Raw genomic sequence first — 72,089 nt, forward strand, 5'->3', positions numbered from 1 at the left:
GAGCTTGGTTGGGACCATAAGATAAGGGAATTTATGATTTTTTGTCATTTTTTTAACTATGTCAAGTAAATGTGTCATTACCATCACATCATCGAATATATGTAAAAAATCAAACTTAGGCTAAATGATAAATCAGTGCTTTTAAAACATTTTCTGGTTTCACATGGAATCTATTTTATCTTGAACTTAATGGGATTGTTGATTTTTACTTGCAAGATGAATTATAGTCATCTAAGTGTCTACCCTGGCTTGGAATATAAGCTTATTTTAAGTGAATGGCGTACATCAAAACTTTTTTAATACAGTGATAATTCAGACTGCCCAACATTGTCAAAAATATATAATTATAGGATGTTTTTGTAATTTATACATAATTTATTGGCAAAAATATGTATGGTGATGGTGATGACATTGCTGGTAATGACAGTTTGTTGCGGTGATGACAAATCACTGATCATAACCTATTGTAATTTAAGAACCCAAGTGACTTCAGACCAAAAAAAACAACAAAAAAAATACCAGCTATAAATTCTTAAATAACAGTATGTTTAATGTATCTGCCGTCATCACCATCACAACCTGTCATTACCAGCACAAGCTGTAATGTGCTGGTAATGACTGTGCTGTAATGACATTTTTGTCAAAAAACTAGCCTTGCTAGCAAAGATGATGACTAAGCAAGTGTAGCTAGCTTTCTACATATAATGTACACCGTTTTAACTATTAAAGTGACAGAAATACAACACATATGGTATGACGCATAATAAGTGTACATGACCAACACAAAGAATAAAGAGTATATTTAAGTAGTTTAGAAAAGTAAGTTTTCTGGACATCAAAGCATCAGTCTTGCAGCTTGAAATCCATGTGCTCCACTATGCTAGTAGGAGCACATGGTTTTAGTTGCTAGTAAAAACAGTTAAAAAAAGTGCCTTTATGAAGAGCGTGTTGGTAATGACAGCTAAACCATGGGACAGGTAGAAATTAATCAAAATAAAGTACAAAATGCATATACCGATATGCTTCATCTGTGCATGTAGTTTATTAGTTCAGATAACATTTAATTCATATGTATATTTTTTTATTAATTTGTGATAAATAATGTTTGAGATATGGCACGACGTGAAAACTCTGGTGGCGGACAACACCAAAACACAGATATTGTACCACAAAACACCAATAAAATGTGTTAAAATCATTAGTAAGAGCAGCTATAAAAAAAATCTAGGCTTGTTTTTGTTTATACTAATTAGTGGTTCTAAAATGTATTAGATTTAATTAGTTTTTAATAGAATTACGCTGGACAGAAATAGGCCAGAATTTTAACTTACAATTTAAATAAAATTGTTTGACCAATATTTTGGAATTTGTCATGTTGAAATTGAGTAAATGCTCGAAAAAAGGGGTATTCGTTATTTTATTCTACTTCACTTTGAATGTAATAAGTAATAATAAGTATTTTAAATGAACTAAACAATTTTTAATTAGGCATCGAAAATATACAGTATACTGCATCATCAAGACAGTCTATGTATTGAGTTTTAATGATGATTAATTGTTTTTAATTAGTGGTTTTAATTAATCATCAAACTGCTAATCATTTCATTGTTAAAGCGAGTTTGCTTTAGCAATTCCAACTGTATTGTTACAGACTTTTTTTCAGAATGCAAGCAGAGGCTGAAAAAAGCTTATCTTTTTCTGGTATTTTATTATAGTCTATTAAAAACAAAATAATCAGTTTTTTTTGTTTGTTTGTTTTTAGGAGGAAGAACAAAAGGTTTCTGTAAATTCACAGTATGGATAAGGTATGGAAGTACAATGATAGGAGCAATTCCAGAAGAACGGCACTAAAACTAGTCAGTGAATTGACTGACTATGTGGAACATAGGGAGGGGGAGGTGGAGGACGATTCAGAGTTAAGTGTTTGTGTTGATTCTTCGGGGGAATCAGACATGGAAATTAGGGATGAAGAAAGTGACCACCAGAATATTGAAGAAGATGTTGAGGATAAGGAAGTACATGAAGAGGCTGCAGCTTCTGTTGAGGACCAGTCTGATCTTCGAGATCCTTGTAGTCAGAGAGATTTGGAGAGTTCACTAGTAGATTGGGCAATTGAATTTGGAATTTCATTAATTGCTTTGTCAGCACTTCTTTCCATTCTCAAAGTCCATCATTCCTCTCTGCCTAAGGATGGAAGAACATTGCTGAAAACAAAAACAAGATGCAACATTAGGATTATAGCTGGTGGTGTGTTCCATTATTGTGGAATTCTGAATTCTGTTAGGAAAATCCTTGATAACGTGTGGCATACTGTGGCAGACAAACATGTCTTCAAAATACAGTTGAATTTTGATGGACTACCACTCTTCAAGAGTACTAGTACACAGTTTTGGCCGATTCTTGGTTTGCTGCAAGGTCACACTAAGGCACCAGTGTTGATTGGACTCTTTTGTGGTACTTCAAAGCCAAATTCTTTGGCTGATTATCTTCATGATCTGGTTCACGAACTAAAAATGTTGAGGGATGGGTTTCTGTTCAAGCAGAAAACATTATTTTTGAATGTTGTTTCTGTTATGTGCGATACCCCTGCCCGAGCCTTCATCAGAGGTGTGAAGTCACACACTGGATATCATGAATGTGACAAGTGTCACCAAACAGGTGTCTGAAAAATCAAATCGAATGACATTTCCTGAGGTGAATGCAAAGCGCAGAACTGATGAGAGTTTTAGGCAAGCAACTGATGAAGAACACCACATTCAGCAGTCACCTCTTACAGACCTTGGCATTGACATGGTCACATGTTTCCCTCACGATTACATGCACTTGGTTTGTCTGGGTGTAATGCGGCGTCTTTTAGACTTGTGGATCAGCACCATCGGTCCCTTGCACTGTTGCATATCATCCATTCAAGCTTCCATGGTGTCAGATAGACTTCTTGCACTGAGAAGTTACATTCCCAGTGAGTTTGCGCGAAGGCCTCGTGCACTGGCAGATCGATGTAGGTGGAAAGCAACAGAGCTACGCCAATTTTTGTTATACACTGCTCCAGTTGTGCTGAATGGTGTTTTACAGCCTCAAATCTATGACAACTTCATGCTTTTGTCTGTAGCTGTGTACATTTTGGCAAGTCCAGAATTTTGTATGGCGATGAATGACTTTGCAAATACTCTGTTGCGTTCATTTGTTGAACACTTTGGCTAGCTTTATGGTGAAGAGTTTTTGGTTTACAATATTCATGGCCTGGTGCACCTCAGTGAAGATGTCAAAATCCATGGCAATCTAGATCTAATATCAGGATTTCCCTTCGAAAATTTCTTAGGAAAACTAAAAAAACTGGTACGAGGGCCTTGCAATCCTTTGACTCAGGTGATGCGTAGATTGTCAGAGATAGAAAATAGCAACTACAGTTGTGATGTAGAAGAGGCAATTAAAAAATTGGATAAAGAACATACGGATGGGCCAGTACCAGAGTGCTTCTCGCAGCAAGCTCATCAATTTAAAGTTCTTGCGATTGATGATGTAGTTGTGAAGCTCAATGATAGAGATTATTGTGTCAGAATCGACAATAAGTTGGTTTTAGTCCAAAACATTGTTGAGGATAAAGGTGCAGTATATCTTGTGGGCAATGAGTATAAACAGGTGGAACACTTCTTTAAATATCCTATTGATTCAAAAGAGTTGGGAATTTACGTGGTTTCCAACCTCTCCACAAAGGTCAAGTGTTTCATGACAGGAAAGAAGCTGCAGAAGTATGTGAGATTGCCATTCCGAAACAGATTTGTTGTTGTTCCACTCCTGCATCAAGAGAAATAACTCTGAAGACGCTTGTGTATAATAGTTGGCTGAGGAATGTCATTCTTGTCTCTTTAGATGTTTCACATTGTTGTCTTTGACAAGACAAATGAGGTAGAAGTTGTGCTTTCAGTCTGGATTAATAATGGAGATTGCATGTGGCCTCCAAATAAGATTGATATAACCAAAGCAGTGAAATCACAGGAGAGTCCTGGAGATGACTGGAAGCCCCATAAGGCCAGAATTATTTTCACGTCAAGTGAGTTGTTTTGCCACCACTTTCTTCAAATTGAATAGTTATAAGTAATAAGTTAAAAGTAATAAGTTATAGTTAAAATCACAGTTTGACTTTGTAATTTTATTTTTGTGATGCTGTTTTTCCAGATGACTACAAGGAAGCTAGACGTAAACTTCCTCTAGCTGTTGATCACACAGACATTGATCAGACCGATGGAGGAGACTCACCAATTGCATTTCAAAGAAAAAGAATGTAAGGTTTTAGTTTGTTTGTTTATTGTTTTTCACCACATTTACATATAAAAGCCTATCTTGAAATTGATAAATGTGATGTTAGACCCAAGAACATTCTTTTCCCTGGAGAAGACGACGACGATGATAATGCGATGGAAGAGTACCTGAAAGAACCAAAATCAAGAAAGGGGTAGGTAGGAAGCTTCTGCTTTTTATAATGATAATGTATTTTATCACAGCAGATAAATGACTAAGACATTTTGTACTTTTAAGCAGAAGGTATTCTATACCTGATGCTCCGAAAATTGCTAGACATGCCAACAAATTAGACCCAGGAAAGCCAAACTGCCCTAAGCTCTTCCACGGTAGTCCTGACCACCGCAATGATGAGATGAAAGGCATTAAAGGAACAAAGTCCAAAAAAAAGTAAGAAGCATCAGCCTTTTTAAATTACAGTGCATTTTATCAAAGCTGTTAAAGGACTAAGAATTTTTGTACTTTGCAGGAGGTATGCCTTGCCTAATGCTCCAGTGATCTCTAGGGAACAGATTTCTCCTGCAGTAGACAGCCTCCACCTTAGTGGCCAAGGCAGAACTGACCTTTGTTCACGTGATCAAAGCAGTCCAGACCTTCATTCACATGGCCAAAGAAGCCATGATGTTAGCCCACATGGCCAAAGCAGTCGTCACCTTCGTCCACATGGCCAAAAGAGTCCCAATCTTCTCCCAAGTTGCTACAGTCCTGACTTGTATGCAGATTGCCACAGCACTCCTGAGATCCACTCAAGTCAGCAGAACAGCATTGCTATGTTATCCTCAGGCTGGAATGTTCTCTCTGAGAGTTGTACATCAAGTAAATCAAGCACTGAGACCCTTTTAAGCCATGCCAACGTTGAGGTCAGAAGACCAGCCCACAAAAGTAAAGAGATCCATAAAAAAAGGCACTCCGAACCTTAAAGGCTCCCTGAGCCACACCAGACCACGGACATCGAGCAAACATCCAGTCACCAAATGTGTGAGTATATTAGTGTTTAGCCCTTCTCACACAGAGAATGCACTAATAGTGTGTCATGGGATTAGCCTTCGGATCGTCTGATTTTGGTTAATTCACATGGCCAGCGATTTTCCGCAATCTGTGCTAGAGATGTGCAACAGCGATCGAGTACTCAGCCTTGACAGCAATGATCGATCATGAAATAATCATGGAAAAAAAATCTGATTAGTTACAGCAACTTTGAGCGGCACCATGAGCTCTTATTTTTTAGCTTGCAACAGCATGAGGTTCAAAGTATAGACGTGAGAAGAGAGCAATGCATGGCTTCGAAGTCACATAGTGATGTCTGGGTTGGCTACATCTAAATCTAATATAGGATGCGTTGGGATATTAACATTTATTATGCTGACTGTGCTGCATATTACATGTTTAGTTTCATGCTCAAGTGTAATGCCCGACAATGATTGAGTTATTTGAGACGGTCATATTGCTCTCTTGCATCTCTCTGTGAGGGCTGCACTAGCAGCCACACATGGAAACAACTCGCGGTGGTAGCTCTTTCATTTGTTTTGAGCACATTATATATCATACAAATAAATAACTGGACACATTTTAGTTTTAAAAACAGTTTTATTAGTTATTTGACTTAGTTTTCCATTTGGGTGCACACATTTAGTTAACTTTGTCAATTTGGCTAATTTTAGGTTCATTTATCTTTAAGTTACATTCTGTGAAATTAATACTTTTCTTTTTGAGTTACCAGTTCCGGGGAGTTGCTGCGGGGGGTTCACTGGCAGGCTGACAGGCGACAGGCAAAAGGACTTTCAACTGACTCAAAGTTGTTTAAGTAGGGGAATGGATGATTGGACTGCGCCATGTTTTCCCAAATCATGGGGGTGGCAGAGTATTTCATTTTTGAGTTGTGTTCTTTTCTTTGCTAGTTATACTTTGTTGTTATGATTATTTAATTGATTTATCTTTAGTTCATATTAGGTAGCATTGGTTTAACATGTGTTGTAGTTATAGTGGTTTGTTTATATATTATGTGTTTGTCTACCCCCTTTTGTGTCAGAATGGCCTGATCAGCCACTATATAAGTTTCCCCCATGTGTTAGTCTAGTACAGGGGTAGGCAAGTTCGGTCCTAGAGAGCCGCTGTCCTGCAGAGTTTGGCTCCAACACTGAAAAAAACCTCACCTGCCTATTAGCCTTAGTAATCCTGAAGACATTGATTAGCTTGTTCAGGTGTGTTTGATTAGGGTTGGAACTAAATTCTGCAGGACAGCGGCTCTCTAGGACCGAACTTGCCTACCCCTGGTCTAGTAGGTCTGTTAAGTTACTTCATGTGTTTAGCCTTTGTTATGTTCTGTTTAAGTTGACCTCTTTTATGGGCCCAGAACTTTCAGATTTTTCTGTAACTTAGTTGTTTTTTTTTGTTTTGTAAATAAAAACTTACATTTTTTGGAAACTTATTTTTTGACTCCTCATGCCTGCCAGCTTGGTCCCTCACATATGGTGGCAGCGGTGGGATCAGCCAGTTGAGGAGTCATTTTTATTGTGTTTTTTTTTCAACCTCTCCATTTCTTTTTTTTTGGAGTAATGCAGTGTGGAGGAAGGAGAGGAAGAGGAAATCGAGGGGAGTCTCAGGAACAACAGACTGTACAAGAGGAGCAAGCAGAGGGCACTGACAATGGAGCTTCAGGAGGAGTCACAGGCACTGAGGGTGAAGAAAGCAGAGATCCAACGATGTCGGACTTGGCTAGCATTCTTCGTGCCCACATGGGCCAGCAAGAGGCTCGTGACGCTCGACTGAGGGAGGAGTCTGCGCGACAGGAGCAGCGGTTTAGGTCACTTCAACATCAGTTCCAACTGCTGCAGCTTGAGGTGCAAGCTCGCACTTCCCCGATTTCAGCGAACACATCAACAGCTCTGGACTCAGTTGAACCTGGGCCCCAAGATCAAACAGAGCCAGCACCAGAGTGTGTTCCATCCACTGCCTCATCAGGTCAGTTTCGGTTCCCCCCAGAGCCCAGATTAGAGAAATTAACAGAGCATGATATTGAACACTTTCTTATAACTTTTGAGAGGATTGCAGCAGCATGTCGGTGGCCTAGGGCTGACTGGGTTTTCCGCCTTATTCCATTGTTGACGGGTAAGGCTAGAGGGGCCTATGTGAATATGGACCTAGATGATGCTCATGATTATGACTGTGTTAAAGATGCCATTCTCAATAAATATGACATTAACCCAGAGACCTACAGGCAAAGATTCCGTTCAGCAGATATTGATCCTGGTGAAAGTCCCAAGGAGCTGTATGTAAGATTGAAGGAGCTTTATGGGAAGTGGATCCAACCCAGAGGTAAAACTGTTAAAGCTGTTGGTGAAATTATTATATTGGAGCAGTATTTGTGGATGCTATCTCCTGAGCTGCAGGTATGGATCAGGGAACACGATCCCTCAACGGCTGCAAAAGCTGCTTCACTGGCTGATGTGTTTGTGGCTGCAAGAAGGAAAGGACAACCGTGGAGCTACTCCACCTGGAAGGCTACAAAAGACACCCGCAGGCCCACATCCTCTCAATACCATCAGAGGGCAATACCAGGTGTGGGTAAGGCTCCTCTGAGGGAGAACCAGCCAACAAATACACAAAGGTCTAGTAAAGTGCCTATTTGCTATCTGTGTGGCCAAGAGGGTCACACAAAACCAATGTGCCCAAAGAACCCTGCTAAGCTCACTCAGATGTGTGTTGTGCCATGGGAAAATGACCGTAAATATTACAGCAATCAATCCATGAAGATGACAATGGTCAGAGTTAATGGTAAAGCTCTGAAGGCCCTAATTGACTCTGGCAGTGATCAGACCTTGGTGCACAGGCAGTTTGTACCATCTAATGTTGTCCGCACCCTTGAAACCATTCCCATCTGCTGTGTACATGGTGATAGGAAACCTTACCCCACTGCTGATGTTTACATTGAAGTACAAGGACAACCCTACCTGTTGAACATTGGAGTTGCTGACAACCTTCCTTTTCCAGTAGTGCTGGGTAGTGACCTGCCAGTCTTGTTTGATTTGTTAAACCAACCTCAAAATTGCAATGTTGCTGTAACTAGAGCCCAAGCCAAGCTGGTGGAGGAGCCCTCTGTTACCCTCAGTGCCCTGCCTTTTTATGATGCAGACCTGGACACTCAACCAGAGAAACCCCGAAAGTCACGCAGGCAAAAGAGACAGGAGAGGTTCCAGCACACAGTCATAAAATCCCCAGTTGCAGTAGCTCCAGACTTACCACTGGGTTTTAAGATCCCATCAGACATTGTTCAGATGCAACACGATGACCCCAGCCTAGTGACTTTATTGTGTAGCGCTAAAGAGAGAGTGGTGGGGAGTAAGTTTGAGTACAGTTGCGTAGAGGAGTATTTCCTGCAGAATGGTATTCTTTATCATCAACATGGACCAGCTAAGCAGCTAGTGGTTCCCAAGGTGGCCCGAGATACCGTACTTCTCTTGGGTCACTCTGTTCCCTGGGCTGGCCACCTAGGGAAGCACAAGACCCTGGCTCGCGTTAGACGGTACTTTCACTGGCCTGGTTTGCGGGCAGATGTTGCCCAGTTTTGTAGGACTTGCCCTCAGTGCCAGAAGACTGCAGGGAAAAGACCGTGTAGAGTTCCACTCCAACCTCTCCCCATTGTTAGTACTCCCTTTGAGCGTCTTGGGATGGATATTATCGGACCAGTTGAAAAAAGCAAAATTGGAAACCGCTACTTGTTGGTGATCACAGATTACTCTACTAGATACCCAGAAGTGTTTCCCCTGAAATCTGTCAAAGCAAAGATTGTGGCATTCTCCTTGGTACAGTTTTTCTCTAGAGTTGGTTTCCCTCGTGAGATTTTAACGGACCAAGGTACTAACTTTATGTCCACGCTTCTAAAACCGGTTTACCAGCTGCTTGGCATCAAGAGTGTGCGAACTACCCCCTACCACCCGCAGACAGACGGACTGACGGAGCGGTTCAATCAGACCCTTAAGCAAATGCTCCGCAAGTTCGTCAATGACACTGGTTCTGATTGGGATCAATGGCTACCCTACCTCCTTTTTGCATACCGGGAAGTACCCCAGGCCTCTACTGGGTTTTCCCCATTTGAACTGTTGTATGGTCATGAGGTGAGGGGACCACTGACCTTGCTTAAGGAGGCCTGGGAAGGGGACCAGCAGAGTGAGGGGGGTGTTAACATTATCTCCTATGTTGTTCAGATGAGAGACCGGCTACAGAAGATGGCAGAACTTGCCCAGCAGCACATGGCCGAGGCCCAGCGGTACCAGAAAGTTTGGTATGATAAGTCGGCACGGCAGAGGACCTTTGTTCCAGGTCAAAAGGTCCTAATCATGCTGCCTACCAGTGACAGCAAATTGCTGGCTAAATGGCAGGGACCATTTGTGGTGGAGAAACAACTTGGACCCACCACTTACCGAGTTGCCACTGCGGGCCGACCACGTTCCAGCACGGTGCTCCATGTGAACCTCCTAAAGGAGTGGGCTGAAAGACCTGAGAGGAAGGCAGAGGTATTGCTGATCAGAGCTGTGGAGGAGGAAGAGGCGGTAGATGACTTGGGCCATCTGTCGGCTGATCGACAAAACCAGGTGAAAGCTTTATGTAATCCTCAAATATTCTCAGAGTACCCAGGTTGCACAAATATGGTGGAGCATGATACTGTCATGATTCTGCCATCAGGTCTGTGAGTTCTAGTATTTTGGCAGGATCATGACAGACCCATGTTCTGTGTGCAAGCACATGGCCTTGTGTTTTGGTCATGTGCTTGTTTTGTCTCGTTACCCCGCCCCCTTTTTATCCTGATTCGGTCATTAGTGTTTCACCCGTGTCACCTGTTATGTTTGATTAGTCTTCCTATTTAATCCCCTTGTGTTTGCCGTCTTGTGTCGGTTCATTGTTATACGTTGATCGTGAGTACCCTGTGTACATCTAGTCATTGTTAGCATCTCTTGAAGTCTTGTTTGTTTTCTTGTTCATTTGTTTCCCAGTTTAGTCTAGTCAGTCTGGTATTCTGTGTTCCATCTGTTTTGCCCCCTCGTGGGTTTTGTTTTCCTGTTTTTGTCATTAAACCGTGTCTTATTTTATACTGTGTGCGTTTGGGTTTATCTCCACATCTCACCGTGACAGAATGAACTGACCCATTCTGAACCCAGCGGACAGTATGTCATCCCCACTAAAACAACATTCAGCTGACCAGGAACTATGGTGGCAGTCAGCTATCAACGACAGCAAGTTGGGCAAGCTTCCTTTCCCTCCCCAGGGAGAGAGGTCCCTGAGAGGATATGCTCAGGCCGTGGAGGCAAAGAGAAATTTTTTACCGGAGAGCCTGGTTAACCGTTACCTCATCGCGGGTCTCAAAGTTCCTCCACCTCTGGCGGAACGGGAGAGGCTGGCCCACCGCCCGTTCCGGGACATGGTGGACTGCTTGGTTCGTCGAGAGTCACAGGGTCCCATGGTGTCGTCACCTCCTGCCTGTCTGCCGGTGATCCCGGAGGATCTGAGGTTAGGCTTCGTGAGGCTTGGAGAACAGACTCGTCCCAGTTCGACTCCCGAGGCATCATCGGCTCCGCGAATCAGGAGGAAGAAGAGGAGGAGACCTGCGTCTGCCCAGCCAGAGCCAGTTCACGCCCCGTCTGTCCAGCTAGAGACTGTTCACGCCCCGTCTGTCCAGCTAGAGACTGTTCACGCCCCGTCTGTCCAGCTAGAGACTGTTCACGCCCCGTCTGCCTTCCTGAGCTGGGACTATCTGGAGCGTCTGGCTCGGATCTTAGAGAGGCCGGTGTTCGGTGTTTCGGAGCTGAACCCAGTGCCCGTTCCAGAGCCCGCTACGGCAAGCGCTGTTCCAGAGCCCGCTACGGCAAGCGCTGTTCCAGAGCCCGCTACGGCAAGCGCTGTTCCAGAGCCCGCTACGGCAAGCGCTGTTCCAGAGCCCGCTACGGCAAGCGCTGTTCCAGAGCCCGCTACGGCAAGCGCTGTTCCAGAGCCCGCTACGGCAAGCGCTGTTCCAGAGCCCGCTACGGCAAGCGCTGTTCCAGAGCCCGCTACGGCAAGCGCTGTTCCAGAGCCCGCTACGGCAAGCGCTGTTCCAGAGCCCGCTACGGCAAGCGCTGTTCCAGAGTCGGTCGCCGTGAGCGCGGCACCCAGTCCTGTCCCATCACCAACCATGTTCCCCGTCAGAAGTCCCCGGACTGTCTCCTCGTGTGTTCCTGTCTCTACTGCCCCCGGACTCCCGTTTGTTTCCCCCGTCATGGTTCAACCTAGGACTGTTTCTCCGTCTACTCACACCACTCCACCCAAGTCCGTTCGGGTCCCCCGTCCTAAGCCCACACCCTGTAGTTCCAAGATCACCGTCCCGCCCACCCACCCTGGATTCTCGCTCAAAGACTCTGTTGTCCCTCCGCCTCCCCTTCCTTGTTTATTTTTTCTGATGTTTCACCCCAACCCGGTCATTGTTCACGCTTGTATGCCCCTGTTATTATTTGTCATGTTTTGTTGGGTCTGGTCTATGTCTCTATCAGTCTTGTCCCGCGTTTAATGTCTCCTTGGGGAGCGTCTGGTAGCCGCTCTTTAAGGAGGGGGTACTGTCATGATTCTGCCATCAGGTCTGTGAGTTCTAGTATTTTGGCAGGATCATGACAGACCCATGTTCTGTGTGCAAGCACATGGCCTTGTGTTTTGGTCATGTGCTTGTGTTGTCTCGTTACCCCGCCCCCTTTTTATCCTGATTCTGTCATTAGTGTTTCACCCGTGTCACCTGTTATGTTTGATTAGTCTTCCTATTTAATCCCCTTGTGTTTGCCGTCTTGTGTCGGTTCATTGTTATACGTTGATCGTGAGTACCCTGTGTACATCTAGTCATTGTTAGCATCTCTTGAAGTCTTGTTTGTTTTCTTGTTCATTTGTTTCCCAGTTTAGTCTAGTCAGTCTGGTATTCTGTGTTCCGCCCCCTCGTGGGTTTTGTTTTCCTGTTTTTGTCATTAAACCGTGTCTTATTTTATACTGTGTGCGTTTGGGTTTATCTCCACATCTCACCGTGACAGATATAGTGTTAAAAGAGGAGGCTCCAGTTAAACCAGTGTTTCTCAACCTCTCCTGCAGGGACCCCCTGACAGGACATGTTTTTGTTTTAACCCTGAAATGGCCACCTGATTCAATTAATTAATCCAATCAGCAGGCCTGACTATTAACCCTGCAAAGTGTGTCTTCGCCAAGCCTGAGACTGAGTATCTGGGTTTCATTATTGGAAATGGAGTGATTAAACCACAAGTCCACAAGATACATGCACTAGAGTCCTGCCCCCTGCCTCAAACCAGGAAGCAGTTGAGGTCCTTCTTGGGGATGGCAGGTTTTTATCACCGATTCATCCCCAACTTTTCAGCCAGAGCTGCCCCACTCACAGATCGGACCGGATCAAGGTGTTCCAACCAAGTCCAGTGGACAGAGGAGGCCGTGGCAGCATTCCAGGACATTCAGCAGTCTCTGGGTAAGAACCCAGTCCTCTATAGTCCTGACTTTGAAAAATCTTTCATTCTGCAAACAGATGCCTCTGAGAGGGGTATTGGAGCTGTCCTTCTGCAGGGACCACAAGGTGACCAGCATCCAGTGGCTTTCATCAGTCGCAAGCTATTCCCTAGGGAGATGCGATACTCGACAGTAGAGAAAGAAGCCCTCGCAATCAAGTGGGCCCTCGACTCACTGAAATACTACCTGTTGGGTAGGGAGTTCACATTACAGACTGATCACAAGGCCCTCCAGTGGTTGCAGCGAATGAGGGACACTAATGGCCGTGTCACTAGATGGTATCTGGCCATGCAACCCTTCCGCTTTACGGTAGAGCACATTCCCGGCAAACTCAATGTGACCGCAGACTACCTCTCTCGCTGTCACAGCGAGAGTTCTGAAGAGGGGGAGTATGTGAGGGCTGCACTAGCAGCCACACATGGAAACAACTCGCGGTGGTAGCTCTTTCATTTGTTTTGAGCACGTTATATATCATACAAATAAATAACTGGACACATTTTAGTTTTAAAAACAGTTTTTTTAGTTATTTGACTTAGTTTTCCATTTGGGTGCACACATTTAGTTAACTTTGTCAATTTGGCTAATTTTAGGTTCATTTATCTTTAAGTTACATTCTGTGAAATTAATACTTTTCTTTTTGAGTTACCAGTTCCGGGGAGTTGCTACGGGGGGTTCACTGGCAGGCTGACAGGCGACAGGCAAAAGGACTTTCAACTGACTCAAAGTTGTTTAAGTAGGGGAATGGATGATTGGACTGCGCCATGTTTTCCCAAATCATGGGGGTGGCAGAGTATTTCATTTTTGAGTTGTGTTCTTTTCTTTGCTAGTTATACTTTGTTGTTATGATTATTTAATTGATTTATCTTTAGTTCATATTAGGTAGCATTGGTTTAACATGTGTTGTAGTTATAGTGGTTTGTTTATATATTATGTGTTTGTCTACCCCCTTTTGTGTCAGAATGGCCTGATCAGCCACTATATAAGTTTCCCCCATGTGTTAGTCTAGTAGGTCTGTTAAGTTACTTCATGTGTTTAGCCTTTGTTATGTTCTGTTTAAGTTGACCTCTTTTATGGGCCCAGAACTTTCAGTTTTTTCTGTAACTTAGTCGTTTTTTTTGTTTTGTAAATAAAAACTTAAATTTTTTGGAAACTTATTTTTTGACTCCTCATGCCTGCCAGCTTGGTCCCTCACACTCTCACTCTCTCTCGCTAGTGCATAACTTAGTTCACTGGCATATGCATCCTTTTATACAGATAAGTTGTAATGTTAACGTCAATGCTATGTATCCAAGTTATCTGATTAATATTATAGGAAGTGTCATAGAACGGGTTTCAGTTTATTGGCATAAAGTCAGCTTTACCTCAGGCAGCTATTCTTTTTTAGATGCTTCTTTTTAGCAACATTGCTACATCATAATCTAACTGTTATAATCATGTGTTCATGTTTGATAGACATGTTTGCATGTCATATTTTTATATTTAACATTCATTTTCATAACAGATTTTTATTATCTCCATTACGGCCTTGCACAAGCCCCTCGCCATGAGTACTCGATTAATCGATTTTGAAACCTATCGATGATCGAAATTGCCAAAAATCCCCATCCCTAATCGGTGCATGCTCATAGTCATCTGCACAAAACACTTCTATAAAATTGATAGCTATGTAGTGCTCCCTGCTTGCTGTGTCCCATGTGAATGCATGTGTAATGTTGTTTTTATACTTATTAAATAATGTGAACACCAATTGTGTTTTGGTAAATAATTTTGCTTATAGGTTTCTGAATTAAAATTTTGTTTTAATGTAGACATTTTATGTTTTCTATAGGTGTGTGGCAAGTACAATTTGGACAACAAAAAAACTAATCTGTCTGTCTTTTTCTTTTTTTCCTCTTAGTTCTTCTTCGTAATATATTAACAAAACAGGAGATGCTTATGGACCAAATGCGAATTATCTTTAAGACCCTCCAGTGTATGCAATCAAGTCAGGAGACAGAGATAGGCCTAGATCAAAATTTGTTGCCTCTCAAAGATCTCACTTCTCTACAGAACATGGAGGACAATCTGCGGAGTACTCCTGACCTCCATAAGCAATTGGTATGTGAGCATTTCTTTTTATAACATTAAATCCTAGTTGGTTGGCTTTTATTTTCCAAATAAGTTTATTTTTCTCTCAATAGCTTTAAGGGATAGTTCACCCAAAAATCAAAATTCTTGGTGTATTTTTTTTCACCTTTCAGATTAACAGAATTGTACTTCTGATGAAATAAAATACTGACACAGTTTTTAATTTTTAATACTGTAAAATTGCTGGTCTTTAAACTTTCTATCATGTAGGACTATATATATATGCATAAACGCAACATGTTTCAAGGTCCAGCTTGCTGTATAAGGTAAAAATATTTTCTTTCCAACTACTTTGTTTGTGATTGATAATGACATCATAATAAGATTATAACAGTTCAAAGTTTTCAGCATAAGATGAAAGTGTTTTAAGTTAAAAAATAAGGTGGATACCGCTGATCGCACATTTTAAACTTCTTTTTGACACTGAACAAACAAAAATTTATCCATGAGTACATTGGGGACTTAATGAAACCCATCTTCCTTAATTCATTTGCATCTCTGCTCTCCTTTTTCCCACAGTAAAATGGCAACACACAACGTAAATGGTTTACAGTAGATTAGCCAGAAATTGTAATGTGTGAGCACCTAAACAGTTTCTCAGGAGCACACAATAAGTTTCTTAAGTGCTCTATATATATAAATTTTTTTTAAAGAGAGAGAATATTTTGACCAATTTCATCTATAATAATCTTTGTATTTAGTGATTAAAGTTCTAAAATATTAAACCACTGCTTAAAACTAATTACATAAATGATTTCAGGTAAACACACTGGCTCTTAAAGGTGGGGCGAACGTGCAGGAGTCTGTTTGGAGAATCATGCATGGTCTGTTTACCAACTCCTTGGCGAGGAAAGTTAACATGAGGGGATTGAATGGAAAGATTAGCTTCCTACGCCTACAGATACGAGATGTTGTGATTGGTAAGTTGCCATTTATTCCCAATATGTAAGGAGTGAAACAATTTCCTTATGAAATCAATTCCTTGTGAATCCAAAACTCAGGAACTCTGGCAACACGCATGGCATCCAACAAAACAATAAACTTTCTAATCTTGACGGGAAGATCTGGGAGAAAGACCATTTGCTCATCTGTCCCTTCACCAATCCTTAAAGGAACACTCATTTTTTTGAAAATAGGCAAATTTTCCAACTTCCCTAGAGTTAAAAAGTTGAGTTTTACCATTTTCAAATCCATTCAGCCATTTGCTCATCTGTCCCTTCACCAATCCTTAAAGGAACACTCATTTTTTTGAAAATAGGCAAATTTTCCAACTTCCCTAGAGTTAAAAAGTTGAGTTTTACCATTTTCAAATCCATTCAGCCGATCTCCGGGTCTGGTGGTAGCACTTTATAATAGTTAATTTAAATGGAACCATAATCGGAACCGGAAAATTTCTAACAATACTTATGAAGATCCGTGTTGTGTAATATATGTTGAATTTTGACATTGAACATCCAACCTTTAAATTAAGTTGACAATAAGTAATAAACAGTATTGAGCATTGAGTAGTTGAGTATTTAAAAGTATTATAATCACCATGTATTATCTAAGTAAGTTACAGAACTGGCAAGTTTGTGTCTGTGCGTTCACTGTTCACAGAGTGAATTTCTGAGCAATGGTAGGTCCTTAATGAACAAATTATGAATATGAAAGTATCGGATTTCCAGAATAATCAAATATCTAAATTAAAATACAATTGATTTTTGTGATCAGTTTTTAATTAGTAATATTGCCTAAATTAAATGATCACTTGAAATGGTAACACTTTACGGTAAGGGTACATGAATTATCATGAATTCATGCATGAATTAGGCATTAATTCATGCATTAATATCTCATGAATCATCAGGAATCATCACGAGTTCAACGTTTTTCATTCATGACTTCATGGATGAACAACACCTTAATTAAAACATTAACTAAGATGAGTACATCATCATGAATTATGATTTATTACGCATGATCATGATGTTTTCTTTGTTCACAAAAAAAAATTTTGTCTTTACTATCCATTGTGGATAAAGCTACAGTTATGGTACCTGAATCATCATGAACTCATGCATAACAAAAAAGCATTAATTCATGCATGCAAGACTACTCTTCGAATGATTCGTTTCAAAGCATGTTCATGTCTTCTTCATAGCCTGCAGGTAAATGGACAGACCACAAAATTGGCCCATCATAGCAAATAGCGCACGAATTCTGTTGACATTCAAATACAGTAGTCATCATTAACTAAGCATAATCTTTCAATGACTTCATCATGTGTGTGGCCCCTCAACTAAAGTGATGACTTGGTCCTTTGAAACGCTGATAAACAATGTGTTTTCATTGTGATCTGAGTTATCCAGCATGTTCATGTCTTCATAATAGCCTGCAGGTAAATGGACAGACCCCAAAATAGACCAATCACAGGTCATAGCACATAAATTCTGTTGACATTCAAATACACTACTCATTATTAACTAAGCATTATCTTTAAATGACTTCATCATGTGTGTGGCCCCTCAACTAAAGTGATGACTTGGTCCTTTGAAACGCTGATAAACAATGTGTTTTCATTGTGATCTGAGTTATCCAGCATGTTCATGTCTTCATAATAGCCTGCAGGTAAATGGACAGACCCCAAAATAGACCAATCACAGATCATAGCACATAAATTCTGTTGACATTCAAATACACTTCTCATTATTAACTAAGCATTATCTTTACATGACTTCATCATGTGTGTGGCCCCTCAACTAAAGTGATGACTTGGTCCTTTGAAACACTGATGAACAATGTGCTATTAATGGTGGCATAACTGTGAAATGACATGAATATGAACAAGGAAGTTCAAGCCTTTGCAAACAATGTACTGTGGACACAAATGGAGTTTGATCTGAACTTTACTGCTTTATTCTGAGTGTAACAGTGTAAACCAGACAAATCCACAGCAATACCTGGGAAGAGCTGAGAAGGAATTCAGTACATACACCATGAACTTTATTTTAAGTGCCTGTATATCTCTTAGGAGTCACCTTTTAATGTATAAAGTTTTATACATTAATCACAATTATTGGCTAACAGGGAAACTGGTCCCGAATGTCCTTAAATAAACGACCAAGTAACCCTTTCTTATGCTTGTTTCCAAGCCAGTAGGTCCATTCTATTACTGCAAGATGCTCTTTCAAAAGCTTGGCAGTTCGGTTTCCCCTCAATCGCCAAATTGTCGATTTGTATGTTAACCATGCCCTCTCCAAGTGCTGAGTGTCAGCTCCACTTACAGGATCAACAAACCACCTTGAATGATTCACGGTGAAATGCCTGTAGCCCAAATTGCTGAGAACACCCCTATATGCTCTCCACTCGTCACTAAGAATTAATGTCCCAGGCTGCACATGCTTCACCAATAAGGGAATCAGATGGTGGCGGGACCTCTTCTTGACCAGCCTCAGGATAGGTCTTCGATGCCTTTCTTTTACTCCAAGCATCCCAAAAACCCACTTTTTGCGTCTCCAGGTGTTTGATATTCTCCCACGAGCATACTGTAAAAAAAAACATATTTTCTTAACATGAAACTAATATATTATATAGACTCATTACATGCGAAGTGAGATATTTCAAGCCTTTATTTGTTATAATTTTGATGATTATGGCTTACAGCTTATGAAAACCCCAAATTCAAATTTAGAATATTGTGAAAAGGTTTTCATAGCTGTAAGCCATAATCATCAAAATTATAACTTTTTTTTTTTTTTTTTTTTTTTTTTTACTTTATTTATTTACCAGGGACAACGTACAAAATACATTAATCTTACGAAAAGATGTTTTGTACCAGAGTTAGCCGAAGCTAATTTTCATCTGCAGTCCCCGGGCAGGTACACACAATATTTACAACATTACATTACAAAATAACTATCAATCGTACTTAGCAAGTACATATAATATTAGTCCAACAATGGTCATTTAAAAACAATCAGATGTTCAAGATGAAAGAACTAATCAAAAGACCATCACAGCCTATAATATATACAACAAAGTCAAAAACATTTACTTTAAAAATAACATTTGTACATTTTAAATATGCTGATGCTGACACAGCTGGTTATCAAGAATGTGTTTCTTTAAGTGAAACACAAATAAAGGCTTGAAATATCCATAGACAGTAAAATATATGGACACAGCGACCCCATAGATTTCAACAGAGAAAAGTGAAGCCAATCAGAAGCACTCACTTCCTGATGGCTGAGCAACTGCGCCGGCTCACACTGAGCTGGACGACGTAATGTCACGTGAGCATCCTGAATGTCTTCTAGTAGCTGTGCCGAGAGAAATCTGAATAATTCCCTTCCGAATCTCGCAGAGACGGAGAGCGTGAGCCTTAGCTGTCCGTGAGCTAGCAGCAGGAGCCACTTTATGAGTCTCTATGGGCTTCTCCCTTGACTTAATTAGACTTCATGCCTCCACGTCCCCCCGATTGTCGGCGAGCTTCTCCGCCTGTCTATACGGTAATTTCTCGACTGTGCGACGGAGAGTCGCGTGGTTATGACGCAATCGTTAGCCTATTTTTACAAAAACTGCTTCTACGGGGCCATAACGTAAGATAAAAGGTAATGGAGCCTTTTATACATTGTTGTGTTTCTTTAGAAATAAATAATGGACGAATGGAGTCTTTGCCTTTACCTCAGATTTACCTCAGATGTAAAGTTATTCGCTGTCAAAGTGACGCAAAAATTAATGGGAGTCAATGGAATGCTAACAGCAGGTGATGGTCAGCTACAGTGGCGGTGCACGGGAGTCTTCAGTTTCCGGCTGGTGGATTACCCCCTTGGAAATATCTCACTTTGCATGTAATGAATCTATATAATATATTATTTTCAGTTCAATTACTGAAATAAATGAACTTTTACAGGAAATTCTCGAGTTTAACCTGTAGAGCATATTATTTGCATTTGAGTTGGCAAATAGGAAGTTAGGGCTGATACACATTCTAGTAGCAGAACGCAACACAACAAAATAAGATAGTTTCATATAGGGCTGTCGCGATAACCGCAATATTGTAGTACCGCGCTAATGACAAGCCAACCGCAGAGGACTGCAAGTAACCGCAGGAACCGCGATATTTGCGTTTTTTTCTTTTTTCATAAGAAAATCCTTCTTGTTTTGAACTTTGTGCATGTTTATTGAATGTTAAATAAGTTAATAATGAAAACAAGACTGTATCATGGTGATTTGTACAGAGGCTTTGCAGATTTGCATGAAACAGACAGTGAATGAGAGATGGACTGAGCGCGTATGATTACCTGCATCTCTCTTTAGGTCATATATTCGTGAAAAGGTTGCCGTGTCCAAGGAAAGCAAAACATTTGTTGTATCTTTCGTTTAACGTTTAAGGTTACCATGAATAGTCGCGCTGGTCAGCATCCACAGCACGAGGGAAAAAAATCAGCGAGTCACACATTGAATCAATCATTGATCTCTATTGAGGGAAGCATCCGCTTCAGAGTTACCCATGCAAGTTGATGCAACGCATTGCTGGTCAGCTGAGCCTTGAAAAGTGGAGCTCAAAGTTAAAAAATAATTAGCACCTTTACATCTATCTTTTAATGAATCTGCGTTTTTGAACGTGTTCGTTGAATGAACGGTTAAATGACTCACTCTAAGACAGTCCGTTGCCGTAACAATGAAACTGTGCGCTGAGTGACAGCCTTTCAGTGCAGAGACGGTGTTTAGTTTCGGTTACATTGAAAATTTCCTTTTTTTTGTGCATGCTGACCACATCGCAACAATTATTTAGCAATAAATAAATATAAATAAATCAAAATAAATAAATGGCGATAAAACCGCATATTTATATTCATGTCTATTGAACCACTCAAAATTACCGCAAGGGAAATTACTTCACCGCGACAGCCCTAGTTTCATCTTAATACTTATAGAATACCTTTCGTTTATGGCGGAAGTTGTTCTCATCAATGACAACAGACTCCATTTCATCTCCAAGTCGTTGTCCTGTTTTATTTTCATATCGCCTCATTGCATGTCTGCACACTCTTCTTACACGGGATGACATCTTTGAGAGTGTTGCTGAACTTTTAGCAATACCATCTGCCTTCATATCAACCTGCCTCATTCGCAAGCCTTGAGAAAACCTGACAAAGAAGAACATTTACTTGAATATTAAACAAATGCCGAGCAGCATAGAAATGTTAGTGACTAAAAAATAAAATGATTGAGTCTATCATTGACTGTGCCTTAATATATGGACTACTGCAGAAAGCCACCATCCACTGCATGCCTAACAGTTTTACTGATCATGCTATTTAGCGAGGTCCAAACATTGCAGGGTTTTGTGGGTTAAAGAACCAAAGCCTTCCAAATCCATGTGTGTCTATGTGTTTTATATATATATATATATATATATATATATATATTGTGTGTGTGTGTGTATAGAGACAGAGAGAGGGAGAGAGAGAGAGAGAGAGAGAGAGAGAGAGAGAGAGAGAGAGAGAGAGAGAGAGAGAGAGAGAGAGAGAGAGAGAGAGAGAGAGAGAGAGAGAGAGAGAGAGAGAGAGAGAGAGAGAGAGAGAGAGAGAGAGAGAGAGAGAGAGAGAGAGAGAGAGAGAGAGAGAGAGAGAGAGAGAGACTACAGTAAGTACAATTACTTATCTGAATGTATGATTTGGATTACCTGTAAAAAAATTTCATCCATGAAAATAGGCTGCATCTTGACTTCTCAAAGATTGATCCTGATCTGACAGTCTAAACTTAACCATGCACATAACTTACCACCTGTAGATGTCTGCTGAGTTGCCTTTCTTCTTTAACTTCATCTTGTTCTGACACAACCTGCATCTTATTCTATTTTTCAACAGCTTCTTTTTCTGTAACCATTTAACTAATTTGACTGTCTTCCTCTTGGTTATCTTTCCCTCCGTTAAAGACAATATTTTACTTCCTAAATGCATGGTTTTATGTTAGATTACCTGTAAAAAATGTCATCCATGAAAATAGGCTGCATCTTGACTTCTCAAAGATTGATCCTGATCTGACAGTCTTGGTGCTTCTTTTGCCTCTGTGGCTATTATATCGGCACACCCTTGAGGAAACCAAAAAAACAAAAACAAATTATGTGCAGCCTACATAGCCTAAATTGAAAAAATATTAGGTGTTTAGAAAATATAAATTCAATAAGAAATGGTATGCGGTTGGTTGAATTAAATGTCTTGGCTAACATTAAATGGATAGTTCACCCAAAGTTGTCTGTCATAATTTACTGACCCTTAAGTTGTTCCAAACCTGTATGAGTTTTCTTGTTCTGTTGAACACAAAGAAAGATATTTGGAGGAATGTTTGTAACCAAGCAGATCTCACCCCTTATTGACTACCATAGTAGGAAAAAAATATACTATGGAAGTCAATGGGGGATGACATCTGCTTGGTTACAAACATTCCTCCAAATATATTTCTTTGTGTTCAGCAGAACAAGAAAACTCGGTTTCACTTTATTTGGATGGTCCCTTTAACACATTCTGTTGTCTATAAGTAACGTTGCACCTACATCTCTACTAACTCTCACTAGAGTGTTAGTAGAGTATTTGTAGACTGGTAGGGTTAGGGATAGAATAAGTTCACATGTAGTTGCAAAGTTACTTATAGTCAGTAGAATATCTGTTGGAGGAGCATCACAATAAAGAGTTAGCAGATATTAAGCAGACAGTCTACTAATACTCTAATGAGAGGGACCATCAAAATAAAGTGTTACCGAAAACTCATACAGGTTTGGAACAACTTAAGGGTGAGTAAATTATGACAGACAAATTATGCCTGCAAAGATAGATTCTACAGCAGGGAGAGCTGCTGTATAATCTTTGGTATTCGCGTAACTTAGATAAATTAACGCCATCAAATTATTTGAAACAGCTGGACATAATCTCATTTTTATAAAACTAACATTCATGAATTAACTTAACCATGCACATAACTTACCACCTGTAGATGTCTGCTGAGTTGCCTTTCTTCTTTAACTTCATCTTGTTCTGACACAACCTGCATCTTATTCTATTTTTCAACAGCTTCTTTTTCTGTAACCATTTAACTAATTTGACTGTCTTCCTCTTGGTTATCTTTCCCTCCGTTAAAGACAATATTTTATTTCCTAAATGCATGGTTTTATGTTAGATTTTCTCTCAATTTAAAGTTACCAATCATGCAACTTCCACTTGCATCTTGGGACTGTGGAGTTGGGCGCTGATTAAAATAACGAAGAAGAAAAAAGATTTGGGCGCTAATTTTGAGGATACGCCCAAACGTGGTCCGAGTGTGCACGCGCATACGTTAACTGAACTACACGTTCCTCGAGTCCAGGGAATAATTATCGTGAAGGCTACTTAACTTCCATGTATGATTTGAAGTAATTAAAATGTATCTATTTGTGAGCGATTTCTCTTAACTGGCTCATTCGTCTCAGTTGCAGTTATATGGTTGAAAACAAAATAACGTTCCTTTGACGTCATCTGGATGGGGCGTTTATTACCACCACCCACCCACATTACGTCTGTGGTTGGCATCATGCTTCCAAACAAAAACATTATACAATTTCTTAATGACATCAAACTATTTGGAGCCCGCTTTACTCTGACAGAGATATCATACTTTGACAATACACTGGAAATCCAGGCCCCTAGAGAGCTCCTTTTGGAAATGAGGCTACGAACGAGAACAACCTCTGCAGTCATACGACTTGAACCGGTCAGAAGAGAGGAGGAGGAGGAAGAGGGGCGCGCCAAGTCCAAAAACACACATCGAAGTAATCACCTTAGCAGTACTATTAACATGTACTCTGTGGCTATGCGAAGAGGCAAAAGAAAGATCAATTGCATTGGTATGTGGACTGACAACCTCCAATGTGTCAATTGATGTGCCGTTATGCATTAAGTTTGTTTTTTCTGAAACGTATGTCCACTAAGTTACTTCATAGAAAGCTGGCTCGCAAGTAACTACTAGCTAGCTGATTGATTAATGTTCTTCTTTGTCGTTAGCCTTTCTTTAATGTCAGTTTAATAATCGGCTGCAAAAGTGTTTGCGCTCATCTATACAGTTAATGAACATTATTAGCCAGCTTTCTGCCTGGCAGCATTACTCTATGGTGAATAACCTTTTAAATATTTAGGTTAGGCTAATGGTTATATTATCATTAGCCTACCTTTTAGGATGATACCTACCTTTTAGGTTTGCTAGTTAACTTAGTCCTGACCATAGACTGTTACAACATTATAAGTAATAATTTAGATTAAGCTACAATTAGCTATGGTAACTTACTGGTACAGGTGACTTTAGCACAATATTAAAATTTTTCGAGTTTCACCTGTATAATGTTAACTGTTTCAGTGTTAGCCAAATATAAGATTTTTTTTAACAACGATACCAATAACAAAGATATCGATATCAATGATTTTTTTATTTTATCAATAAGACCTATTTAATATAATTATAGTGAAATAATTAATTTGGTACCATGCAGATTTGCCGATTTGCCTCTGATCAAGGGCTTTTGTCGTTGACTTGCAAATCGGGCTTAAATCATGTAAGTTAATGTGAACTTGGCATTAGTCTACAAATCTGGATAAGATTCTTATGCATGTTAACTATACCATGGTAATAAGCTGAAATTTATAGATGACATTATTATTTTGGGAGTGATCATAAAAAAGAATATATCAGCAATGTAATTACTTACAATAGATTGTAAGTACCAATTCATTGAGTGACATTTAAATTGCATCTTCTAAGCTGTTAGAAAATGTTCCTCCAACGCTTTCTCATTTCCCTTTCACCAACAAAAAAAAAAGTGTTCACTTATGTTATAAAGTGCTGTTTTGATATTGTTCTCTTCATCTTCTTTAATTTTCCACCCAGACCCGTCCTTGCAGCAGTCTCCACAAGACATGCCGAATAAATCTGCAAGTGTCAAGAAGGCTGAAAAAGGTGGGTTTACTAATTAAGTTTTTTGGCCCAAGACTTTTTGGCTTTCAATGTATTATTATAAAAATTGTGACAACAGTAATACTTCTATGCATAGAAATCTAGAGCAGTGCTGATATGAAGGTATTTCTTGCCAAAAAGGGGCTACAACTCTCATTAACTGTTGAAATTAACATTTAGAGTTGTGTGACTTACTTATTTACGATATCTGATGTTGAAAGTGATGTTGATTTAGCTTACAAGTTAAACAGTCATAGGTGGTTTCTCAATATTAAGGTAGCCTGTGTCTTGGTATTTTTTAATTTTGGTAGGATCATTTTCATTACCATCCTAAATTTTGCATCAAATATTTAACAAAACGAATAACCTTCAGTGAAGCAGTCATGTTCAGGTAGGCCTATGTCAATGATAAATAACAATTTCTGTGCAAAGAAATGGTTGTAATTGGATGAATTTTCACCCCTGATGAGACACCTACACCTTGTTTAAATGAAAGCCATATCCTCTTTAAATATATTGTTCTAATATTTAATATTTAATAATAATATTTTTTTTTTACATTGCCATTGTGGTCATACTTGCATTAGTACAAGGTTAATTACCTCCTATCATTATATATTGAAAGAAGTGATATACAATTTTTTCGCTTTTAGGAATACAAATTTGGCTGTAATGTATGTTTTATGTAATGTTCCTGCCTTTTTCTCAGTATTATTTGGGTTGCTTATTGGCTACTAAATAAAATAAAAAGTTTACATGATGGTGGTTGTATCTTTAGTTTTGTACCTCTCAAAATTTCCAGTGCCTCAGTCATAAGTAATGTTGGAGATTTAAACATAAATGAAAAAATACAGCTGTTTTGTGTGTTTAGTTGAGTGTTAAGCAGTTGACTTTCCAAGCCCTCGGACATCACTTGCTAAAAAGAATACAGACATATGTAACTAAATTTAATTTTTCATCTGTCATTTAAACAGTGCTTTCACCTCTGTGGAACCATCCACAGACCTCTGCAACAGAAAAAGCCAAAGAACCTGGTAAGGATGTGTGTAATGTTACTGCCTTTTTTCAATATTACATGGCTTGTCTTATACTGAATTAAAAAAAAAATGTTTACGTGATGGTGGATGCATCTTTAGTTTATCCCCACCACACAGCATTATACGATAAGAAGAGGTGGTTGGATGTGTGATGGTGATAGTAATGGTTGCTAATTTTGTACCTTTCACATTTCCAGTGCCTCAGTCCTAAATACATCTGTTGGAGATTTAAACATAAATGTAAAGTTAGAGCTGTTTTGTGTGTTTAGTTTTGCTGCTTACAATACAATCTGTATTGTAAAAATCGCTATATAAATGAAGGGGTGTGCATAAGACTGACATGACACCGTCATAATCATGACATGACACATGTCATGAATATGAAGGAGGTTTTATGCATGTGTCACAACTGTCATTAAGTGTCATTCGCTCAATTATGACATTTTTAATGCAAATATGACATTGTGTGAGATGTCTTTGTTATGACAACTTTTACATTACCAAGACAACACAACCTGTCATAAATATGTCATAAACATGACATAGCAGATTAATTATCAAACTTAAGAAACCACTTAGCTTTATGGGTTAACATGTCATTAAACTGTCATGTGGTTGGTTTTGACATTGGCTGTCATGAAGCCATTATGACATTTTAATGACAAATTACATTTGTACCACTGTAGTTGAGGTCAAGGAAAACATTCATGACACAGTTATAATGGCCTCATGACAGCCAATGTCAAAACCAACAGCCTGACAGTTTAATGAAATGTTAACCCATAAAAGCGAAGTAGTTTCTTAAGTTTGATAATTCATCTGCTATGTCATGTTTATGACAATTCATGTTGTCTTGGTAATGTCAAGTTGTCATGACAAAGACACTGACAGGTTATAATGTTTTGTTTTATGTCAAGTTGTCATAACAAATACATCTCAAACAATGTCATGTTTGCATTACAAATGTCATAATTGAGCGAATGACAGTTGTCATAAACATGCATAAGACCTCATTCATATTTATGACATCTGCCATGTCATGATTATGAAGGTGTCATGTCAGTCTTAAGCACACCCCTTCAAGTAAAGTGTTACCAATGAAGGTGACTTTACTTGACTTGAGTGTCAAGCAACTTGCTCAAGCCCTCAGACATTAGCATACATTTTTTGCTAAAAAGAATACTGGGTAACACTTTATTTTGATGGTCCCTTTTGAACATTCTGTTGACTATAAGTAACTTTGCAACTACATGTCAACTAACTCTCATTAGAGTATTAGTAGACTGTCTGCTTAATATCTGCTAACTCTTTATTGTGATGCTCCTCCAACAGATATTCTACTGACTATAAGTAACTTTGCAACTACATGTGAACTTATTCTATCCCTAACCCTACCAGTCTACTAATACTCTACTAACACTCTAGTGAGAGTTAGTAGAGATGTAGGTGCAACGTTACTTATAGTCAACTGAATGTGTTAAAGGGACCATCCAAATAAAGTGAAACCGAATACTGACATCTGTAGCTAAATTAAATTGTACATCTGTCATTGAAACTTCACAGTGCTTTCACCTCTGTGGGACCATCCACAGGCCTCTGTAGATGAAAAGGCTAAAGAAACTGGTAAGTTTCACAGTCAACTACATTTAACATAACTTTGAAGTATGTGATTTTTTTTTTTATCTCAGTATTGCTTTTCATGTGCTTTTATGCTGCTTTGTTCACTTGCTATTTAACTCTATAGATGAAAAGTGTTAATATTTTAAAATGTGTTAATCTGCATTACCATATCTAATTATGAGGTCTTAATTTATTATAGAAGCCCCCACTCTGCAAACAGCTCCGCAGGAGGCTAAGCAAACCATTGAAGGCCAAAAGACAGAGATTACCGCCTTAAAAGAATGGGTTGATATCTTGAAAGAGGATCGAGATTTCCTCCGGGAGAGACTTAAAGAGGGTAAAACTGATTTGAGGACATTACAGCTTCAAAAATGTTGATTGTCATAACACAATTGTCAAACAATTCCTATTATCTTTTCTCAGCTCTTGCCGTAAGAAGTGACAAGGGGGTAGATGTGGCCAGTAATATCCCACCAATAGAGCAGGCACCTGGAAAGAGGAAACAGGTGTCAGATGTAACCGATTCCTCATCCTCTGATTCCTCATCGGATTCTGAGCCCAATTCTGAGTCCCCAGAGCCCAAGAAAGCCAAGAAGAAGTCAAAGATCCAGCCCAAAAAGGCCAAGAAAATGGGCAAAAAACTAAGAGGTATGCAGTAAAGTCATACTCAAATTGAATCAGTGGTCAGTCTCTAATTGTGCAGTAGGTAAAAAATTAATATAAGCACTTTTAACGCACTTTTCAAACACTAAGTACTCTAGTTGATTCCACAGTACATCATGTGTTATTTTTAAAAATTAAAAAACAAATGGCCATAGATCTAGTTCCACTCCCAACTAACTGGTTTGGAATTGTGAACGGTGAACTGTAGTACAGCACTATTACTAGGCTGGTTCGATTTAATTGGATTCAACCATTAACGCTTTCTCTTGTTCTACAGTCAAAACCCCTGACGACTCCATCCGCCACTACAACATGGTGTTGGAAAAGATTAAAAAGGAACGCATCAGCAAAGCCGAAGCATATACAAGGCTTGAGGTCGATCGGAATACTATTGTGTTTCAGGCTCCGATTGCAGAACTTGCAGCGACTAACCCAGATCTGTTCCATACATTGAGGTCCACTTTTAAAAGAAAGGACAGTCTGAAAAGGTTTGCTGAAACTTGCAGGGGATTTTGTGAGCAGGAGCCTACAGCTTCAGCTATCCTAAAGAAAAAGGATGATGGATCCTTACTGGATATTTACAAGAAGTAGTTGTAAACAAGTTTTACAAGTAGTTTGTTTGTACTGCCATGTGTTTGTGCCATGTATTTGTTTAGTTTAGTTTTGTTCAGAATTAAATATTTCATGATATGGGGTAGTCCACAGCTGTAGCTTTATACAGGTGAAACTCAAAAAATTTGAATATCGTGCAAAAGTTCATTTATTTCAATAATTCAATTTAAAATGTGAAACTAATATATTATATAGACTCATTACATGCGAAATTAGATATTTCAAGCCTTTATTTGTTATAATTTTGATGATTATGGCTTACAGCTATGAAAACCTTTTCACAATATTCTAATTTTGAATTTGGGGTTTTCATAAGCTGTAATCCATAATCATCAAAATTATAACAAATAAAGGCTCACTTCGCATGTAATGAGTCTATATAATATATTAGTTTCACATTTTACATTGAATTATTGAAATAAATTAACTTTTGCATGATATTCAAATTTTGAGTTTCACCTGTACATTAAAAGGTGACTCCTTACCCTAAAACCTTTTTTTTCTTTCTTTTTTTGAAAAACAGCTTCATGGTTTTGTAAAGAGATATACAGGCACTTAAAATAAAGTTCATGGTGTATGTACTGAATTCCTTCTCAGCTCTTCCCAGGTATTGCTGTGGATTTGTCTGGTTTACACTGTTTCAGAATAAAGCAGTAAAGTTCAGATCAAACTCCATTTGTGTCCACAGTACATTGTTTGCAAAGGCTTGAACTTCCTTGTTCATATTCATGTCATTTCACAGTTATGCCACCATTAATAGCACATTGTTCATCAGTGTTTCAAAGGACCAAGTCATCACTTTAGTTGAGGGGCCACACACATGATGAAGTCATGTAAAGATAATGCTTAGTTAATAATGAGAAGTGTATTTGAATGTCAACAGAATTTATGTGCTATGATCTGTGATTGGTCTATTTTGGGATCTGTCCATTTACCTGCAGGCTATTATGAAGACATGAACATGCTGGATAACTCAGATCACAAGGAAAACACATTGTTTATCAGCGTTTCAAAGGACCAAGTCATCACTTTAGTTGAGGGGCCACACACATGAAGTCATTGAAAGATTATGCTTAGTTAATGATGACTACTGTATTTGAATGTCAACAGAATTCGTGCGCTATTTGCTATGATGGGCCAATTTTGTGGTCTGTCCATTTACCTGCAGGCTATGAAGAAGACATGAACATGCTTTGAAACGAATCATTCGAAGAGTAGTCTTGCATGCATGAATTAATGCTTTTTTGTTATGCATGAGTTCATGATGATTCAGGTACCATATCTGTAGCTTTATCCACAATGGATAGTAAAGACAATTTTTTTGTTTTTGTGAACAAAGAAAACATCATGATCATGCGTAATAAATCATAATTCATGATGATGTACTCATCTTAGTTAATGTTTTAATTAAGGTGTTGTTCATCCATGAAGTCATGAATGAAAAACGTTGAAGTCGTGATGATTCCTGATGATTCATGAGATATTAATGCATGAATTAATGCCTAATTCATGCATGAATTCATGCATGAATTCATGATAATTCATGTACCCTTACAGTAAAGTGTTACCCTTGAAATTAGAGTCAGATTGAACATGGAGCTAGACTAAAAATGAAATGAAATCCTAAATAATGTAGAAGTGCAAGTAAAAGACAAAATATACATTAAACCTTCGACCAGGCCACTTATTCCTCTTGGGCTGGTGGGTGGATCCTTACAAATATAAATAGTCATTTATACTTTTAATATAAAAAAATTATTTTAATAGATTTTCAAGTTTTAAGATGATTAGAAGAAGAGAGCATGGGAGTACAAAAAGAGGAAATGGGAAGAGGAGGGGTGAAGAGAAGGGCAGAGGAAAAGGAGCGAGCAGATGAAGTACATAGTGCAACAGTCAGGTTCCGGAAGTAAAAATTCCAGTCTAAAATGGAATTTAAATTTTAACACCATTTTGTAAACCTGCAAAGACAGACTTTATGTGAGCTAGTTTGTTAATTGATTGTAGTCAGTTCTACCTAAGCCATCAGTTTGCTTTTTTTTTTTTTAATTTTTATATTAATATTTTTTAAAAAATAGTTTGAAAGTGGAATTCTTTTTGGAAAAACTACACTGTCATGCTGTTTTTAATTTGATTATGTTGTGATACATGGGATTGCAGTTCTTTTTATAAAGCCTTTAATTACACAGTCTTGTACCTTTTGTCTTTTTGTCCAGTTTAAAAAAAATCCTTTAAATCAAGTGGAGATTGACCGTACAAAGGTTTTTTTCTCTCTTTCTCTCTTCACTTAAATGCTTAAAGCATGAATGGAAAAAAACAAATCTGGAACCAGCATGGTTGAGCATGAATTCACTATATTAGAGATTAAGAAAGTGAAGGAGGCAGAGAACATTTTATGTATGCCTCAATACAAGCTCAAGGTTGCATAAAAAAAACATACACTGAATTAAAAAAAAGTAAAAATAAACATGATCTTAAATGATCTTTCGCCTGTAGTATTTTTTCGCCTGTAAAATTTTAATTTGAATCTGGGTTCAGGTTTTGATGTAATATTGCATTTTATTCAATATCCACATTACCTGATGAGTCACAAGTTAATTATACACCATGTGTGCTTGTGTTTTTCAGCGGCTGTGAGACGTAACCGTCTAACATCTGATGCCACAGAGAAAGACATTGATTCCACCGTTAAAAGATGGCTGTATCTGGCCCCAGACAGAGATGGTGGACGAAAAGAAAGGATAAAGAACAAAGTGCATAAGGACAATATGACTGGTTAACAGGCTTTAGGCATGGGTGTTCAGTCCAGAGTTCAACTTGTTCAGTGACAGAATCATGACTGTTTCAGAGTCATTTGAAGAGTGCTACTTGATCCTTGCCATAAACGTGGACAAAGTGTTTTGTGAAGTGAAACTTGTTGATGACTAGAATCATGTTCTAGTGTTAAATGTTTAGTGAATCTTGTTCGTGACCAGAAACATGGACGTTCAAGCATTAGGCAAAGCAATGAAACTTGATGACCAGAAACATGGATGATCAAGTAACATTTAAAGTGAAACGTCATGGAAAACTTAAAAAAAACGGCACTTGTTTTATTTTTGTTTTTATTAATTTTTTGCTGAACTTAGAGAGGAGTGCAATTTTAGATAGTTGTTTGTACAACTGAAAAATGTCAGATGCCAATGCTTTGATGTTTAACAAAAATAAATATTTGTTCAGAATACTGTCTTGTTGTTACTATTTATCTGGGAGGGGTGTGTAAGTGGCTTGGTTATGGTGGTGTTGAGGCTGACATGGAACTCATCTGGTCCAGACCAGAAAAGGGCCAGCTATGGTCATACAGGTGGCTGAGATATGGTTCGGTCATGGCCCACCTGTGGCCCATATTGTGGATCTGTCATGGCCCATCTGTGGCCCATATTGTGGATCTGTCACGGCCCACCTGTGGCCCATATTGTGGCTGCCAGGTTTAGTTCACCTGTTTCATCCTCCGGTGTGGCTCAGTTCTGGCCTTTCTGCTTAAATACTGGTGTTGATATGGTTTACTTAAGGTTATGTTTTGGTTCAAATGTTACATTTTGATCTGGCCCAATTCTGGGCCAGTTATGGGTAATTAACTTGGCTGAGACTTGGTCCAGTTATGGCCCATGTGTGGCCCTTGTCTGGAATCCAGACCTGGTCCACACTAGGACCGTCATTCATTGCGGTATGTGGGCCAAGCAAAAGCTGGTTGTGTGGGCCGGAGCTGGGCCAGAGAAAAAATGCTATGTGGGAAATGAGAATTCATGAGAACATGCGTTTGAAGATTATAGTTTTGCTTGGAAAAAGCTGGCCCAAACCAGTTTTATTTCTTAAATTATTGAAATAATTAAATATTCAATAATAAACTTTTATGACAGAAATATCACTACATGTAGCTTAAATCATTTAATTATGTCATTATCAACACTTTAATAGCCTAATGCTAATGTCTAGAATAGCGATTTAAGCGTGAATTGCAGTTAAAACTTTGTTTTAAGTCAATCTCAAACTCAGATAGCCTGTGGGGGGTTTGGAGGGACAGTTCAGTGTGTGCAGGACAATAGGTGTTAATGTTCCTCTTTCATATGGAAAGTGTCGGATAGCCAGCCTGATGAGCAAAGGCAAAATTATTTTAAGGATAAATCTCTCGATGTGTCCAAATGTAGGCCAAGGTTATTTTCGTAAACGAAAACTGAAACTAAGACTAAAACTATTGGTCAAATTTTTTTTTCGGAAACTGAAATAAAATTAAAAATTCATAGTAAATGAAAAACTAAAACTAAACGAAACTAACAACAGTTACTGAAAAACTAACTGATATAAAATAATAATTAGCAAAAATAAATAATAGTTTTCGTTATTAAGCTCTTTACTTTGGTGGAAAATCTGACCTGTGGCTGATACTGGGCTTCATACGCGTGAAGTTTCTGAGGCGATTAAACGCTGTCCTGCTGTGATGCGCTCAATGAAGGACCGTAACGTAGAACACATGGCTAGTGCTAAGCGCTGTTCATAAAGGATGCATCTGTTGCAGTGGAATGGGAAATAACACAAGGTAATAAGAGGCAAGTTGGACTTCTTTTAACTTGAGCGCAGCATTTTTAGAATGCCGTTTCATTTGCGAGACGCGGGTGCGACAGCAAAACAAGTTCGTCAAGCACAAAAAAACTTTAATGTTCTACCCTACTATGTTTGAGATGTCATGTTTGCATGGGGGTTGACAGTCTGAAAGGTGCTGTTATTATCTTTGTTTTTTTAAAACATTTACTGCTAATAATATCAATGTGGAGACATTTCCCCGCAATGTATGGAATACCAGGACACACACACACACATACTTGTTTTCCAACCATAAGGGGGTCCAACGTTTTTTGCCTAATTGTGGGGTCCACCATTTCCAGTGGTTCTACAGACTTATAAAACATCAAGCAAGATAACAAAAATTTCCTAATAAGAAATATCACTTCAATATAACAAAATTCAAACAAAATTGTTTGCACATGCGTTTTTGTGTCACTTGTGGGGCCTGGATTAAACATTTAGGAGTTGTAGGGTCCATTTTCATAGATACACACACATTTCTAATCTTTATATCTTAGCAGGGACCAGAGTCACTATCTGTAAAACATCAACTACTTCCATTATTTGCCCTTGATTACCATATAAACCTTTATAGATTATAATGTATATCCTCTAAATTAATCTGCACACGTCTATATTAGCTTAGCCATTAACATGGCATAAGCCAAAAGCCAATCCAGAGACTTTTCTAAATCAATGAGCCCTCAAATTTTGGTCACAGCCTGAACTTCTTCAGTCTGCAGGACACCAACTGTACTTTCTCTGCATTGTATTGGTTATTGAATGAACTGTGCGGTTTTGCTGAAGGGGATCTTGTTTGTCCCATGGTTACTTTTCCTCTATTTCTAATGAAGTTGTGTTCCTAGCCAGTCATGTTCACTGCAGCTTAAAGATAATATACTCGTTTAAAATGAGGACTTCACATGAAAACTCCCTATTCATCTGATGAATAAAGATTAAGACCCAGTGGAATTATAGCACTAATACAGTGAGTAATATTTTACACAAAACACTGGAATAAAAGAAACAACAACTTTAAAACATGATTTGTCCTCAATGAACATATATTTGGTATTACACAATGTTTTTTTTTCAAAAAGAGGTTATACAACATTTTAATAACATTGACCAAAATAAATGTTACAGCAATAAACATGCTATAAGCAACTCAAGGAATTACAATCCAACAGTCTTTTTTGTTGTTGCTATAAAACACTTAAAAGACAATTGACTGGATCTAACCCTTTTATATGTTATAGTATAAGACAACAAAGAACTTTAAAGGGTTAGTTCCCCCAAAAATGAGCATTCTGCCTTCATTCACCCACCATCAAGGCATTCTAAACCCATAAGAAACTTGTTCATCTTCAGAACACAACTGAAGATATTTGAATGAAACCTGAGAGATTTCTATCTTTCCATTTAAAAACCGTTCACCCTAAACTTTCAAACTTCAAAACATTCATAAAGAAAAAGTTATCAATGTGACAAATAACAAACAAGAAAATCGCATATGAGGCGAAGAATTATTAGTAACCAGGAAAAATGAGAATAATTGTGTGCGCTGCAGCGATGCAAAGTCCAGTTCACAGTTATTGCATTGGTGGAGAATATGAATAATAGATTGATTAAGTGAGATCAACAATAGTACAAAAACAGGGCAGAGCAATATATAACAAACAAGGAAAAGGGCATACGAGGCAAAGAATCACTATTAACCAGAAATGATGTGTATAATTGTGTGTGCTGCATCAATGCAAAGTCCAGTTCACAGTTATTGCAATTGTTGGATAATCTTAAGTGGGTGGATTAAGTGAGAGCGCATTCACATTATAAAACAGGGATTAAACCACATGGATTACTTCTACGTTATAAATGCTCTGAAGCTGGAAAGTTTAGGATGAACAGAGTAGCAATGTGTTTCCTAAGTTTTGTTGAGGTTAGTGCTTTGGGGTGTTTGATGTCATCACATTCATTCACAAACTGCCTAATGCAATCGGAACCCCTCAAATAATGGACAGAGAGAGGCAATGCAAACAATGGAGGGAACAGAAATCTCTCAGGTTCCATTCAAAACATATTTTATGTTCCAAAGATGAACTAATTTCTTATGTGTTTGAAATGACAAAGAAGAGTAAATGACAACTAACCCTTTAAGAGGATAATACAATGAAAACAACTACATGTAAACTGTTGAAAACACTTAGAATGTATATCCCGATGTAAATGCTAGTGGGAAGGAATCCAATACGTTGAGCTACCTGTATTTCACTGTACTTTCCTTCTTATGACAGAAATACGATTTTTGATGAAGTATTTGACCGCCTTCCAGTCTCGATTTCCTAAAGCTTGAGCTTCTGCATCAACGCAGCGCTGACAGTCCTTTTTCCCTGGAACTTGGCTCCTCACAATGAATTTCCTTAGGTGTCTTTCTACTGCCGCACATTCATCTGTTGTCCAGCTTCTTTTGACAGCAGTTTCTTTACCTAAGTAAACATAAAAAAGAACTTGTTATTAAGTTTAGGTTAATGTCTTAAGTTTAGGATTTTTAAACCTTAATCTGAACTGAAAGACTATTGTATTGATCACACAGGTCATTCATTGCCATATTGACTTGGTTCAGAGGCTAAAAGTACTCTTAGTTTGTTTCTGAATAAAACATTTGACTAATAATAATAACTAGATAAAAAGTTTGTTGGCAAACTTTAAGTTGGCTTGAAAAAGCCTAGCCAGAAAGTTTGAAGTAGTTTTAAAAGCTTTCAGTTTAAAGGTTTTCAGTTTGAAATAGTTTTAGTTAGATAGTTTGGGGAGGTGGAGGGATACTGGAACAGCTGATACTAGGGAGAGGTAAGCGGCTGCTTATATACTCTGTTTGTTGATTGAAAGATTGGATGGGCTCGCTCCTCCCTAACTTACGTTTAGGAACTTCATCAAATATTGTGTGGCCATTACATGCAAAATTATCCATTATAAAAATCTGCCGGACGAACATATATATTCTATCAATGTCTAATAAATTGGCAAATTACCTACCATGGTAATGAAATATGAATCACATTGCTCAAAAATACATATGCTGCACATACAAATGTGCATATTATTATTCTTTGTGGAAACATGTATCTAAAAAGCTCAATAGCATTCAGTTAGACACAAATGATATTTAAAAACCTCAACTATTAAATAGTTTAGATAGATTATAAATGATAGATAGCAATTTGATTGTGTCTAGGGCTTCAAGGAGTTTATATTTGAATTTTTGACAGTTGGGGTGTTTGATCTGAACATCCGTCAATGCACGTCAGTGGGAGATTTTCTGAGTTTTAATAAGGAAAAACGTAAGTCCAATCAGTTAGAAAAGATAGCATGCCTAGTCAGAACAGTTTGAAGGTCTGAGCCGAGTTTGTAGTAGTTAAAGCTCTAGGAGGATATATATTTCTAAATTTAGGGTCAAAATAATAATAATAAAGATAGTAAAGGATTACTTTTTGAGAAAGAAAGAAAGATTAGTTAAGAAAAGAAAGAAAGAACAAAAGAAATAATAGAAAGAAGTAAAGAAAGATTAGTTAGAATGAAAGATAGAAGGATTAGTCAGAAAAAAAGAAAGATGGATTTGTTAGAAAGAAAGATAGATAGAAAGATGGATAGATTAGTTAGAAAGAAAGAAAGAAAGAAAGAAACAATGATTAGTTAGAAAGAAAGAAACAATGATTAGTTAGAAAATATACTTGAGAAAGAAAGAAAGATTAAATAGAAAGAAAGAAAGATTAGTTAGAAAGAAAGATAGAATAGCTAGAAAGAAAGAAAGACTAGTTAGAAAGAAAGATAGAAAAAAAGATTAGTTAGAAAGAAAGAAAGAAAGATTAGTTAGAAAGAGAAAGAAAGATGGATTAGTTAGAAAGAAAGATGGATTAGTTAGAAAGAAAGAAAGATTAGTTAGAAACAAAGAAAGATTAGTTAGAAAGAAATATAGATTAGAAAGAAAGATTAGTTAGAAAGAAAGATAGATTAGTTAGAAAGAAAGAAAGATTAGTTAGAAAGAAAGAAAGAAAGAAAGAAAGAAGAAAGATTAGAAAGAAAGAAAGAAAGAAAGAAAGAAAGAAAGAAAGAAAGAAGAAAGATTAGTTAGAAAGAAAGAAAGAAAGATTAGTTAGAAAGAAAGAAAGAAGAAATATTAGTTAGAAAGAAAGAAGAAATATTAGTTAGAAAGAAAGAAAGAAAGAAAGAAAGAAAGAAAGAAGAAATATTAGTTAGAAAGAAAGAAAGAAAGAAAGAATGAAAGAAAGAAAGAAAGAAGAAATATTAGTTAGAAAGAAAGAAAGAAAGAAAGAAAGAAAAAGAAAGAAAGAAAGAAAGAAGAAAGATTAGTTAGAAAGAAAGAAAGAAAGAATTAGTTAGAAAGAAAGATTAGTTAGAAAGAAAGAAAGAAAGAAAGAAAGAAGAAAGAATAGTTAGAAAGAAAGAAAGAAGAAAGATTAGTTAGAAAGAAAGAAAGAAAGAAAGAAGAAAGATTAGTTAGAAAGAAAGAAAGAAAAAGAAAGAAAGAAAGAAAGAAAGAAAGAAGAAAGATTAGTTAGAAAGAAAGAAAGAAAGAAAGAAAGAAAGAAAGAAAGAAAGAAAGAAAGAAAGAAGAAAGATTAGTTAGAAAGAAAGAAGAAAGATTAGTTAGAAAGAAAGAAGAAAGATTAGTAAGAAAGAAAGAAAGAAAGAAAGAAAGAAAGAAGAAAGATTAGTTAGAAAGAAAGAAAGAAGAAAGATTAGTTAGAAAGAAAGAAAGAAAGATTAGTTAGAAAGAAAGAAAGAAAGAAGAAAGATTAGTTAGAAAGAAAGAAAGAAAGAAGAAAGATTAGTTAGAAAGAAAGAAAGAAAAAGAAAGAAAGAAAGAAAGAAAGAAAGAAAGAAAGAAAGAAAGAAAGAAGAAAGATTAGTTAGAAAGAAAGAAAGAAAGAAGAAAGATTAGTTAGAAAGAAAGAAAGAAAGAATTAGTTAGAAAGAAAGATTAGTTAGAAAGAAAGAAAGAAAGAAAGAAAGAAGAAAGAATAGTTAGAAAGAAAGAAAGAAGAAAGATTAGTTAGAAAGAAAGAAAGAAAGAAGAAAGATTAGTTAGAAAGAAAGAAAGAAAAAGAAAGAAAGAAAGAAAGAAAGAAAGAAGAAAGATTAGTTAGAAAGAAAGAAAGAAAGAAAGAAAGAAGAAAGATTAGTTAGAAAGAAAGAAGAAAGATTAGTTAGAAAGAAAGAAGAAAGATTAGTTAGAAAGAAAGAAAGAAAGAAAGAAAGAAAGAAAGAAAGATTAGTTAGAAAGAAAGAAAGAAGAAAGATTAGTTAGAAAGAAAGAAAGAAAGATTAGTTAGAAAGAAAGAAAGAAAGAAGAAAGATTAGTTAGAAAGAAAGAAAGAAGAAAGATTAGTTAGAAAGAAAGAAAGAAAGAAAGAAAGAAAGAAAGAAGAAAGATTAGTTAGAAAGAAAGAAAAAGAAAGAAAGAAAGAAATAAAGAAAGAAAGAAGAAAGATTAGTTAGAAAGAAAGAAAGAAAGAAGAAAGATTAGTTAGAAAGAAAGAAAGAAAGAAGAAAGATTAGTTAGAAAGAAAGAAAGAAAGAAAGAAGAAAGATTAGTTAGAAAGAAAGAAAGAAGAAAGATTAGTTAGAAAGAAAGAAAGAAGAAAGATTAGTTAGAAAGAAAGAAGAAAGATTAGTTAGAAAGAAAGAAAGAAAGAAAGAAAGAAGAAAGAATAGTTAGAAAGAAAGAAAGAAAGAAAGAAAGAAGAAAGATTAGTTAGAAAGAAAGAAAGAAAGAAAGAAGAAAGATTAGTTAGAAAGAAAGAAAAAGAAAGAAAGAAAGAAAGAAGAAAGATTAGTTAGAAAGAAAGAAAGAAAGAAGAAAGATTAGTTAGAAAGAAAGAAAGAAAAAGAAAGAAAGAAAGAAAGAAAGAAGAATGATTAGTTAGAAAGAAAGAAAGAAAGAAGAAAGATTAGTTAGAAAGAAAGAAAGAAAGAAGAAAGATTAGTAAGAAAGAAAGAAAGAAAGAAAGAAAGAAAGATTAGTTAGAAAGAAAGAAAGAAAGAAAGAAGAAAGATTAGTAAGAAAGAAAGAAAGAAAGAAGAAAGATTAGTTAGAAAGAAAGAAAGATTAGTTAGAAAGAAAGAAAGATTAGTTAGAAAGAAGAAATATTAGTTAGAAAGAAAGAAAGAAGAAATATTAGTTAGAAAGAAAGAAAGAAAGAAAAAAGAAAGATTAGTTAGAAAGAAAGAAAGAAAGAAGAAAGATTAGTTAGAAAGAAAGAAAGAAAGAAGAAAGATTAGTAAGAAAGAAAGAAAGAAAGAAAGAAAGAAAGAAAGAAGAAAGATTAGTTAGAAAGAAAGAAAGAAAGAAAGAAAGAAGAAAGATTAGTTAGAAAGAAAGAAGAAAGATTAGTTAGAAAGAAAGAAGAAAGATTAGTTAGAAAGAAAGAAAGAAAGAAAGAAAGAAAGAAAGATTAGTTAGAAAGAAAGAAAGAAAGATTAGTTAGAAAGAAAGAAAGAAAGAAAGAAGAAAGATTAGTTAGAAAGAAAGAAAGAAAGAAGAAAGATTAGTTAGAAAGAAAGAAAGAAAAAGAAAGAAAGAAAGAAAGAAAGAAAGAAGAAAGATTAGTTAGAAAGAAAGAAAGAAAGAAGAAAGATTAGTTAGAAAGAAAGAAAGAAAGAAGAAAGATTAGTTAGAAAGAAAGAAAGATTAGTTAGAAAGAAAGAAAGATTAGTTAGAAAGAAAGAAGAAAGATTAGTTAGAAAGAAGAAATATTAGTTAGAAAGAAAGAAAGAAGAAATATTAGTAAGAAAGAAAGAAAGAAAGAAAGAAAGAAAGAAGAAAGATTAGTTAGAAAGAAAGAAAGAAAGAAGAAAGATTAGTTAGAAAGAAAGAAAGATAGATTAGTTAGTAAGAAAAAAAGAAAAAAGAAATATTAGTTAGAAAGAAAGAAAGACAGAAAGAAAGAAGAAAGATTAGTTAGAAAGAAAGAAGAAAGATTAGTTAGAAAGAAATAAAGAAAGAAGAAATATTAGTTAGAAAGAAAGAAAGAAGAAATATTAGTTAGAAAGAAAGAAAGAAAGAAAGAAAGAAGAAAGATTAGTTAGAAAGAAAGAAAGAAAGAAGAAATATTAGTTAGAAAGAAAGAAAGAAAGAAGAAAGATTAGTTAGAAAGAAAGAAAGAAAGAATTAGTTAGAAAGAAAGATTAGTTAGAAAGAAAGAAAGAAAGAAAGAAAGAAGAAATATTAGTTAGAAAGAAAGAAAGATTAGTTAGAAAGAAAGAATTAGTTAGAAAGAAAGATTAGTTAGAAAGAAAGAAAGAAAGAAAGAAAGAAAGAAGAAAGATTAGTTAGAAAGAAAGAAAGAAAGAAAGAAAGAAAGAAAGAAAGAAAGAAGAAAGATTAGTTAGAAAGAAAGAAAGAAGAAAGATTAGTTAGAAAGAAAGAAAGAAAGAAAGAAAGAAAGAAAGAAGAAAGATTAGTTAGAAAGAAAGAAGAAAGATTAGTTAGAAAGAAAGAAGAAAGATTAGTTAGAAAGAAAGAAAGAAAGAAAGAAAGATTAGTTAGAAAGAAAGAAAGAAAGATTAGTTAGAAAGAAAGAAAGAAAGAAAGAAGAAAGATTAGTTAGAAAGAAAGAAAGAAAGAAGAAAGATTAGTTAGAAAGAAAGAAAGAAAAAGAAAGAAAGAAAGAAAGAAAGAAGAAAGATTAGTTAGAAAGAAAGAAAGAAAGAAGAAAGATTAGTTAGAAAGAAAGAAAGAAAGAAGAAAGATTAGTTAGAAAGAAAGAAAGATTAGTTAGAAAGAAAGAAAGATTAGTTAGAAAGAAAGAAGAAAGATTAGTTAGAAAGAAGAAATATTAGTTAGAAAGAAAGAAAGAAGAAATATTAGTTAGAAAGAAAGAAAGAAAGAAAGAAAGAAAGAAGAAAGATTAGTTAGAAAGAAAGAAAGAAAGAAGAAAGATTAGTTAGAAAGAAAGAAAGATAGATTAGTTAGTAAGAAAAAAAAGAAAAAAGAAATATTAGTTAGAAAGAAAGAAAGACAGAAAGAAAGAAGAAAGATTAATTAGAAAGAAAGAAGAAAGATTAGTTAGAAAGAAATAAAGAAAGAAGAAATATTAGTTAGAAAGAAAGAAAGAAAGAAGAAATATTAGTTAGAAAGAAAGAAAGAAAGAAAGAAAGAAGAAAGATTAGTTAGAAAGAAAGAAAGAAAGAAGAAATATTAGTTAGAAAGAAAGAAAGAAAGAAGAAAGATTAGTTAGAAAGAAAGAAAGAAAGAATTAGTTAGAAAGAAAGATTAGTTAGAAAGAAAGAAAGAAAGAAAGAAGAAATATTAGTTAGAAAGAAAGAAGAAAGATTAGTTAGAAAGAAAGAAAGAAAGAATTAGTTAGAAAGAAAGATTAGTTAGAAAGAAAGAAAGAAAGAAAGAAAGAAGAAAGATTAGTTAGAAAGAAAGAAAGAAAGAAAGAAAGAAAGAAGAAAGATTAGTTAGAAAGAAAGAAAGAAGAAAGATTAGTTAGAAAGAAAGAAAGAAAGAAAGAAGAAAGATTAGTTAGAAAGAAAGAAAGAAAAAGTAAAAAAGAAAGAAAGAAAGAAAGAAAGAAAGAAAGAAGAAAGATTAGTTAGAAAGAAAGAAGAAAGATTAGTTAGAAAGAAAGAAAGAAAGAAAGATTAGTTAGAAAGAAAGAAAGAAGAAATATCAGTTAGAAAGAAAGAAAGAAATATTAGTTAGAAAGAAAGAAAGAAAGAAAGAAAGAAAGAAGAAATATTAGTTAGAAAGAAAGAAAGAAAGAAAGAAAGAAGAAAGATTAGTTAGAAAGAAAGAAAGAATTAGTTAGAAAGAAAGATTAGTTAGAAAGAAAGAAAGAAAGAAAGAAAGAAGAAAGATTAGTTAGAAAGAAAGAAAGAAAGAAATAATTAGTTAGAAAGATTAGTTAGAAAGAAAGAAAGAAAGAAAGAAAGAAGAAAGATTAGTTAGAAAGAAAGAAAGAAAGAAAGAAAGAAGAAAGATTAGTTAGAAAGAAAGAAAGAAAGAAAGAAAGAAGAAAGATTAGTTAGAAAGAAAGAAAGAAAGAAAGATTAGTTAGAAAGAAAGAAAGAAAGATTAGTTAGAAAGAAAGAAAGAAGAAATATTAGTTAGAAAGAAAGAAGAAATATTAGTTAGAAAGAAAGAAAGAAAGAAAGAAGAAATATTAGTTAGAAAGAAAGAAAGAAAGAAAGAAAGAAGAAATATTAGTTAGAAAGAAAGAAAGAAAGAAAGAAAAAGAAAGAAAGAAAGAAAGAAAGAAAGAAAGAAAGAAAGAAAGAAAGAAGAAAGATTAGTTAGAAAGAAAGAAAGAAAGAATTAGTTAGAAAGAAAGATTAGTTAGAAAGAAAGAAAGAAAGAAAGAAAGAAAGAAAGAAAGAAAGAAAGAAAGAAGAAAGAATAGTTAGAAAGAAAGAAGAAAGATTAGTTAGAAAGAAAGAAAGAAAGAAAGAAAGAAGAAAGATTAGTTAGAAAGAAAGAAAGAAAAAGAAAGAAAGAAAGAAAGAAAGAAGAAAGATTAGTTAGAAAGAAAGAAAGAAAGAAAGAAAGAAAGAAAGAAAGAAGAAAGATTAGTTAGAAAGAAAGAAGAAAGATTAGTTAGAAAGAAAGAAGAAAGATTAGTTAGAAAGAAAGAAAGAAAGAAAGAAAGAAAGAAGAAAGATTAGTTAGAAAGAAAGAAAGAAGAAAGATTAGTTAGAAAGAAAGAAAGAAAGATTAGTTAGAAAGAAAGAAAGAAAGAAGAAAGATTAGTTAGAAAGAAAGAAAGAAAGAAGAAAGATTAGTTAGAAAGAAAGAAAGAAAAAGAAAGAAAGAAAGAAAGAAAGAAAGAAAGAAAGAAAGAAGAAAGATTAGTTAGAAAGAAAGAAAGAAAGAATTAGTTAGAAAGAAAGATTAGTTAGAAAGAAAGAAAGAAAGAAAGAAAGAAAGAAGAAAGAATAGTTAGAAAGAAAGAAAGAAGAAAGATTAGTTAGAAAGAAAGAAAGAAAGAAAGAAGAAAGATTAGTTAGAAAGAAAGAAAAAGAAAGAAAGAAAGAAAGAAAGAAAGAAAGAAGAAAGATTAGTTAGAAAGAAAGAAAGAAAGAAAGAAAGAAAGAAAGAAAGAAAGAAAGAAGAAAGATTAGTTAGAAAGAAAGAAGAAAGATTAGTTAGAAAGAAAGAAGAAAGATTAGTTAGAAAGAAAGAAAGAAAGAAAGAAAGAAAGAAAGAAAGAAAGATTAGTTAGAAAGAAAGAAAGAAGAAAGATTAGTTAGAAAGAAAGAAAGAAAGATTAGTTAGAAAGAAAGAAAGAAAGAAGAAAGATTAGTTAGAAAGAAAGAAAGAAGAAAGATTAGTTAGAAAGAAAGAAAGAAAGAAAGAAAGAAAGAAGAAAGATTAGTTAGAAAGAAAGAAAAAGAAAGAAAGAAAGAAGAAAGATTAGTTAGAAAGAAAGAAAGAAAGAAGAAAGATTAGTTAGAAAGAAAGAAAGAAAGAAGAAAGATTAGTTAGAAAGAAAGAAAGAAAGAAAGAAAGAAGAAAGATTAGTTAGAAAGAAAGAAAGAAAGAAGAAAGATTAGTTAGAAAGAAAGAAAGAAAGAAAGAAAGAAGAAAGATTAGTTAGAAAGAAAGAAAGAAGAAATATTAGTTAGAAAGAAAGAAAGAAAGAAAGAAAGAAAGAAGAAATATTAGTTAGAAAGAAAGAAAGAAAGAAAGAAAAAGAAAGAAAGAAAGAAAGAAAGAAAGAAGAAAGATTAGTTAGAAAGAAAGAAAGAAAGAATTAGTTAGAAAGAAAGATTAGTTAGAAAGAAAGAAGAAAGATTAGTTAGAAAGAAAGAAAGAAAAAGAAAGAAAGAAAGAAAGAAAGAAGAAAGATTAGTTAGAAAGAAAGAAAGAAAGAAAGAAAGAAAGAAAGAAAGAAGAAAGATTAGTTAGAAAGAAAGAAGAAAGATTAGTTAGAAAGAAAGAAGAAAGATTAGTTAGAAAGAAAGAAAGAAAGAAAGAAAGAAAGAAGAAAGATTAGTTAGAAAGAAAGAAAGAAGAAAGATTAGTTAGAAAGAAAGAAAGAAAGATTAGTTAGAAAGAAAGAAAGAAAGAAGAAAGATTAGTTAGAAAGAAAGAAAGAAAAAGAAAGAAAGAAAAAGAAAGAAAGAAAGAAAGAAAGAAAGAAAGAAAGAAAGAAAGAAAGAAGAAAGATTAGTTAGAAAGAAAGAAAGAAAGAAGAAAGATTAGTTAGAAAGAAAGAAAGAAAGAATTAGTTAGAAAGAAAGAATAGTTAGAAAGAAAGAAAGAAAGAAAGAAAGAAAGAAAGAAAGAAGAAAGAATAGTTAGAAAGAAAGAAAGAAGAAAGATTAGTTAGAAAGAAAGAAAGAAAGAAAGAAGAAAGATTAGTTAGAAAGAAAGAAAGAAAGAAGAAAGATTAGTTAGAAAGAAAGAAAGAAAGAAAGAAAGAAAGAAAGAAGAAAGATTAGTTAGAAAGAAAGAAAGAAAGAAAGAAAGAAAGAAAGAAAGAAGAAAGATTAGTTAGAAAGAAAGAAAAAGAAAGAAAGAAAAAGAAAGAAAGAAAGAAAGAAAGAAAGAAAGAAGAAAGATTAGTTAGAAAGAAAGAAAGAAAGAAGAAAGATTAGTTAGAAAGAAAGAAAGAAAGAAGAAAGATTAGTTAGAAAGAAAGAAAGAAAGAAAGAAAGAAGAAAGATTAGTTAGAAAGAAAGAAAGAAGAAAGATTAGTTAGAAAGAAAGAAAGAAAGATTAGTTAGAAAGAAAGAAGAAAGATTAGTTAGAAAGAAAGAAAGAAGAAAGATTAGTTAGAAAGAAAGAAAGAAAGATTAGTTAGAAAGAAAGAAAGAAAGAAAGAAGAAAGATTAGTTAGAAAGAAAGAAAGAAAGAAAGAAGAAAGAATAGTTAGAAAGAAAGAAAGAAAGAAAGAAGAAAGATTAGTTAGAAAGAAAGAAAGAAAGAAAGAAGAAAGATTAGTTAGAAAGAAAGAAAGAAAAAGAAAGAAAGAAAGAAAGAAAGAAAGAAAGAAGAAAGATTATTTAGAAAGAAAGAAAGAAAGAAAGAAAGAAAGAAAGAAAGAAAGAAAGAAAAAAGAAAGATTAGTTAGGAAGAAAGAAAGAAAGAAAGAAGAAAGATTAGTTAGAAAGAAAGAAAGAAAGAAAGAAAGAAAGAAAGAAGAAAGATTAGTAAGAAAGAAAGAAAGAAAGAAAGAAGAAAGATTAGTTAGAAAGAAAGAAAGAAAGAAAGAAAGAAGAAAGATTAGTTAGAAATAAAGAAGAAAGATTAGTTAGAAAGAAAGAAAGAAAGAAAGAAAGAAAGAAAGAAAGATTAGTTAGAAAGAAAGAAAGAAGAAAGATTAGTTAGAAAGAAAGAAAGAAAGAAGAAAGATTAGTTAGAAAGAAAGAAAGAAAGAAGAAAGAATAGTTAGAAAGAAAGAAAGAAAAAGAAAGAAAGAAAGAAAGAAAGAAAGAAAGAAAGAAAGAAAGAAAGAAGAAAGATTAGTTAGAAAGAAAGAAAGAAAGAAAGAAGAAAGATTAGTTAGAAAGAAAGAAAGAAAGAAAGAAGAAAGATTAGTTAGAAAGAAAGAAGAAAGATTAGTTAGAAAGAAGAAATATTAGTTAGAAAGAAAGAAAGAACGAAAGAAAGAAAGAAAGAAAAAAGAAAGATTAGTTAGAAAGAAAGAAAGAAAGAAAAAGAAAGAAAGAAAGAAAGAAAGAAAGAAGAAAGATTAGTTAGAAAGAAAGAAAGAAAGAAGAAAGATTAGTTAGAAAGAAAGAAAGAAAGAAAGAAAGAAAGAAAGAAGAAAGATTAGTTAGAAAGAAAGAAAGAAAGAAAGAAGAAAGATTAGTTAGAAAGAAAGAAAGAAAGAAAGAAAGAAGAAAGATTAGTTAGAAAGAAAGAAAGATTAGTTAGAAAGAAAGAAAGATTAGTTAGAAAGAAAGAAGAAAGATTAGTTAGAAAGAAGAAATATTAGTTAGAAAGAAAGAAAGAAGAAATATTAGTTAGAAAGAAAGAAAGAAAGAAAGAAAGAAAAAAGATTAGTTAGAAAGAAAGAAAGAAGAAAGATTAGTTAGAAAGAAAGAAAGATAGATTAGTTAGTAAGAAAAAAAGAAAAAAGAAATATTAGTTAGAAAGAAAGAAAGAAAGAAAGACAGAAAGAAAGAAGAAAGATTAGTTAGAAAGAAAGAAGAAAGATTAGTTAGAAAGAAAGAAAGAAGAAAGATTAGTTAGAAAGAAAGAAAGAAAAAGAAAGAAAGAAAGAAAGAAAGAAAGAAAGAAAGAAAGAAAGAAAGAAGAAAGATTAGTTAGAAAGAAAGAAAGAAAGAAAGAAAGAAAGAAAGAAAGAAGAAAGATTAGTTAGAAAGAAAGAAGAAAGATTAGTTAGAAAGAAAGAAGAAAGATTAGTTAGAAAGAAAGAAAGAAAGAAAGAAAGAAAGAAAGAAGAAAGATTAGTTAGAAAGAAAGAAAGAAGAAAGATTAGTTAGAAAGAAAGAAAGAAAGATTAGTTAGAAAGAAAGAAAGAAAGAAGAAAGATTAGTTAGAAAGAAAGAAAGAAAGAAAGAAGAAAGATTAGTTAGAAAGAAAGAAAGAAAGAAAGAAGAAAGATTAGTTAGAAAGAAAGAAAAAGAAAGAAAGAAAAAGAAAGAAAGAAAGAAAGAAAGAAAGAAAGAAAGAAAGAAAGAAAGAAAGAAAGAAGAAAGATTAGTTAGAAAGAAAGAAAGAAAGAAGAAAGATTAGTTAGAAAGAAAGAAAGAAGAAAGATTAGTTAGAAAGAAAGAAAGAAAGAAAGAAAGAAAGAAAGAAAGAAGAAAGATTAGTTAGAAAGAAAGAAAGAAGAAAGATTAGTTAGAAAGAAAGAAAGAAAGATTTTGATGGTCTTTATTTTGATGGTCCCCTTTAGACATTCTGTTAACGGAGTAACATTGCATCTACATGTCAACTAACTCTCATTACAGCATTAGTAGACCGTCTACTACCGTCTGCAGCGTGGAAGTAGGTTCTTGTGTGGATGTAGGTTCTTGTGTGGATGTAGGTTCTTGTGTGGATGCCACACTGTCCTCAACTTCAGGCTCCTGTACGTCTGGAATAAAGTCATCTGAGTGCAAAAAAAAAAGTTTGAGGAAAAATACAAATCAAAATATAAACTAAGGATCAATTATGCATAACATTTGTGTCATGGTGACATAAAAAGCGATGATCAACAGTACAAGTTTATAAATATTCAGTATATGGCACGAGTCTTGCAGATGATATGTATTGTGAAAAGCGCTATACATAAACAAATCGTGTTGAACAACAAATTACACATGGTTTCCATAATTCTTCAATACAGTGGTAGAGAGAGCCGGTTTAAATTAGACTTGCATTCACACTGGGAGCACAATTTAAATGTATGCCCTTGGCAGATACTTTCTCCCCAAAGCAACTTACAGAACACATTACAGTGGCAATAGCGCTGGAGCAATGGGATGAATCATCTTGCTAAAGGACACAATTGTTGTGGAGATCAACTACCTTTGGATAACTATACCTGTGGTGTAGCTTACTGTGCCACACAATCAACTGGAAACAATGTCAAACATTACCCACATGTAACAGGCAGCATGTCAAAAACATGTCAACTATTAATTTAAACTAAAAGGTTATATTAATGCAACATCCAAATATGTGCAATCCTGTAATGATTGTGCAATAACATCTACATTTAATTGTCTAATTTAAATGAGAGATCTTTCATAACCAATTTTTTTTAAATCATACAAACATACCTTCCTCTTGGGAACACCCATCCATGTCAACAGTCTCTAAAACAGCAAGTAATAGAATATGAATGAGCTGTAAACCTGAAACTGCAATCAATCTGTCAAGAGTATACAAAATGGCTACATAAATAGCCGAATAGACTAAAATTATCAAGTTAGTCAGATTATAACAATAAAACCTGCCCTCTTCTTCAGTATGTTGAGGTCAAATACTTCAACTCTGTTATAATCAATTCTATTCTATTACTTATCAAATACTATCTGCTATTCTAAAAGAGAACGATTTATAGATGGACAATGCTGTGCTTTTTAACTTTCCTTAAAGGGATACTTCACCGTTTTTTTCATATTAAACTATGTTATTCCCTTAACTAAGACACTTGCTTGACCCCAAAGGAGTTCAATAAATCTGTAAACGCAGCCCCTAACACATAATTTAAATTATCTACGTGCATGTTAAAATCTCCAACAATTAATGCTTTATCGACGTTGACCAATAGATCTGAGAGAAAATCTGCAAACTCTTTTAGGAAATCAGCGTAAGGCCCTGGCTAGAGATAATAGGGATTTTTTTCTTATATCTGAGAGCGTAACATTTAATACAAGTACTTCAAACGAATTAAACTTGTCACCTGTTTTCGCGTTCAGACGCGACGTAGGTGTGCTAGTGATAAGTGCTAGTGACAGTTACACAAGTAGTATAACTACTCGTGTAACTGTTTTTAAATAGGGAAAACATTGATGTGTTTGGTCACTTCTAAATTTGATGTGTTTGGTCACTTCTAAATTCATTGCTGTTAGATACCATTGAATATACTGGGCTAAGCTAAGTGCTATCAAAGTGTCATGGCGCGCCAGAGCGATTAAGTGCATGCACTGAGATGAAAGAGGTATGTATCAACTCGTCTTAGTTAAGGGAATAACAGTTTAATATGAAAAAACGGTGGAGTATCCCTTTAATAATAAAAAAGACTTAATACCAGTCACATCAAGCTGAATTTCATCCAGATTCTTCCCCTTGTATTCTCCTAGCCGTCCCTGTTCCAGCGCTAGAAGAACTTTGCTTATTTTAGCAAGCTGGAGGGTGCCCTCTGGAAGGCGGTAGTGCTTTCTGTGGACCTCAATGTTATGCCCAAGGAAATCTGCCAATTGGTCAAGTTCTGTAGTCTTGAGATTCAGAACAGTAGACAGAGTAGCAATGTGTTTCCTAAGTTTTGTTGAGGTTATTGCTTTGGGGTGTTTGATGTCATCACATTCGTTCACAAACTGCCTAATGCAATCGGAACCCCTCAAATAATGGACAGAGAGAGGCAATGCAAACAAGTATCCGTTTTCACTCAGTACTCCACATTCTTCTCGCTTTTCAGTCAGAGTATCGAGCGATTCTCTCATGACCGGGGTCAGGAGAACAGGGACTTTCCTTCCTCTCTTTCCTACTATGGCAATCCGAACAAAATGTTTGCAAAGCTTCTGCTCAAGTGCTGTAAGGGCTAGGTTAACATCTTCGTGTGTCTCTGATGTATCCTTTGACAGGAACGCCGACAAGGACATTCGGGATACTTCTCCTGCTCTTCGTCGGTTGAAGAGGATAACTTGCGCCAGGGTCACTTTAGCAAGGTCCTTCCAGTTCAAGGGAGAAGGCTCTTCTTGCAGGGCATTCAATTGCTTCTGCTGTTTCTCGGACAAATTGAAATGAAGTCTGTGGACATCTTGTGTGAATGGTAGAATCTGAGGAGAATTCCACTTTGTCTGGTTAAGCTGAGTTAGCGCTTGGCTTGCAATGTCAAATTTCCAACTTTCTTGGTATAGCAGTGCAAATTCCTCAGCATCTTTGGTAGTCTGTGTATCTTTCATCTTCAATCCTTCAGATTTGATAAACATGGCTAAAGCATGCAAGCCATGTCCAACTTTGCGAGCAAGAGACGGACGTTTATATTTGCCAGTTTCACCATTGAATCCAGCTAGGCATCTTGCAGCCGAGACAACATGGTTGTACTTTTCAGGCTTTATGAGTTCTTTGATTGTCTTCACATGTGTCAACTTTTTTGCTTCCAGTACCAGTCTGCCAAGCTCTCTCAGTTTTTGTCGAATATATTGGTGCTGGCTTATTACATACTCATTCTTTCTGAACTGTCTGTAACCATACTCAAGAATGTAGGGGTCTTCCTTAATAGCAACTGCAACCTCATCCTGATTCATACCACTTAAGAACTTCCAGTACGCGTCGCTAAATCCAATTGGAGCAGGTTCAGCAAATGCACACAAAGCTTGAACTCTTGTTTTACCTCATTTAGATGTCTTACCCTGAGGCTTGAAATTACAGACCTGAAAATGACGCCACATCACTCTTTTTCGGAACATTCCGTAGCAATAAACACAGTGCATGAATTCTTGTCCATCTGTCATTTTCTTTGGCTGCTTCCATGGGATGAGTTTGCCTTTGCGACTCTCCAAAACTTGAGTGTTGTGTTCAAAGTTACCCTTGTTATCCAACTGTCGTCGCCTTTCTTTTGAATTCTTTGGCAAGCTTAATGCCTTTGCGACCTCAACCACATCGCTGTGTCTACGCGACAAGTGTCTTGACATTTTCTGAACTACCTGTCCACAATACAAGCAGTGATGTTTTTTATTATATCTTCTGGAACCATCCTCCTTCTTTAAAACTGGATTAACAAAGATCGATGGCTCTTCTTCAGGTGTCATTGAAACACTCGTCTCCTTGTGTTTTCCTTCTAGGGTATCAGGAAATCTTTGTACCGAGTCATGACTTGTTTCAAATCTTCTGCTCTGACTGGACTTAAATCGACTCTGACTTGAAGACTCACTTTTGTTCTGACTGGACTTAAATCGGCTCTGACTTGAAGACTTGTTTCTGCACTGACTAATGGATGACATTTTGACATTCTTCCTTTTATTTTCCAGGGATAACTCCAAGCTGCAGTCACTGTCATTGCTTTCCTCCCTGGGATTTGGATTATACTCATCTTCACTATCGCAACATGAGTCATCGGATTCTACAAGACTCCTTTGAATCTTTCAAAAAAGAAAAGTTAAAAAGGATTAGTCCCCCCAAAAAAGACCAAAAAAAAGAAATTTTCTCACCTTCATCCCTGATATGCATGACTATTGTTCAGTGACCTTTCATAACATGACTGAAATAAATACACAACTCGTTTTGACCAGCAGTTATGGACTACTGTAAGAAACGTCTTTAACATGGATTTATAGAACAGAGCGTTTTCTTTCAATTGTATCGACATGGATTATCATTAATCAAGTTTTGAAAATGGTGGTTACCATCGGCTTCCATTCCATGTCTCAATATCTAAAAGTTTATTTTCTTAAACTGTATTCATGTGAGCAAAAAAGGTCATGCACATCTGGAATGGGATAGAGTAATTTGAGAATTCTTACATTTTAATCCTTTAGTATGATAAACTGACCATTGCATATTGGGATGACGTACATTCTATAGGGGCGTTAAGTAAAATGTAGATTAAGTTTAATCCAAGTAAATGAAATTAGAAACGTACTGTTGATAACGATTAGACCAAGAGCCTAAAAACAAGAGAATATAGAGAAAAGCATAAAAAGGCACACCCCTATCAATATTATTTGGAGAAACAATTGACTGGCATCAGGTAGGGATGCTCCGATACCACTTTTTTCAGAACCGATCCAATACCAAAAATTCAAAGTATCGATCGATACCGATGCCGATCCGATACCAACACAGTTTTTTTTAAATCAAGTAGAATTTATGTAACTCTTTGTGTGTTGAACTCTGATAAGCACTCTTTTGTGTGTTAAACACAATCTACTTAATACAGACAACTTCATTATAAAGAAAAACTAATTCAAAAAATATATGATCATAATCTATGACAAAAATGCTATTATAAACTAGATTAGTGGATAATTCAGCAGTAAAATTTAGTCTAGAAAAATCACGAGTCGACAATAATTGTATAAAATCTGAACATTTAGTGAAAAAAACAAATAAGAGACAATAAATGTAACACTAAATCTGGTAAAACGTTACACATTGCTCTTTGTATTGTTGTAAAATACATTCATGAAAAACAAGATAAAAATCAAAAAGATAAATTATTTTATAGCTATAGGCTACTATAAAATTGAAACATGTTTTAAATGTATAGCACTGCTGTTTAATGAGGCAGCAACATATGATAGATAGAACAGAACAAGAAAGGCTATTAATAATCTTTCATTGCGTCACTGTATTATGATTATGAAAGGCTGCAATACAGTGCGGCACAAAGCGCTTATGCGCATCCCGAGCGCAGAATGATGCGCTTGAAGCAACACGGAGTCGCGCGTCGAGTCCGCATTGAAAAGTTCAAAGCACAAACGAAAGACATATCGCCTAGTGTATTATACAGTATCTATCTATGCAATAGTTTATTGAGCCTTTTCTTTTAACAGTTTTAAATTTTAGTTACTGTGCGCGTGAAGAACAATTATAGTGCAGCTGACTCCAGTGTTGTGATCTAACAGACACCCGGCCGGTAGAAAGTAACAGGATTAAGTTACAGCAATAAAGTCTAGCAAGATAAAGTTGTTTTATGCAAAACCATAGAGCTTTATCTACAGATCAAGTATAATAAGAGTAACATTGAATCATCTTGGAGAGGGTTTCATCATGTTGACTGACTCGTAACCGAAGGCGACGCGCTGTTTGAATGCTGAATGCAGAAAAGTTAGTTCATACTTTCATGACCTCGAGACTAGATTACTGTAATGCTTTATTAGCTGGCTGTCCTACATCCTCAATTAACAAGCTACAGTTAGTGCAAAATGCAGCTGCTAGAGTTCTTACTAGATCAAGAAAATATGATCATATAACACCTATTTTATCATCTCTACACTGGTTACCTATTAAGTTACGTATCAATTACAAAGTATTCCTACTGACCTATAAAGCCCTAAATGGTTTAGCTCCTGTGTATTTAACAGACCTTCTATCGCCATACAATCCATCGCGCTCTTTAAGATCACTAAATTCGAGGCTTCTGGTCATTCCTAGGATATCTAAGTCCACTAAAGGAGGGAGGGCGTTCTCGCATTTAGCTCCTAAACTCTGGAATAGCCTTCCTGATATTGTACGAGCCTCAGACTCGCTGTCCCAGTTTAAAACTAGATTAAAGACGCATCTCTTTAACCAAGCATTCACTTAATGCTTAACCTTTGATACTGCTGAATCGGTTCGAATGCATTAACATTATGAACATCAGCTATGCTAATTATTTCCCATCTGCCTTTCTGCTGTTATCTCGGGACGCTAGTCCCGAGGTAAATAGCGTTCGTCAGCTCCAGTTTGTATCCAGCCTCTCACGGAGACTTCAGATGCCCCAACGCCTGTGAAGAGACGACTCGACGCCTGTGAAGAGACGACTCAAAGCCGGCGATATGTTATGCCATAAATTAATACTTGATTAACTAACTGTATTTTTCTATGTACATTTCCGAAATGCAATTTCTGTAAAGCTGCTTTGAGACAATGTGTATTGTGAAAAGCGCTATACAAATAAATTTGAATTGAATTGAATTGAATTGAATGGAGAATGACTGACATGGCTTAAGAACACTTGTAATATAGTGCACGAAAACTTTATGGTGCTTTATAAAGTTTTTGTGCCTTTTGTGGGGCTTAACAATAACACAGAATAGTAGGCTATACGCACAATATCGGATTTGGATCGGCCTCGTCTGACCGATACCCGATCCGGCAAAAATGGCAGTATCGGACCCGATACGAATATCGGATCGGAGCATCCCTAGCATCAGGTAAATGAGTGAAATAACTAAAGTTACTAGTACTATAGTTTGACTATAAACTATTTAAGGCTCAAGTTTCTGGAGATGTGCATTTGACTCCTCTCTAGTCGCATCACAGGCTATAAAAATATTTAAAAAAAAATGTATTTTATTAATGTTTACCTTTATCGTTACACAAAGCTGTTAGATCGAGTTCCAATATGAACAAAGTTTTCACTTATTACGTGAGGAGAGTAAAGGCCCCGATATAATCACGGCGAAGTTCTTGTATTTCGCTTGGGGGTAAAATTGTTTTGAAGAACATGATCAGCGGTATGTCGTTAAACATCTGACGCCGCCCACACTGCGTTAGTTAGCACTAACCATTAAGTGATATAATGTATGAAAAAATTAGGCTTACAGGGCGGTGACAGTTTCTCCTCGGCCTTTGTGAAGCCATTTCAGACATAGAAGTGGAAGGCTCATCCATGCTGTCATCACTTGACTCATTAAGAGGAACAGAAAAATCTGGTACTCTATCCATCTGCAAAAAGGGAATTATGTCATGTATGATTATGCATTTTTGTTCACATTCTATGGAAATCTAATACAGGCTAATATTTTGGTAGAAATGTGCCGAGAGTGTCAGAGACATACCAAAATATTTATTGGAACAACTTCATTGTCTGACTGCAGACTAGAATCCTCATCAGTTTCATCTATTATACTCTCATTTGAGTCAATCAGAGGATCAGAAAAATCAGCTACTCCAACCACCTGCAAAAAAGGAGTTTCAATTTCAAGATGTAATACATTTTTGGCTTACATTCTATTAAAATTAGTCACGGGGAAGTACGTTTGAACCATTTATAGAAACAGCAGCATTTTAAAGTACAGTATCTGAGGCATACCTGAATGTTTCCATTCCTCGTCTTCTTTCGAACAACATCACAGTGTGGAGTTGGAGGGTTGTCTTTAATATACTCATCCGTCTCATCACTTTCGGGATAGTTCACTAGGGAAAACCCTTTGATGGTAAATACCTAAATATAATTAAACAAAATAAATACACATTTATACAGTTTATACATTTATACACAGTTAATATTAGCACAAACATGTGGACACGCTACTAATAATAGAAAACATATCTAGGTATGGTACATCTAGGTGTATCTAGGTTGACATTGGAGCGAGCATTTGAGGGGAGCCCCCCATAAAGCCAAGACTAGAAATGTGTGTGTGTGAGGGCCCCATAAGGCCTAGACTAGAAATGTGTGTGTGTTTGAGCTTAACTGTGAATTCATTCGTTTAAGGGGAGGGCCCCATAAAGCCTAGACTAGAAATGTGTGTGTGTGTGAGCACTTGACATGCGCAACGAGGGCGAGACTAGAATAGATTGTGATGACAGAGTCGACGTTACTCCTTTTTCCTGTGTGACGACAGCATCTATGTTGGAGTCATCATGGGAAGAGTGATCTGTTAGGGATGTTTTGGTCTCTAGAACAGAAGTCTGCTGCTTTGGCTCCTGGAAATCATACAAAAAACAACAGAAACCAAAGTTAACAAAAGTTAGCTCATGTGAAAACAGTTTCTCATCTAGCACAGCTGAAATATAAGAGCATATACTCATCTTTTCTAGAGGTAACAGCAACAAATAAGATGTTGCAATGCATTACATCCAAAATACTCATTCTGAACATGCAGCAGCTTGAGAAGTGTTGAATTACACCTGCAATTACACTAGTTTAAATATTGACAGGTGTTGTACCAATGATGTAAAATCACTAAGAGTAAGATCCATACGTGAGGGCCCCATAAAGCCTAGACTAGAAATGTGTGTGTGTGTGAGGGCCCCATAAGGCCTAGGCTAGAAATGTGTGTGTGTGTGTTTGAGCTTAACTGTGAATTCATTTGTTTGAGGGGAGGGCCCCATAAAGCCTAGACTAGAAATGTGTGTGTGGTGTAGGATTACAAATTTATTTAAATGTTTAATTTAGATTTCCAATACAATAGTATTTTATATTGAGAAAGTTTAGAAATGATGAGACCAGGAAATCTCTGCAAACGGTAGGGGTTCCCAGCGGGATATTCCTGACTGTCCCATCTCAGTACGAGAAGGTTAGGCTTTTCCTGTTCTTATTGTTTACCGGGTGAAGAGTCATGCTGAGCAAGTTTGAACACCTGTTAATTTATTACTGAGACCATTTGTCTCATCTCAGTACGAGAAGTCTATGCCTTTCCTGTTCTCATGTCTCAGCTCATTTACATGCTTTGTTCATCACAATGTAATCCCTCCCCCTTGAAATGTATATATGAACTCAATGTATACTGCCTTAGTTAGTTAGACTTCACTTGACTTGGGTACTAAGCAGACTACAGCAAATAAAGAATCCTGCTTAAATAAGTCTGGTGGTTTTCGCTTCTGAGTTTTTCTACACTGAAGAAGGAAGAAGTTTACAACAGTGGGCCCCATAAGGCCTAGGCTAGAAATGTGTGTGTGTGAGCACTTGACATGCAGCACGAGGGCGAGACTAGAATAGATTGTGATGACAGAGTCGACATTACTCCTTTACCTGTGTGACGACAGCATCTTTGTTGGAGTCATCATGGGAAGAGTGATCTGTTAGGGATGTTTTGGTCTCTAGAACAGAAGTCTGCTGCTTTGGCCCCTGGAAATCAGACAAAAAGTTCTAAGAAACAGATCATGCATATGAGATCACATAGCTATGTTAATATACGATTTATAATGAAATACAAATTGTTTATTGTTTATTGTTTATTATTTAGATCCCCATTAGCTACTCCATTAAGCAGCAGCTATTCTTCCTGGGGTCTTAAAATTTTTTAACAAAATATTAACATCAAGGCTGTACAACAATGAAGACAAATACAGAAATGCACACAACATCATCTAAGACATCTAATTCACCCACACACAACACAACACAACACAACACATATACACTAAACATAACATAATATTACAATATAAGCTCTTCTATATACTAAATATTACAGCTGTCCGGGCAAAACACAAAATATGAAAAACACAGTTCAATAACCATAGCTCATTATACAGTCATTATTAATTACATAATTAAAGTTACTCCAAAGTAAATAAATACAATCTCAATCTTTTGGAAAAACTAACATTGTGACTCTCTGAGACCAAAAATAACGGGAGCGAGTTCCATGCCACCATTGCTCTGTAACACGATGTTCTTTGAAGCTGATTTGTTCGACAGACAGGTAACAAGAAACGCCCTTCACTTGATTGACGAGTGGAATAGGTATGAACGTCACTGAAGAAAGTCAATCTTCTATAAATAATTTCAGATGCTTTTGTAATAATTATATTTTTTAAGAATTTGATAAGAGAATAATTAATTCTGCTTCTTACATGAAGCCATGCTAACTGATTGTGCCTATCCCTGATACTTGTTCTAAAAGAACAGTTTAGAACAAGCCGAGATGCTTTATTTTGTGCAATCTGTAATCTATTTAAATTATTCTCTGTAGTTGAGGCCCAAATGATGGAACAATAGTCCAGATGACATAAAACTATTGATTCCACCAGAGTTTTCCGTATACGAAACGGTATGCAATTTCTGCAATGACGAACTACAGCCATACTCCTGCCCATTTTATTCAATATTAATTTTATCTGAGCGTTCCAGGTCAACCTGCTGTCTACAGTCACACCAAGCAATTTGGCCTCCACCACTTGTTCAATTCTCAAACCACCAACTGACAAATTCAAAGCGGGGGAATCTTTTAAAAGATGATTAGATCCCAACATCATACATTTACTCTTCCCAACATTAATCTTTAACTTATTTACTCTGTTCCAATTTTCAATTAATTGTAATTCATTATTTAATACAGTATTAAGTCTGGTAGAGTCATAATCAGACACAAAAATAGTCAAGTCATCTGCATATAGGGCAATAGTGGCACACCTCAAAATAAAAGACAGATCATTAATAAAAATAGAAAATAACAGTGGTCCAAGGCAACTCCCTTGAGGCACTCCACAACGCAAAACCTTTGTATCAGAATAACTACCATTAAACAGTACATTAAACGTCCTATTAGTGAGATAACTATGGATCCATTGGATTGCACACTTTTCAAATCCATAACAACTTAATTTTTCCAATAATAGATCATAATCAATTAAATCAAATGCTGCACTAAGATCGAACATTACAGTACCAACTAATTTTCTATCGTCAATTTCTTGCAATCAATCATCCGTCATCTGAACCAAGGCTGTCGTTGTAGAGTGCCCTTTCTTATAAGCATGTTGATAAAGTGAATTCAATCCATTTTTAGAGAAATATAAATTAATTTGATCATAAAACTATTTTCTCCGTAATCTTACTCAAAATTGGTAGAATACTTATAGGTCTGCTATTTTTCCCAGAAAAATGTTCCCTTCTATTTTTTGGAAGAGGCACAATTTTAGCTTTTTTCCAATCAGCAGGAAAAACACATTTTTCTAAACTTAAATTAATAATATAACATATAGGCTTAGTAATCACATCAGCAACCATCTTTAATAGCTTGACATCCAGTTCCTCAACACCAGGAGGTTTATATCTCATTAACTTTAATATGTTTTCTACTGTAGTAAGACTTACTCTGTCAAATTTAAATGTACATGATTTATAGAGCATAATTGTATTTTTAATTGTCTTAAAAGATAAATCAGAGTATTCCTGTGAGATCATATCTTTTTTTAAATTCTGAACTTTCTTTGTGAAGTAATCTCCTAAATAATTAGCTATATCAGCAGGTTTAGTCAAAAAAGTGTCACCTACATCTAAAAATGTTGGTACATATTTATCTCTCCGGCCTGTTAATTGATTTAATGTATGCCATAATTTATTCCTGTCTAATTTTACTTCCTCAAATTTATATTCATAATAGATCCTCTTTTTTGTTCTGTTTAATTTTGTAACAAAATTGCTTGTACCTTTCCCATATTCCATTATCCCCAGATAAACTTGCCTCTAACTTTAATTTATCTCTTTCCCTCATAAATTCTTTAAGTTCAGCATCTAACCATGGAGAAGCAACGTTTCTTACTGTCATTCGTCTTAATGGAGCATGTTTGTCAACAATTGGCATTAATAAATCTGTAAAAACCTTCAAAGCTAGATCCGGATCTACTACCTCTAATACTTGTGACCAATCCGTATTTCTAATATCAGCACAATAACTGGCCTCATTGAAATATTTAAACATCCGTTTGATTATTATTTTCTGTCCTGGTTTGAGAATTTTAGTTTTTCTGTTAATTGCGATTAAATTATGATCACTAAAGCCAACACAAATTGAGATTGCTTTCGAGCACAAATCAGTTGCATTAGTAAATAGTAAATCTAAGCATGTTTCCGTTTTTGTCCCGTCAACATTATAAAAAATTCTTGTTGGCTTTGTGACCACTTGCGACAAATTACATGTATCGGATATAAACTGTAACTTATTTTTTAATGAGCAATTCTTCGAACTCCAATCAATATTTAGATCACCTAAAAAATAAATCTCCATATCTAAATCACAAACTAAATCCAACATATAACAGATACGATCTAAACAGACTATTGGTGCATTGGGTGGCCTATAGCAGCAACCAACTAAAATAGGCTTTAAGTGTGGTAACTGCACTTCCAACCACAGTGCTTCAACCCCAATACAACCAAGGTCCAGTCTAGTTTTTACTGGTATATGATCCTGAACATAAAAAGCCACTCCTCCTCCATATATATTTCTGTCATATCTATTTAATAGGTATCCATTTACATACAAAAGGGAGTCCTCTATAGTTGCATCTAGATGCGTCTCAGATATTGCCAAAATATGCAAATTATTATTTTCCAAAATTCCAGTAATATCCTGCATCTTATTTCGCAAACTACAAATATTCAAATGAGCTATTTTTAACCCTTTATTTGAGAGTATTTTATCCATCACCATTTTTTATTTTACCCAAACAGTAACTTCTAATTAGACATAGTAAAGAGCTATCAAATGAACAAATTAGACAAAAAAGACACACAACACACAAAGACACACACACCCACACATTAATACAAATGCACCCCCACATTGCCAACATTTGTTAACAGCATATACATTATAATTAGAGCTTCAAAAAGCAGGCATAAATATGTCTAAAGATTAGGTTAAAGTCTGTACCAGCGCTTGACCATCAGTGTTCATTCGTTCTTCCTCGCATCTCAGGTTCGACCATAGTCTTGTAAAATGTCTCTGCAGCTAGGTGATCAGTAAACTTAATAGTTTCTTCATTAAAAGTCAGAATCAAAATAGCTGGATGAATGATCCCGTGTTTCACTCCTGCGCTCCACAACTTGTTCCTAACCTCACGGAAACGTGCCCTGGTCTTCGCCGTCTCCGCAGTGAAGTCAGGAAAAATGCGCAGCTTCATCCCACGAATCTCAAACAGCTTTTCTTTCTTGGCTAAACGTAGAATCTCATCTCTCGTATCCAACCTATGCATCCTTACAATCATTGCGCGCTGACCAGATTTAGCTGCTGAACCGACGCGATGGGCATTTTCCATTTCAGGTGCGCGATGGAGTTTATCCTTAAACAGATCATTAAGCGGACACAAAACTCGTTAGATTCCCCTTCTCAATATCTCGAACCAAGCCGAGAATACGGATGTTATATTTCCGACTATGATTCTCCAAACGATCAGCTTTCTCTTTCAAGTCCGTGTTCTCTTTACGCAAGCTCTCGTTTGCACACTCCAGCGCCGTGACCCTGATCACCATATGGTCAAGCGTTTCCTCAATAGCAGCAACTTTATTGGAACAATCAAACATGTCTTTTTTAACAACATCAAGTTGCGGTTGAAGTTTATCAACAGCCGCAATGATTTCTTCCCATATTATATTTCGAATAAGCTCAGGCAGCTCCTGCATGTTGATATCCTTTCCTGCTGCCATATCAATCTCCGGCACCTGTTCAACGTGGCCAAGTCCACTTAGCTTTGTTTGCGACCTCGTTTTCTTTTTAGACATATCCCAGCTCTCTCATCCGATCACGTCGACCTTTATACTTGACTGACCATCGTTATTAATAAAAAAAAAAAACTTTTAATTACCAGTATTTTCACATATTTGTCTGAGATTGGCGTTCTCCCGATCTGCTCAGCCTTGACGCAGACGCATTGTAGAAAACAGATGTAGCAGTGCTATTCAGCACTTAAAAAAATTTAATAAAATCAGTATAGCTAATATAACCAACTCACCTTTTTACGCCCTGGCCATTGTGAATCACCATAGTTGTATTCGATTTCACTTCCTATTTCAATTTTCTTCACAGCAAATAGACACAAATATGTCCTGTCGTTTACTACGATTTTTTTCATGGTGCAGTTTGGAGATTTGTGGTTGTCATTAATCAATCTTCCAAGGGAGCGGTCTTCTTTTGATGCATCAATACTAAAATAAATAAGAAACCCACCCTTTAGTTGTTGAACTACAATACCAAATTTCACCACCCATAAAATGATTGACAGCAGGGGGACTTCAAGACTTATCATTGGAATTAACTGCTGCGGTCCACCAGCCATGTGCGATTAAAAGATTGGTCCTGCTGTTGGTCATTCATCAGCTACTCAATAATGTGTGTTACATGTCTTCATTAGAATTTTCAACATCTCTACAAAACATGCGTGTTTCCATGCTCACCACCAGTGACGCTTCTGCCACTCAAATTCAAACAGAAATGTGCTCTGTAACTCAGTGTAGTCTCTTGCCCGGCATTCTTCTGCTGAAATGAGTTCACCCCTCTACTCCAAAACAAAAGCTCCGGCTTCCACAGGCTGGGTAGTAAACACTCCTCTTCCTATGAGGACAAACAATTAAAAATACATTTAACTGGAAGTAAAATGTGTTGTCTTAACCCTTCACATACAGATGTGGTATAACTAGTGTTGTCAAAAATATCGATACTGAAATATCTGAACGGTACCAATACTAATTTCGAGTGTGTGCGCACAGAGGGCTGCCCGTCATGGTTCATTGCAATTTAGCTTTTTAAATAGCATAGCATTTATTTACAAAAATACATAATAAATTACATTTTGATGTTTGAAAGCATATTTTTACAGTCTATGTTTGAAAGTCTCTAGGTTTACACCGGCACGCGCATGCCCAGTGTTGGTGAATGGTCACGTGATCCACATTTTCAGTCGTTTTAATGTGGCACGACATCAATTCTAATATGCAGCTAAAACGCTGGTGTGGACTGAGATCGTATTCGTTTTAATTCTCCGTTTCTAAACTAAAACGCAGTAGTGTGGATGGGGTCTGTGATTCAGGTTATTAACTAGAGACCGACCGATATGGATTTTTAGGGGCCGATACCGATAAAAAAAGACAGATACCGATATCGGCCGATATTATGTATGTGTATATTACAATACAGTAGCAATATTATGCATGTGTATTATAGTACAGTACCAGTCAAAAGTTTGGAAACTTTCCTATTGGTGTGCACAAACTTTTGATGGGTACTGTATATAGAATACACAGTATAAACAATAAACAATGTAGGGTTGGGTATCGGTTGGGTTTTATCCGATACCAGTACCTACTCGGTATTTTTTAAACGGTTCCGGTACTTAAACGGTTCTTGAAACGGTACTTAAGAAAACGAAACCGCACACACTTTATCAAAAAATAATACCCTTTTATTTACAGGGCCAAACTGGACACAATATTAACTTAAATCTAAACACACACACACATATAAACACACACACACACACACACACACACACACACACACACACACACACACACACACACACACACACACACACACACTCTGGTGCACTATCTTTGTGGGGACTCTTCATAGGCGTAATGGTTTTTATACTGCACAAACTATTCTGTCTTCTTACACTAACCTGACCCCTAAACCTACCCATCACACAACTTTTTACATTTACAAAAAAACTAATGTTGTATGATTTATAGCCTTGTGTACCTCAATGTGGGTCTCCACAGTGACAGGAGTCCCCATGAGTCTGTGTGTATTCAGGTTTAAGTCCCCACCAGGATAGAAAAACATATACACACTCACACACTGCATACTTCATTATTTAATCACACTGGCTTCACAGCAGGTTGTGTTGGCTGTAGTCAGATGAATTGAGCTGTTTTTTTGTTGTTGTTTTTTTATGTACCAGTGGTCACTCTGCCACATTTACAGCTGAAAAAAAGTAAACTAGGCGTAACGTTTAACAAAATTTCATCTTTAATATGAATTAGTTTGTCTGAATTTTTCATATTTTTTTCTTGTATACTTTTAAGTTCCATTTATTTGGTGCTTTGTTCAATCTCAAACCATTATTTCATTTTTATTATTAAGATGTCAAGATGTACAAGAGTTAACTGTAATCTGGGCAAAACATTAAACTTTGCTGAAATTAAGCGTCTCGCTTTGGTCTACACTGGAAGTGTTTTGTTTGCTCTGCTAAACTATAATTACTAAAACTAAAACTGAAACTAAATAAAATAAAAACTAAATAGAAATGTGTTTGCAAAATAAAAACTAAACTAAAACTAACAAAACCATTAATAAAACTAACTAAAACTAAACTGAAATTTAAAGCAAATTTGAAAACGATATTAAAATAAAAACTAATTTAAAAAAGCTAAACTATAATAACCTTGATGTAGGCCCCATATCTTATTAAATTATAAATATTGTAGTTTATTTATTGTAGCATATTTAAAGTTTTTTCACACAAATTTTAAATTGAAGTGTTCAGTCCAGTTGTTTCAACTGGTTTTGTAGAGTTTTAGAATGTTTGAGCAGTGTGTATGATTGTCAACAATCTGGCATTATCTATGAATATGTGTGTGAAATTGGTTACTGTTTTTTGTTCGCGATTTGTATGGATGACACGCAGCGACATATACAGTATTATCAGCTGTATGATGTGTTTTTACCCTGAAATGTTTAATTTCGAGAGAGACCCGGCACGCGCAGCAAGGGAGACTAAATAAACTTGCTAAAAAGAGATCCAGCGCGAGAGAGAAGCAAAGAAAAACGTATATGTTTTTAATTTATGTTGCTTTGGACTATTTTCTTTTTGTACTGTTTTAATTGTTTAATTTAGCTGCAATTTTTTTGGCAATACAAATTTAAAATGTCACAAGAATAAGATTCTGTGTTTCTTATTTTGCATTGCAAAGGAAATAAACTCTAAACTCGATGCAGCTGTTTTAAATTTAAAAAAAACGGTCCCGACACTTTATTTAAAGCTTGAAATGTTCGATGGGGTTTCAAACTTAAGTAATTTTAGTGTTTTTTTACACAATAATTTAGCAGACTAAAGACAAGCTTCTTCATTTTCATTTCCTGACGCGATTGGCTGACAATCGTCCTTTATCAGTTTTGTTGTCTGTGCAGCGGCTCTACAGAAATGTAGCAAATATATGTTGTAATTTGCCATTGCTAATTAAACAAAACGCTTGACTTTAAATAAATAAACAGTCAATAAACTCGCTAATAAACAGTTAAGCATCAAGAACGGTAAAACATTAACGCTGTCGGCCAACATCGGTTAACAGCAAGTACGCTACAATACGATTCGATCTTGGGTCGCTTGAAGCTCCGTGTGGCTCATGTCGTTGCGTTGACCACAGAGCTACCGTCTGAACGCTGTTCAATCAACGTCTTATGCTCTTGCAAAGCCTCATTGATGTAGCCTAATATGTTTCTATTGTAATGTTTTTAAGTTTTCATTATTTATTCAATTTCATTTCATTAATTTCAGTATTGTGATTATGAATTATTTTAACTACGTTTCACTTGAATTAATCTGCTACCAGATTTCAATCGCTCTGAATGAGCCGCGGCGCGGCGGCAGATTACGCAATAGAGAGAATAATCGGTCACTATTCAAAGTCTGTGATTGTAGCGCCTCTTAGCGGTAAAATGCAGCAAATACACCCCAAATTTTACCGCTGCGGCAGAACGGTGGCGGTAAAAGTATTATTCTGGTTGTCCACCTACTGTAGGTAGCCGCAGGGGAACTTAATCTTCTAGGTGTAAGGGTAGCAGTTTGAATAAATAATAAACATACCAGTTTGAACTCTTCTCCACTTTATTATACCACACATCAGATCACTAACTCCAAAAACCCGCGACACTCCAGTACCAAGTGCGCACGAGCCATTCCTATCTACGGCAAGCCCAGAGGGGAAAAATAGATTGGATACACACATACAACGAGCGCCAGTACATCATTACCGGTATTATGGTAACAGACTTTGTTGGATTCTGTCATGTACAATCCTAGGGTGACCAACAGTCCTGTTTTCCCAGGACATGTCCTGTTTTCACGTCCTGTCCTGGCCGTCCTGGCTGTTTTTTATAAAGTGATGAAAATGTCCTGGTTTTCAAAAAACTGCTGGGAAAGATCAGCTCTACAGCAAAATGTAGATGGACAAACAAGGAGGATGAGGAAGAAAAACAGGATAAAGAGGAAGAAAACTAAAGATATTTGTTAGTTTGTTTTTGTAAGTTTGTGACAGCTTTTTTTGTTCAATTTGTATTTCTTTTAGTTATTTATTATTTATATATTTATTTTTCTAATACAGAAGAGACATTATTTCTTTCATTATATCAATCATTATTTTTGAAACCTGTCATAATAAAACATGTTGAGTAACCTTTGAGAAGCCTATCTGAATTTGTGTCTTGTAATATAACAATTTTCTATCCACACAGAGGCATAGCCTACTTTAAATGTATTTAAATTAATAAGGCATCTTTGAGTAAACTTCGAGTATCCTTTGAGTATCTGTTTGCCGGGCCGAGTGTCCTGGTTTTTGGTAATCAAAATATGGTCACCCTATACAATCCAACAAAGTCTGTTACAATAATAGGTCCTTGAATAGAAGGTCCTTGTTGGCTCAGTCTGGTTGATGGGTTTGTGAGGAGACTAGAGTGCTGTACTTTGAAAGTTTATCAATACATTACATTTAAATAACCAAAACTACTTATTATTTTTTTGTTATTGTTGTGTAATTTTTTTTTTGTAAGATCGTTGCACTTTTGGTGTTTTTTTAGGTAATTTGGTGTTGGTATTTGGGTGTTTGGTGAAGGGTTTGTATTTACAGCAATGGCAACAGCCAAAAAAAGGAAGACTTCCCCTAACTGGGAATATTTCGAGCTTATAGCTTCCAATGAATGCATTTCTAAGAAAAAATAAATATTTATTTATTTATTATTATTAAGTTGGCTTGTGAAAGCCAACTTACTGAAATCCTATTTAAACTTATTATTATTCTTTTTCTTCTTCTTTTTCTTAACCAAAATTTTCTGACTGCTACTCCTAGAGCTTTAACTCTACAAACTCCAAACTCGGGTCAGACCTTCAGACTGTTCTGACTTAGTGTGCTATATCTTTTCAGACTGATTTGACTTTCAGATTTCTTAAAAATTAATATTAAAAATCATAAAAATCCCATTGACTTTCATTGCAACAGTTCAAATTGAGCCAAGGCTACGGTGGCCCAGCAGTGTACAACACAAAAACTCAAATCTAAACTCCCTGAAGCCCAAGACTCAATTAAACTACCATTCTATATGTACTAATGAACTTATCTATCTATCTATCTATCTATCTATCTATCTATCTATCTATCTATCTATCTATCTATCTATCTATCTATCCATCTATCCATCTATCTATCTCTTTCTATCTATCTATCTATCTATCTATCTATCTATCTATCTATCTATCTAATCTATCTTTCTTTCTTACTAACTAATCTATCTTTCTTTCTTTCTTTCTAACTAATCTTTCTTCTTTCTTTCTTTATTTCTTTCTTTCTTTCTAACTAATCTTTCTTCTTTCTTTCTTTCTTTCTTTCTTTCTTTCTAACTAATCTTTCTTCTTTCTTTCTAACTAATCTTTCTTCTTTCTTTCTGTCTTTCTTTCTTTCTAACTAATATTTCTTTTTTCTTTTTTTCTTACTAACTAATCTATCTTTCTTTCTTTCTAACTAATCTTTCTTCTTTCTTTCTTTCTTTCTAACTAATCTTTCTTCTTTCTTTCTTTCTTTCTTTCTTTCTTTCTTTCTTTCTTTCTTTCTTTCTTTCTTTCTTTCTTTCTTTCTAACTAATATTTCTTCTTTCTTTCTTTCTAACTAATATTTCTTCTTTCTAACTAATCTTTCTTCTTTCTTTCTAACTAATCTTTCTTTCTTTCTAACTAATCTTTCTTTCTTTCTAACTAATCTTTCTTCTTTCTTTCTTTCTTTCTTTCTAACTAATCTTTCTTCTTTCTTTCTTTCTTTCTAACTATTCTTTCTTCTTTCTTTCTTTCTTTCTTTCTTTCTTTCTTTTTCTTTCTTTCTTTCTAACTAATCTTTCTTCTTTCTTTCTTTCTTTCTTTCTAACTAATCTTTCTTCTTTCTTTCTTTCTTTCTTTCTTTCTTTCTAACTAATCTTTCTTTCTTTCTTTCTAACTAATCTTTCTTTCTTTCTTTCTTTCTAACTAATCTTTCTTCTTTCTTTCTAACTAATCTTTCTTCTTTCTTTCTAACTAATCTTTCTTCTTTCTTTCTTTCTTTCTTTCTTTCTTTCTTTCTTTCTTTCTTTCTAACTAATCTTTCTTCTTTCTTTCTTTCTTTCTTTCTTTCTTTCTTTCTTACTAATCTTTCTTCTTTCTTTCTTTCTTTCTAACTAATCTTTCTTCTTTCTTTCTTTCTTTCTAACTAATCTTTCTTTTTTCTTTCTTTCTTTCTTTCTTTCTTTCTTTCTTTCTTTCTTTCTTTCTAACTAATATTTCTTCTTTCTTTCTTTCTAACTAATATTTCTTCTTTCTAACTAATCTTTCTTCTTTCTTTCTAACTAATCTTTCTTTCTTTCTAACTAATCTTTCTTTCTAACTAATCTTTCTTCTTTCTTTCTTTCTTTCTAACTAATCTTTCTTCTTTCTTTCTTTCTTTCTAACTAATCTTTCTTCTTTCTTTCTTTCTTTCTAACTAATCTTTCTTCTTTCTTTCTTTCTTTCTTTCTTTCTTTTTCTTTCTTTCTTTCTAACTAATCTTTCTTCTTTCTTTCTTTCTTTCTAACTAATCTTTCTTTCTTTCTTTCTTTCTTTCTAACTAATCTTTCTTCTTTCTTTCTAACTAATCTTTCTTCTTTATTTCTAACTAATCTTTCTTCTTTCTTTCTTTCTTTCTTTCTTTCTTTCTTTCTTTCTTTCTTTCTAACTAATCTTTCTTCTTTCTTTCTTTCTTTCTTTCTTTCTTACTAATCTTTCTTCTTTCTTTCTTTCTTTCTTTCTTTCTAACTAATCTTTCTTCTTTCTTTCTTTCTTTCTAACTAATCTTTCTTTTTTCTTTCTTTCTTTCTTTCTTTCTTTCTTTCTTTCTTTCTAACTAATCTTTCTTTTTTCTTTCTTTCTTTCTTTCTTTCTTTCTTTCTTTCTTTCTAACTAATCTTTCTTCTTTCTTTCTTTCTTTCTTTCTTTCTTTTTCTTTCTTTCTTTCTAACTAATCTTTCTTCTTTCTTTCTTTCTTTCTTTCTAACTAATCTTTCTTCTTTCTTTCTTTCTTTCTTTCTTTCTTTCTAACTATTCTTTCTTCTTTCTTTCTTTCTTTCTTTCTAACTAATCTTTCTTCTTTCTTTCTAACTAATCTTTCTTTCTTTCTTTCTAACTAATCTTTCTTCTTTCTTTCTTTCTAACTAATCTTTCTTCTTTCTTTCTTTCTTTCTTTCTTTCTTTCTTTCTTTCTTTCTAACTAATCTTTCTTCTTTCTTTCTTTCTTTCTAACTAATCTTTCTTCTTTCTTTCTTTCTTTCTAACTAATCTTTCTTCTTTCTTTCTTTCTTTCTTTCTTTCTTTCTTTCTTTCTTTCTTTCTTTTTCTTTCTTTCTTTTTCTTTCTTTCTAACTAATCTTTCTTCTTTCTTTCTTTCTTTCTTTCTTTCTTTCTAACTAATCTTTCTTCTTTCTTTCTTTCTTTCTAACTAATCTTTCTTCTTTCTTTCTTTCTTTCTAACTAATCTTTCTTTCTTTCTTTCTAACTAATCTTTCTTCTTTCTTTCTTTCTAACTAATCTTTCTTCTTTCTTTCTTTCTTTCTTTCTTTCTTTCTTTCTTTCTTTCTTTCTAACTAATCTTTCTTCTTTCTTTCTAACTAATCTTTCTTCTTTCTTTCTAACTAATCTTTCTTCTTTCTTTCTTTCTTTCTTTCTTTCTAACTAATCATTCTTCTTTCTTTCTTTCTTTCTTTCTTTTTCTTTCTTTCTTTCTAACTAATCTTTCTTCTTTCTTTCTTTCTTTCTTTCTAACTAATCTTTCTTCTTTCTTTCTTTCTAACTATTCTTTCTTCTTTCTTTCTTTCTTTCTTTCTTTCTTTCTTTCTTTCTTTCTTTCTAACTAATCTTTCTTTCTAACTAATTCTTTCTTTCTTTCTTTCTAACTAACCTTTCTTCTTTCTTTCTTTCTTTCTAACTAATCTTTCTTCTTTCTTTCTTTCTTTCTTTCTTTCTTTCTTCCTTTCTTTCTTTCTTTCTTTTTCTTTCTTTCTTTTTCTTTCTTTCTTTCTAACTAATCTTTCTTCTTTCTGTCTTTCTTTCTAACTAATCTTTCTTCTTTCTTTCTTTCTTTCTAACTAATCTTTCTTTCTTTCTTTCTAACTAATCTTTCTTCTTTCTTTCTTTCTAACTAATCTTTCTTCTTTCTTTCTTTCTTTCTTTCTTTCTTTCTTTCTAACTAATCTTTCTTCTTTCTTTCTAACTAATCTTTCTTCTTTCTTTCTTTCTTTCTTTCTTTCTTTCTAACTAATCTTTCTTCTTTCTTTCTTTCTTTCTTTCTAACTAATCTTTCTTCTTTCTTTCTTTCTTTCTTTCTAACTAATCTTTCTAACTAATTATTTCTTTCTTTCTTTCTAACTAATCTTTCTTTCTTTCTTTCTTTCTTTCTTTCTTTCTTTCTTTCTTTCTTTCTAACTAATCTTTCTTTCTAACTAATTCTTTCTTTCTTTCTTTCTAACTAATCTTTCTTCTTTCTTTCTTTCTTTCTTTCTTTCTAACTAATATTTCTTCTTTCTTTCTTTCTTTCTTTCTTTCTTTCTTTCTAACTAATATTTCTTTCTTTCTTTCTTTCTTTCTTTCTTTCTAACTGATATTTCTTCTTTCTTTCTTTCTAACTAATCTTTCTTTCTTTCTTTCTTTCTAACTAATCTTTCTTCTTTCTTTCTAACTAATCTTTCTTCTTTCTTTCTTTCTTTCTTTCTTTTTTACTTTTTCTTTCTTTCTTTCTAACTAATCTTTCTTCTTTCTTTCTTTCTTTCTTTCTAACTAATCTTTCTTCTTTCTTTCTTTCTAACTAATCTTTCTTCTTTCTTTCTTTCTTTCTTTCTTTCTTTCTTTCTTTCTTTCTTTCTTTCTTTCTTTCTTTCTAACTAATCTTTCTTCTTTCTTTCTTTCTTTCTTTCTAACTAATCTTTCTTTCTAACTAATTCTTTCTTTCTTTCTAACTAATCTTTGTTCTTTCTCTCTTTCTTTCTTTCTTTCTTTCTTTCTAACTAATCTTTCTTCTTTCTTTCTTTCTAACTAATCTTTCTAACTAATTATTTCTTTCTTTCTTTCTAACTAATCTTTCTTCTTTCTTTCTTTCTTTCTTTCTTTCTTTCTAACTAATCTTTCTTTCTAACTAATTCTTTCTTTCTTTCTTTCTAACTAATCTTTCTTCTTTCTTTCTTTCTTTCTTTCTTTCTTTCTTTCTAACTAATATTTCTTCTTTCTTTCTTTCTTTCTTTCTTTCTTTCTTTCTTTCTAACTAATATTTCTTTCTTTCTTTCTTTCTTTCTTTCTAACTGATATTTCTTCTTTCTTTCTTTCTAACTAATCTTTCTTTCTTTCTAACTAATCTTTCTTCTTTCTTTCTAACTAATCTTTCTTCTTTCTTTCTTTCTTTCTAACTAATCTTTCTTCTTTCTTTCTTTCTTTCTAACTAATCTTTCTTCTTTCTTTCTTTCTTTCTTTCTTTCTTTCTTTCTTTCTTTCTTTCTTTCTAACTAATCTTTCTTCTTTCTTTCTTTCTAACTAATCTTTCTTTCTAACTAATTCTTTCTTTCTTTCTTTCTAACTAATTTTTCTTCTTTCTTTCTTTCTTTCTAACTAATATTTCTTCTTTCTTTCTTTCTTTCTTTCTAACTAATCTTTCTTTCTAACTAATTCTTTCTTTCTTTCTTTCTAACTAATCTTTCTTCTTTCTTTCTTTCTTTCTTTCTTTCTAACTAATCTTTCTTCTTTCTTTCTTTCTTTCTTTCTAACTAATCTTTCTAACTAATTATTTCTTTCTTTCTTTCTAACTAATCTTTCTTCTTTCTTTCTTTCTTTCTTTCTTTCTTTCTTTCTAACTAATCTTTCTTTCTAACTAATTCTTTCTTTCTTTCTTTCTAACTAATCTTTCTTCTTTCTTTCTTTCTTTCTAACTAATCTTTCTTCTTTCTTTCTTTCTAACTAATCTTTCTTCTTTCTTTCTTTCTTTCTTTCTTTCTTTCTTTCTTTTTCTTTCTTTCTAACTAATCTTTCTTCTTTCTTTCTTTCTTTCTTTCTTTCTTTCTTTCTTTCTTTCTTTCTAACTAATCTTTCTTCTTTCTTTCTTTCTTTCTAACTAATCTTTCTTCTTTCTTTCTTTCTTTCTAACTAATCTTTCTTTCTTTCTTTCTAACTAATCTTTCTTCTTTCTTTCTTTCTAACTAATCTTTCTTCTTTCTTTCTTTCTTTCTTTCTTTCTTTCTTTCTTTCTTTCTTTCTTTCTTTCTTTCTAACTAATCTTTCTTCTTTCTTTCTAACTAATCTTTCTTTCTTTCTAACTAATCTTTCTTTCTAACTAATCTTTCTTCTTTCTTTCTTTCTTTCTAACTAATCTTTCTTCTTTCTTTCTTTCTTTCTAACTAATCTTTCTTCTTTCTTTCTTTCTTTCTAACTAATATTTCTTCTTTCTTTCTTTCTAACTAATATTTCTTCTTTCTAACTAATCTTTCTTCTTTCTTTCTAACTAATCTTTCTTTCTTTCTAACTAATCTTTC

General features: G+C 35.0%; 1 protein-coding gene and 2 long non-coding RNA genes across 3 annotated transcripts; 2 read left to right on the forward strand and 1 right to left on the reverse strand.

Moving 5' to 3' along the window:
• The first annotated feature begins 3,971 nt into the window (after positions 1–3,971).
• Positions 3,972–32,067, forward strand: LOC143718467 (uncharacterized). The gene is made up of 7 exons (XM_077209528.1): positions 3,972–4,051; positions 4,177–4,453; positions 4,540–4,689; positions 4,769–5,277; positions 14,720–14,919; positions 15,710–15,869; positions 31,473–32,067. The coding sequence occupies exons 4-7, from the start codon at positions 5,274–5,276 to the stop codon at positions 31,622–31,624; spliced, it is 516 nt and encodes a 171-aa protein (XP_077065643.1). The 5' UTR covers positions 3,972–4,051; positions 4,177–4,453; positions 4,540–4,689; positions 4,769–5,273; the 3' UTR covers positions 31,625–32,067.
• Positions 32,068–47,410: 15,343 nt separating this feature from the next.
• On the reverse strand, positions 47,411–54,955 carry LOC143718460 (uncharacterized). The gene is made up of 5 exons (XR_013196391.1): positions 54,890–54,955; positions 54,636–54,755; positions 54,400–54,522; positions 48,207–48,242; positions 47,411–47,518 (listed from the first exon to the last, which is right to left on the reverse strand). It is a non-coding gene; the product is annotated as an uncharacterized LOC143718460 (long non-coding RNA).
• A 129-nt stretch (positions 54,956–55,084) lies between these two features.
• LOC143718588 (uncharacterized) lies at positions 55,085–55,941 on the forward strand. Its single transcript, XR_013196450.1, has 3 exons — positions 55,085–55,261; positions 55,295–55,335; positions 55,902–55,941. It is a non-coding gene; the product is annotated as an uncharacterized LOC143718588 (long non-coding RNA).
• The last annotated feature ends 16,148 nt before the right edge of the window (positions 55,942–72,089 follow it).

Source organism: Siphateles boraxobius, unplaced genomic scaffold (genome assembly GCF_051911475.1).
Source record: "Siphateles boraxobius isolate OS27281-9 unplaced genomic scaffold, OSU_SipBor_1 61, whole genome shotgun sequence".
NCBI lineage: Eukaryota > Metazoa > Chordata > Actinopteri > Cypriniformes > Leuciscidae > Siphateles > Siphateles boraxobius.

What these genes read in the sequence shown, in the direction of transcription:
- LOC143718467 (XM_077209528.1), top strand. An exon ending in CTGACCTCCATAAGCAATTG is followed by an intron (nt 14,920 to 15,709) that starts GTATGTGAGCAT and finishes AAATGATTTCAG; the next exon opens with GTAAACACACTGGCTCTTAA. An exon ending in GATACGAGATGTTGTGATTG is followed by an intron (nt 15,870 to 31,472) that starts GTAAGTTGCCAT and finishes TGTGTTTTTCAG; the next exon opens with CGGCTGTGAGACGTAACCGT.